Source organism: Syzygium oleosum, unplaced genomic scaffold, assembly GCF_021117445.2.
Source record: "Syzygium oleosum isolate NSW1041296 unplaced genomic scaffold, Sole_v2.1 Sole_v2.62, whole genome shotgun sequence".
Taxonomy (NCBI): Eukaryota; Viridiplantae; Streptophyta; class Magnoliopsida; order Myrtales; family Myrtaceae; genus Syzygium; species Syzygium oleosum.
The window spans coordinates 671,975-732,922 of record NW_026607546.1 but is presented as its reverse complement, the minus strand read 5'-3'; the positions used below and the strand labels follow the sequence as shown (position 1 = coordinate 732,922).

At 41.1% G+C, this 60,948-nt stretch overlaps 5 protein-coding genes across 5 annotated transcripts; 4 read left to right on the top strand and 1 right to left on the bottom strand.

Moving 5' to 3' along the window:
* Nucleotides 1-460: 460 nt before the first annotated feature.
* LOC115668415 (uncharacterized) lies at nt 461-1,246 on the top strand. The gene has a single exon (XM_030589874.2). It carries the CDS (start codon nt 478-480, stop codon nt 1,123-1,125), a length of 648 nt encoding a protein of 215 aa, XP_030445734.2. The 5' UTR covers nt 461-477; the 3' UTR covers nt 1,126-1,246.
* Nucleotides 1,247-3,793: 2,547 nt separating this feature from the next.
* LOC115669499 (uncharacterized) lies at nt 3,794-4,618 on the top strand. The gene has a single exon (XM_030590699.2). It carries the CDS (start codon nt 3,841-3,843, stop codon nt 4,510-4,512), a length of 672 nt encoding a protein of 223 aa, XP_030446559.2. The 5' UTR covers nt 3,794-3,840; the 3' UTR covers nt 4,513-4,618.
* Nucleotides 4,619-11,425: 6,807 nt separating this feature from the next.
* Nucleotides 11,426-13,284, bottom strand: LOC115690379 (gallate 1-beta-glucosyltransferase 84A23-like). Its single transcript, XM_056307911.1, has one exon. It carries the CDS (start codon nt 13,200-13,202, stop codon nt 11,664-11,666), a length of 1,539 nt encoding a protein of 512 aa, XP_056163886.1. The 5' UTR covers nt 13,203-13,284; the 3' UTR covers nt 11,426-11,663.
* A 9,604-nt stretch (nt 13,285-22,888) lies between these two features.
* Nucleotides 22,889-24,538, top strand: LOC115690416 (UDP-glycosyltransferase 84B1-like). The gene has a single exon (XM_030616749.2). The coding sequence runs from the start codon at nt 23,033-23,035 to the stop codon at nt 24,524-24,526; it is 1,494 nt and encodes a 497-aa protein (XP_030472609.2). The 5' UTR covers nt 22,889-23,032; the 3' UTR covers nt 24,527-24,538.
* A 17,327-nt stretch (nt 24,539-41,865) lies between these two features.
* On the top strand, nt 41,866-43,687 carry LOC115690417 (UDP-glycosyltransferase 84B2-like). The gene has a single exon (XM_030616750.2). The coding sequence runs from the start codon at nt 42,049-42,051 to the stop codon at nt 43,537-43,539; it is 1,491 nt and encodes a 496-aa protein (XP_030472610.1). The 5' UTR covers nt 41,866-42,048; the 3' UTR covers nt 43,540-43,687.
* Nucleotides 43,688-60,948: the final 17,261 nt, after the last annotated feature.

Genomic DNA, 60,948 nt, shown 5'->3' with positions numbered 1-60,948 from the left:
TTTTAGTTACAATTATAGTCCATATCATAAACAAACAAAAAAAAGAAAAGCCTTGAATGTAGGACTGGAAAAGGCCGGCCCAACGGTAATGTTTAATCTAATCGAAATAGCCAGGAAGAAGGAGAATAAGGTGCCAAGACCTAAGCAACAAACCCTGCATTAGTCAATCTTACATTTCACTAATCTAAGACGAGACTAAATAATACTAAATGTTTGAATACTTTTTATCTTTTTAATGAGGCCGGCCATATATGTCATTGTCTGAAAAGTGAAATCGAATCATTAGATGAGGAGAGTTTAGAAAACATCGATCTTAGTAGCTTGTCTAGTATTGGTTGAGTTAATCTGCTCTCTAAAGACCTCATCAAATCAAATCGTATGTTGACCAAATTAATTATCATCACCTTTGTCGTCCTCTACAAAGAGCCCATTTAGTTCAACAACATTCTCCATGCCCAAAACAAGTACTGGGTGTCTATGCTCTTCCAATCGTCTTCCATGCAATCCCATGCGGTGGAGTACTCGGTAACGAACAACGCCGGCGACGCTCCCGGTGGCATGCATTTCACTGAGGAGATCGGGATCCCGCACAGCCAGCAGATGCTGACCATGTCAACCGATTTCATATGGAAGATCTTCCAACAGAACGATCCAGCAGATCGAAAGGACGTTGCTCGAGTGAGCTTGTTCATCGACAACATGGAGGGTGTGGCGTACACGAGCAACGACGAGATCCACGTGAGCACCATGTACCTCGGGGGCTTATCGGGGGACGTGAAGGGGGAGTTCACAGGGGTCCTGTACCACGAGATGACGCACGTGTGGCAGTGGAACGGGGCCGGGCAAGGCCCGGGCTGGCTCATCGAGGGGATTGCGGATTTTGTGAGGCTCCGATCAGGGTACGTGCCAGGCCATTGGGTGCAACCGGGCCAGGGCGATAGGTGGGACCAGGGTTACGACGTCACGGCACGGTTTCTTGACTATTGCAATGACCTCAGAAATGGGTTCGTGGCTGAGCTGAACAAGAAGATGAGGACTGGTTATAGTGATAAGTACTTTGTCGACCTTCTGGGCAATACCGTTGACCAGCTGTGGAGCCAATACAAGGCTACATATGCTAGCTGACTGGAGTCCATACTTGGTCGATATATGTATCTGATCTATAGAAAGCATAGTTGAGCGAAAAGGATATGTCAGTGGCAGTAGTAGACAAAGATGATGCAATAATGTTATTGGTAATTTTCCTAAGTTCTTGCATTTGTTTTACCCATAAAGTGCTAAGTAAGACAAACGCTAGCTTGTCGTGGTATTTTGAAGCCAAGTCCTATCATCCGATTTTTCTTCTTTGCTATAATTTATTATCATATTTTCTTTTTCTTTGTTTGATTAAAATCACTTTTTTCGTTTTTTATTAAGAAGATAGTGTTAAATTACTTATCATATATACTGTAAAACATGAGAAATTTTCAGCCTACAAAGACCGAAAATACGGCAAGTGAGAGCGGGACTTGGCTCTTGTAAGCAATTGGAAGCATGTCTTAGAAGAAGAGATTTTCAATTAGACAATATCCAAAGTACAACCTGTTATACGTCCAGATCATGCATGTAAAGTACGGTGATGCGGTCATTGACAGAAATAAACCGAGCTCCATCAGTTTCATGAAAAATCATCAATCTGAAAACGAGTTTTTTCTAATTTTCGTAAGTTATATCGTTCAAGAAAATGAGTCGATGGAAAATGTCTTATTAATTAACAAAATTCAATGTCTAAACATATTTACGAACATATTGGAAATATTTTGTGATTACTCATTTTCCTATGATATACAAATGATTAAAACTAGGAAAATAATTTAAACAATTTTTCACGAAATAAATGGAGCAAGTTCGGAGTTTCTCCTTCAGATTAAGCTCCTCATTTGGCTTTGTTATAGTGGTTCAAAGACCAATTCCAAATTCTATCACTAAGACTCCGTTTGTTTCGCAGAGAATATGACATTTTTTGAAAAATGTCATACGGGAAGTCATTTTGTAAGAAAATAATAATGTTTTTCGATGTTTGACTGAGACTTGAAAATGAGCTGGACCTAGGTCTGAGCACACCTGGTCCCTTGCGCACGGACTTGGGTCCATCGAGGTTGGCCCCAAAACCTTGGCACCCATGCTCGAGCCTATCAAGGCTAGGCCCTAGTCCCCGACGCCCAGGCCTCAGCCCGGCATCGATGGACCAAGGCGAAAGCATAGGGATCCCGGGCACAAGAGTCCTGGGCCTGGCCTCGATGGATCCAGGCTCGAAAATCAGGGACTTGGGCATGTGCACTAGGGTTCGGAGCCTGAGTGAGGTGGCTAGGGTCTAGGGCGTAGTGTAGATGGACCTAGGTCAGGGCTGGGGCCTGAGCGTCGGGGACTCGGTCCCACTGCCAAGGTTCTAGGAACGAGCGTTGGGATTCCTATGCCCAAGCACTAAGATTTTGGTCAAAGTGCTGATACCTAGTTATATTTTGAAAAATGAATTCTGATTTTTTAACGAGGAAATCATTGTACTAAATGTAAGTTTTGGTAGGAAAACATTTTCGATTGACTCATTTCCTAAGCGATCCAAACACGGGAAATGAGGAAAAAAATTTTCGCGAAGGCTTTGATATTTCGCGAAAAATGAATAATTTGGATAATATTTTTCCCAAAATAATCGCATGTATCGTTAGAAAGAATTAACCAATGAAAACGGTTTTTATTATTGACAATTGTTTATGTCTAAACATTTCTGTTGATAATAAAGTATATTTCGTTTATTTATTTTTCAAGCGATATAAATAATTATTTTCATATAATTATTTTTAAAATTATTTATATTTCGCGAAACTTACGAGTCTAATCCAGACAACCCCACAATTTTCCACAATAAATTATGGTCGGCGAAAGGACAGGTCCAAATTCAAATTCAACGAAGACTTGTCCCATTTGTCCACATGCATAGCTTTGGTTGTCTTCCGCTTTCCTCCTGCACTCTCTTTTCCCTGCTTTGACCTATTCCCTCTAGACAAACCGATACGTACAGGATAAGGTGAGAAGCACCTTCATTTGATCCAGTCATCGATCAGACCTCTAAAAACTGGTGGGCTCATACTATTCAACAGAAACGAACGTGTCGAATATATCAACCAACCACAGAGCGACGCTAGATGACAACTTTACATTCAAACTTAAATTTGGCCTTCCCACGGCACATTATGTGAAATCCATGCCTACGTTAGAGACGAAAAAACGTGAAACCGAAAGAAATTTCATGGAGGTCGAAGGATATTGCGTAGTCATTCTTCTTTCAAACTCAATTAGGAGAAAAATTCGCATAGATCCACTTCGTGACAAATCGGGTGGAGTATAACCATTGATCCCCACATGAGTTCCATGTACATATCTCGAAATCTAACAATTAACGACTGTATCCATTTTAAAAAACTCGGGTTCTCGATCGAGAACCATCTTCTTTTTCACTAATCAAGAGACAGAGACAAATTAATACTGAGTGACTACTTCGTCTTTTTAACGAGATCCAACATATATCTCACTCATTGAAAAGTTAGGTCATATCATTAGATTAAAAGAAATCACGAAATATCTTGTTATTGGCTAGTCTAGTGTCGGTCGAGGTAATCTGGTCTAAAAAGTCTTCGTCAAACTATAGTAAAGCGACGACTAATCCACTACCACGAAATTATATGTTTGAACGTTTCAACGGGCCGGCCAAATTAATTATCATCACCTTTATCATCCTCTATAAATAGCCCAATTTGTTCAACACCATTCTCCAAGCACAGATAATTCTCCAAATCCTAAACCATGTCTATGCTCTTCCTTGCTACGCTCCTGATCCTATCATGTTCCACGCAATCCCACGCGGTGGAGTACACCGTGGCAAACAATGCCGGCAACACTCCCGGCGGCGTCCGTTTCACTAACGAGATCGGGATCCAATACAGCCAGCAGACGATGACCGAATCGACTGATTTCATATGGAGGACATTCCAACAGAACGATCCCGCAGACCGAAAAGACGTTGCCAAAGTGAGCTTGTTCATCGACAACATGGACGGCGTGGCGTACACGAGCAACAACGAGATCCACGTGAGCGCAACGTACCTCGGGGGCTTCTCCGGGGACGTGAAGGGAGAGTTCGCAGGGGTCCTGTACCACGAGATGACGCACGTGTGGCAGTGGAACGGGGCTGGCCAGGCCCCAGGCGGGCTCATCGAGGGGATCGCAGATTTCGTGAGGCTCCGGTCGGGTTACGTGCCCGGCCACTGGGTGCAGCCAGGCCAGGGCGATAAATGGGATCAGGGTTACGACGTCACGGCGCGCTTTCTTGACTATTGCAATGGCCTAAAAAATGGGTTCGTGGCTGAGCTGAACAAGAAGATGAGGACTGGTTATAGTGACAACTACTTTGTCGACCTGCTGGGCAAGACCGTTGACCAGCTGTGGAGTGAATACAAGGCTAAATACGCTACCTAGCTTGAGTCCATGCCTGGTCGATAGATGTATGCGTTTAATAAAACGCATGGTTAACAATGGCATTATTAAATAAAACATAAACAAATCAACTTCGGATTATCTGCAATTTACTCTAATTTGTGTCTACTTCTATTCGTTCGTGCAAATGTCCGAACGACAAGTTTCTCTACCTGCCCGATGGCATTCCACCTGGTTCATTTGGGCCTGCCCGTTGATTGTATGGGCTCCACCTGAGTTTCATATGATCCGATTATCAGTATCCATTGCGGTGTTTTTAAATCTCGACCAGTCAAAAATCCTATTGAACTTCTAGTTCATGAATCAATTGATTCAACCAATTCAACCACCAGGTTGATGATTTGCACAATTTGCAACCAAATCATCTCATATATCTATACTATTCTTTAAGGGAGAGACTACTCGTTTGGTCTCTCAACCTAAATTACCTAAAAATCAAAACATATAATGGTAACTTGAATAAATTCAAATGAATCCATGGGCTTTCGTCATCATTTAGCCCGATCGAGTAAGAATTTACATATTATTCCAAAGTCAATAACGCTTCATTCGCAATGTCGTAATTTACTACTAGAACCATTCACAAAGCAACTTGAGAAAACCAGAACTTCCAAAAGGAGAATTCCCAAATTTGACTGTCATCTCACAGTCGATTTCATAATGTTCACATCAACAAAACATGATTCGTAGGCCTTCCATGCGCAACCCTGAGCGTGAACACAGGAAGACAAAGGGGCCGGGAAGAGAGACCGCAGGGACTCGGAGAGTGTTTGCGTAATTTCTGTGCCGATAGCCAGGACAGATGATCTTTAACATCTTTCTGTTCTCTGCATTCCGCAGCTGCTTAGGACAACGGGCGTTCATCAGCTTGATCTGAGAAGGTACTGACCTACTTCTTTTCTGGCTGTCGAAATTTCGTATCTGAAGCAGCCGACCTATGGCCCTTTGCTTTTCCTCAGTAAATTAGGAACCGACCTTTTCGATTTCATGCGCAACAACCATTTAGGGTGCGACGGCTTTCTTACTGGGATTACAGGTGAGCTCATGAGCTTGGAGCCAGCTTAATTCCTGAATTTTTAGCTGAGTAATGTTACGGGTCTAAATAGTAATGTCAAGCTGATGCTCATAATTGCCCTAATTCTTGCTCAGTGTTTTGGACTGATTTCCTTCTCTTTTCCATCAATTGCTGTGGCCCCAAGTTCAACCATTTACTTTAGAGGTGCTTTGATTACTGTTGTGGAAGCCAAGCGATCGAACAATAAAATTAACAAAATAAGAAAATAAATCGGACAACAGATTTACGTGATTTGGTCGTAGTGACCTACGTCCACGGGGAGAGCAGCACGGAATTCCACTATAGATCAAGCGATACAACGGAGATTACAACCACACTCGAGTCACTCAAACACTCTAAGTATTTTCCAAGCCCCAATTACACCCAATAACTCACGCAGTGGGGCTGAATGTAATTTGCCGAAGAAAGACCCACGAAACTCTCTGCCAAGCACTCTATTTCGGCGCTTCAAGTCTTCTTCTTGACCTCACGGAGCAACCCACAATATATATATATAGCTCGTATGGCCACCGCCTCTTTTGTGACCGACTCCAGTAGCATCTGATTTCCTTTTTCTTTTCTCTCATGCAATTGGCCGCACGTATTGGACAAAGAAACAAAATCCCAGTGAGAAATTCGGTCAACAAGTCAACTTTCCACTTCTTCTTTTTTCCGTTGCTTTCTTTCTTTGTCTGACACATTGACCGAGTCGAAGTTCTAACATAAAATCCATGTGGACTTTTCAGTTTGAGAACAAGGACTCCAACATGCATTAGGAAATTAAGTGAATTTCAAATATTTCCTTTTTGCTCGGGTTTCGGAGATCCGCAAAATATCCAATTCGAGAATATTTAGATTTCGACTTTGGGAACAGCTGAGATATATTTTCACAATTACATTGCAAGGAAGAATTGTTGCTCAATAACTCGCGCGTGGATTTTTATCTCCAACGTGAACCTCATCCGTCCTCCTTGAAGAGTCTGCAGCATTATTTTCGAAGTAGGTTCCTTACACTGTTGATCTTTTGTGGAGCCGCTCCAGTTCTTCGTGTCATGTTCAATGACTATAATACAATGGATCTTGTGTCCTATTCAAGTTGTTGCTGGAGAAAAATAACTGCCGATGCAATTTGTATCCTGGTAAGTGCTCTAAAGTTGCCTTTCCATTAGCTAATGGAAAAATCTAATTGTTCATTTAGTATGCCACAAACTACATCGAAATGTTTATCGTTTGCAAGGTCAATATATAGATACGTATGTTTTTGAAGCGCTTTCGAATGTATACCCGCCTATTTACTGAGTTCAGATGATTTTCCTCATGTGCTCTCCGCTGCTGACAGATATCCGCAAGGGTATGTTCTCCATGTACAACTACGGGACATCGAAAAAAACGAAGGAAACATATGGCCAGTCGAAGGCCCCGATATACAACATGACCAACATACCCAAGACACTGCCGCTATGGATCAGTCACGTGAGCAGCGACACGTTAGCGGACTTGGCCGATGCGCAGCGCTCCATCGACGAAATTCAGTCTGGGCCGGAGATGCTTTACCTGGAGAACAATGCTCACACAGACTTCCTTCTCAGTCTGATTGCCAAGGAAGATGTTTATGACCCTATGATGGGGTTCTTCAGGTCTCTCGGCAAGAAGTCTTCCAGTTCTTGAAGTGATTAGCTTGGGCAAGATGAGAGAATGAAGTTGTGGTTCACATATATAATACGTATATACATATAATGTTGTATATTGTATGTTCTGTATGTTACGACATCGTTTACTCACCCTTCTGTAGAAGTAATATTCCAAGGGAATTAAGCTGGGATGCAATTAGCCTCCCATTGACTATACTGATGTGGTCAAACTTTCCTTTGAACTTGGCCTTTTATTTTCTTGTTGTTTCCCCTTTTTTTCTGGATTATTATTAAATAACAGAGCAAATTAAAGAATAGTGTAAACTTTCAACTTCAAAGTTTGACCAACAGGTTCCACAAAAAAAGCCCATATACTAAGAAAATCATAATAGTGCACCATTAAAAGTGGGGAGGGGACAATGATAATTCAAAAGTAGATCAAATATCTGAAACTTTAATCATAATTCCTTCAATTAAATGTCTACCACTTTTCAAATTTATATTTAAATATTTATTATCTTGTTTCATAAGTTATCCTCTTTACTTTACCAAAGTTTAAATTTATTTTCCTAAATAAACCAACTACAAACTTTTTTTATCATGTTTATTTTTTCCAATTATAATTTTCAGACAAAAATTGTACTCGTTTGCATTGTTCGTTCTGACCCTGCATTTACTTTTGAAAGTTTTCTTCGCATTAACTAATGGAACTCCCATATCCATCGGTGAAACATAGTTCTGTTATATGTCATCACAATGATAGAAGACATAAAAGCACGAATTATCCAATTATTAATCAATAAAAGTTAGGTAGATTTCAAATGACTAAGAATTTCTCTACAGATTTGTTCAAACTGATAAATGTACTATTCTCACTTCCAGTGACCGAAATCTTAAATTTTTTTTTGGTCAAAATCTTAAATTGATAAGTGAAAGAGTACCGTATAAGTATAAGCTTGTTTGGGAAAATTATTCAAAAAGTCCTAAATCTATTGCACGGCGATTAATTCAATCCTAAACATTTCAATTGTGCCAAGTTATTTCTAAACTTTTTGACAATTTACCAATTTAATTATAAACCTTTTAACGAATTGCAATATAGTCATTTCGGTCAATTTTGACCAGAAATCGCTGATTTGGCAGTCCAATCAGCGTCGGACGTTTTAGGTGGCACACAATGCCGACATGGACAATTTTTGTAAATATTTTAAAATTTTTTGATTTTTTTCTTTTTGTTCTTTTTTTCCTTTTCTTTTCTTTTTCCTTCCTCTACTTTCTTTTTTCCCCTTTCTTTTTACATATGACCAACGGGAGCCAGGAATCATCGAACCTTGCTAGCCTCTATGTGAGGGCCACGAATCCCTTGCCAGCTGCAGGCGAGGATCACGAACACTGTCGGATTTGCCCAAAGGCATCGCGACCCTCACTAGCCACTCGTGGCCCTTGCCTTCCCTCACAGTGGCCGGCGAGGGTCACGACACCCTCACATCGCTAGATCTGGCAAGGGGGTTGCAAACTCTTACTCAGATCCTCATGGCCATAGCGAGGGTGTCGTAGCCTTCGCCCAAAGGGGGGGCTCAACCAATGGCAAAAATAAATTAAAAAGAAAGAAGGAAAATTAAAAGAATATAAAAATAATCAATAAAACATTCAAAAAAATTTTAAAAATTATTCACGTCAGCGCTGACCAAGCCATGTAAGACGTGGGCATTGACTGGGCTACCACGTTAGCTATTTCCGCTCAAAATTAGTCGAAAGAACTACATTGGCAAATCGTTAAAATATTTAGGACTAAATTGACTTATTGTCAAAATATTTAGGATTAAATTGGCATAATTATTAGGTTTAGGACTGTATTGACGAATTATCAAAATGTTTAGGACTAAATTGGCATAATTAAAAGGTTTATGATTGAATTGACCATTGCACACTTAGATTTAGAACTTTTTGGATAATTTTCTCATTAAAACCCTATTACACAAGCGATATGTGATACTCTAACACAATAATGTAAGATGTACAATTCTCATTTAAACTTGGGGAAAATTCATGCTATAGCCGACACCCATGCATCGGATCCAATCATAGTCATTGATATTGGGGAACCCACTGATAGTGCCCACCTACATCAACATTTATATTGATCAAGTCTAGTTTTTTTTTTTTAAAAAAGAAAGATTCCATTCATCAAAATAATATTCGAGAGGTACGTAGAAGGCATACAAACCTGGCAAATTCTAAACAATTGCGGAATAAAGCAAATACTAGAACCCATATAACAAAGTATAAAGCACGGTCTGCAGATAAAAGCACACTCTCATCCCTCAAGAACAAACCTACTACTATAAACGTCTTACGGCCGATCACCAGATTCATTGATGAGCACACATTGAGATCCCCCACTCCATCAGCAACGGCTTGCGGTACGCGTTTAGGTTCAACGTCTTCATCACCATCGCCGTGCAGATATACCAACATTAATATGTTGAAAGAACACAGATCAAATACCTGTAAGGAACTCTCAAATCTAAGCCTAAATATAAATCGGGAGAGAAGAGCGGTCTTATCTTAGAGAGGTTGTGGAGCCACGTCACGGAGATCTTCCCTGAAAGTTATCGACTAGACAAATGGCCAAACTGGACCCCATATTCATCCAAGATCTGCTATAGAAATTTATTCACACGCAATCTTCCAAAACAGAGCGGGAGAAAAGAAAAGACAATCAAAGCAAAGAAAAAGAAAATCAAAGGTGAAGTAGGCTCTCGGCTTCAGAAATTGAAGCTGAGAGCCTACAGGAGAGTTTAGAAAGATGAAAGAGTTTTTGAGAGATGAAAGGATTTGCCTCGGAGATGAAGGGGTTTGCCTTTTGGACACGATCAAGTCTAATTGAACAAGGTTCATGTAAGGAGATATTCTTTGGTGCATCAAGTGCACGCGAGTTCAGTACATCTCAGTCAACATCTCAGTCCTTAAATCACGTGGGATCTATTAAAATCATGGGCTCACATGAATTTTGTTTGGTGTAGTGTGTGGTGTCTACACTTTTATAGAACCAAAGCATCCATTAACTAAAACAATTTCGTGTTTGGACCGCTCGCTAGGCCTTTCGAACTTGCATTTTGACCCGACCCGCGAAATCAATTGGGTACTCCGCGATCACATCCGGGTTGGAGATTTACTTACTTAACATGAGCTTTCTCTTACAAAAGAAAAAAGCACTAAATAAATAAAATAACTGGCCTTGCAACCATTAAGAAAAACAAATGAATGAATTTTTTTGGTCAGAAAATAAATAAATGAATTAATAAATACATAAATAAATAAAGAAGAAGAATGAATGAAAAAGAAAAAAAGAAATAAAAGAATAGAAACTGGTGATCAGCCCCATGGACATCTACCGGTGGGTTTGGTGCACGAACTGCTTTCTAGGAGCGGTTAGATATGTCGAGGCGAGCAGCGACCGACCGTTGGCTAGGCACGTGGGTCCCCCCCCTTCTTCCTGGACGACCGACACGTGGAATTCCTGCCCACGGGAAGGGCATCCTCTTCGTTTAAATGAACCTTAGATTTCGAATTTAATGACGTCAAGTGAATAATGTGGAAAATGGACATTAGGGCAAATAACATGTAACTTGACATCCATCGATGTGGGACCGAATTGCTCGTGACATCTATGTGAATCGCGGTGGACATGCGATGCGTGCTAATTAACGTGTGCAGATTGCTCGATTCGAGAGGTCGTGAATCGTTATAGGCACGATAAGATTTGGATCGAGTGGATTACGTGCGCGTAAGAATTGTCATGTCGATGATCTATCGATTTCAAAATCTCTTTAACTTTATGTGATGGATCCCATATATAGACACATATATCCAAATCAATTCTTTTCGTACTCTCTCTCTCTCTCTCTTACTTTTCTCTCTTCTCGACGAGATAATCTATTCGAATCGATAAGATCAAAAATTATTCGGAATGCCCCGGATATAATTTAGGCACAAGGTAGAAAACGATCAGTGGAGATCATACGCTCTCGAGTATACGATGAGCATGGATCTTAGCATGCTTCTTAGCACACGGTCACGTGGGTCCAAGCTTTACCTAAGTTTTGTCCGTATTTAAGAAAGCAACTAATACTTAAATGTCGGTGTGTGGCACGTTTAATCATTTATAGTCGGATAAAAAATACTGCAAGAGATACGCTTAATACTCTGTGAGGAAACCAACAGAAGCACAGGATCCCATGACGGACCCTCAGTTCATATATTATATTTATATAGCTTAACGAAAAGCAATTTATAAAAAAGTGAAAATTTAAATTAAAAGTTACAAAGCACAAACCCCATCTTGGTCAAACCCAAATTATTCTCACGCCATAGCCAATTCATTAGCTTACACCTTACCATCTACACTCCAAAACGAGGACACACCTGAATTTCTCACCTCCTCCTCACGACACCATCACCTTCACCTCCCCGTTGACCTTTGGCTCCCGCAGCTCCGCCGCCCCGTTGGCCGCCGCCTTGGGTGCCAAGTCCACCCCTCCGATGGCCGTCGGCTTGCCGCTCGCTGCCAGCACCTCCAGGCTCCTCCTCTTCACCTCGTCGACGAAGGCCTGGATGTTGCGGTCCGAGGACCCGCCCTCCGCCACGGCTGCCTCCGCCGCCGCGTTCCACTTCATCGCGTTCCGCTTCATCTCCTCGGCCTTGGGCCCCAAGGTCGCCTCGAGGAGGCACTGCTCGACCATGTCCCGGGTGATCAGCTTGTTCTCCGCCTCACCCCGGCACATCCTTACCCCGACCTTGAACACGTCGACGAGGTACTTGGCGTCTGTGACCTGGTCGCCCCACTGCGGGAACGCCACCACGGGCATGCCGGAGGTTAAAGCCTCCATGGATGAGTTCCAGCCGCAGTGCGTCACGAAGCAGGCCACCGAGGGGTGAGCCAAGACTTTCTCTTGTGGGCTCCACTGCACCACCATGCCCTTATCACCGACCTTCTCCAGGAACCCTTCAGGCAACGTGAGCAGCTCATAGCCAGAGTCCTTGTGTGGAGGTTTCATGACCCACAAGAAGTTGACACCGGAGTTCAACAGCCCATAGGCAATCTCATCCCACTGGTCTTGCTTCAAGTACACGACGCTGCCAAACGACACGTAAACGACCGAGGAAGCAGGCTTTGAGTCGAGCCAGCCGAGGCAGTCGTCGGCCTTCATGAAATCGCCCTTGACAGTGGCGTTTGGGGCCTTAGGGTTCTTGAAGAGCGGCCCTACCGCCTTGATGGGGCAGATCTTGGACATGTACTCGATGATCTCATGTTCGAGCTCCTGGAAAGTGTCCATCAGGATGCAGAATGGCTTGTCCAAGTTCTTGTACTGCCCCATGATCGCCCTCCGGAGGAAAGGGTACGGGGTCGTCGGGTACAAGAAGCTCGGCACCTCGTCGTGCTTCAGGAGCGGGATGCTTGGGAGTTGCACATCGATCTCCATCGCCGTCTCAGACGGGAACGGGACCAGGCCGTGGTAGTAGTGGTAGTACGCGGTGAAGCACGCGCACGACTGGACCCAGAGCATCGCTGAGGGGAGGCCGAGGCTGTCGGCGACGTCAGACACCCAGGGGATGAAGGGGTTGTTGATGAGGCACGACACCGGGCGGCCCTGCTCGCCGTTGCGCCGGATCATCTCCGGGATGAGGACCTTCCCGACCTTCTCGAGCTGGGGGAGGTACTGGTCGAGGTCCTGGCGCCGCGGCTCGTCCTCGTCCCACCCGTCCTCGAAGAACTCAAACCGGATGAAGCCATCCCCAACCGGGGACAGCTCCTCGCCGATGTTGCTCGCCTTGCGCATCGCCTTCCCGATGCTCTCCGGGGTCGTGAAGGTGACGAGCAGGCCCTTGGAGGCGAGGCGCTTGCCGAGCCTCAGGAGCGGGTTGACGTGGCCCTGGCCGGGGAACGAGACCAGGAGGACGTGGACGAGCACCTCCGACCCCATAACGTTGTCACCGAGCTCGAGACGAGTGTCTTGGCGAGAGAGAGGGCAAGAGAGGGAGAGAGAGTTTGAAGTTGATGGTGATGAGAGAGTGTTAGAGGAGTAGATGAAATATATAGCAGTAGATGAGAGGGGAGAGCTTATGGTATTGGACTTATCGGTCGTTCTCCTTTGAGGGTTGATGCTGTAGGGGACCGTTTGGTGGAGTAAGTGCGTAGGTTCGATGCTCATCGGGTTGTGTTTGATCTGCGCGAGTGGATGCATGTTGTCGTGAGGCTTTTTTCGAGGGTTTGGTCGAGGAAAGGCCAAGTCGAGTCGAGCAGCTTCGTGTTTGACTGACCGTCTTAGATTTTTTAACTGTGGCCAGGGAGAACGATAGCCGCAAAGAAGTACATGGCGTTGTCGTTTGGTTGATGGCGTCATGCGTGACAATTAATAAGTTGCGGGGGAAAAGTGCCAAAAAAGTCCTAAACCTTTTGCATTAGCGCCAATTTAATCCTAAACATTTTTTTGATGCTAATTCAGTCCTAAACCTTTTGATTGGTGTCAATTTAATCCTAAACCTTTTTTTTGTGCCAATTAAGTCCTAAACCTTTTAAATTGGTGCCAATTTAGTTCTAAACTTTTTTGTTTTTGTGCCAATTTAGTCCTTCCGATCAATTTTGACCAGAATTTGCCGACGTGAGCCTCGCTGGTAGGCAGCTGGCGGCAGTCAGCCGACGTGGACAACTTTAATAATATTTTAATATTTTTTTGAATTTTTATTTTTTTCCTTTTTTTTTTCACTCCCACTTTTTTTTTCTCTCCCTCCTTCCTCTGGCCGGTTGCCGGTCCGGCGACCAACCAGAGGCCGGCGAGCTCGACCTTGACGGCCACTGGCGAGCGAGCCTCGACCCTCGCCGGAGGCCGCGGCGAGGGCGAGCCTCGCCATGGTCGGGCGAGGCCCGACCTCGCCAGATCTAGAGACGTCGACCTTGGTCGGGCCAGGCCCGACCTCGCCGGATATGGCGAGGTCGACGCTCGACCTCGCCAGATCCAGCGAGGTCGGGCGAGGCGAGGCTCGCCCTCGCCACGGCCTCCGACGAGGGCTCGAGCCTTGCCTGTCGGGCGAGGCCCGACCTCGCCGGATCGCGAGGTCGGGCCTCGCCCGACCATGGGAGGCTTGCCTCGCCGCGGCCTCCGGCGAGGGCTCGAGCCTTGCCTTGGTCGGGCGAGGCCCGACCTCGCCGGATCCGGCGAGGTCGGGCCTCACCGCCCATGGCGAGGCTCGCCCTCGCCGCGGCCTCCGGCGAGGGCGAGCCTCACCCGACCAAGGCGAGGCTCGCCCGACCAAGGCGAGGCTCGCCCGACCAAGGCGAGGCTCGCCCGACCAAGGCGAGGCTCGCCCGAGCCGGCCTCTGGCCTTTGGCCGGTTGCCGGATTGGCGACCGGCTAGAGGAAGGAGGGAGAGAACCAAAAAAAAAGTGGAAAAAAAAGAAAAATAAAAGGAAAAAATAAAAATAAAAATTCAAAAAAATATTAAAATATTATTAAAATTATCCACATCGGCGCCAGTGACCGGCCGGCAGGGGTCCACGTCGGCAAATTCCAGTTAAAATTGACTGGAATGACTAAATTGGCACAAAAATAAAAGGTTTAGGACTGAATTAGCACCAATTTAAAAGGTTTAGGACTTAATTGGCACCAAAAAAAGGTTTAGGACTAAATTGGCACCAATGCAAAAGGTTTAGGACTAAATTGGCACTAATGCAAAAGGTTTAGGACTTTTTTGGCACTTTTCCTAAGTTGTGTGTGGTCACTTGCGTTTTGCAAATAATCACCTAAATGTGAAAGATATTGTCTTGATTTAGAATCCTTATTTTTGTATAAGTATGATCCGTCATTTTTGCATGTATTTTCCTTTCAATCGGGTAAATTGAGTTTTACGAGTGTCTAATCAAAATTTCAATGCGTTCAGTTCGGCTTTTCCGAAGAACTTTTGGCATGTAAAGGCCCTTGAGCCAAAGATAGCATTTCCAAAGTCCAATTATGCAAAGCGACTCTTGCGTAATACGGTTCGGCTTTCCAGATTCTAGTAAACTCGAGCCCAAAGTCAACCCGAGGTTTCGCCATACGGGTCAACAATGCGTATTAATCAGACGGCCAGTATTGAAACACTCGCATCAAACGGCCGATAAGAGGCGGTGAAGTTGTTCGTGCACAAAAGAAACATATCACTGAGGGTGCGTTTGGCAACTATTCTGTTCTCGGAATCCGATTCTGCTTAGAAATCATTCTTTTGATTTCGTGCCAGGGAACAATTTCTAAACATTTGAAGGCGTTTGATAACTGCCCAAAATTTCTATTATTGGAATAGAAAAAGAACAGAAATGCGTTTTGTAACTATACAAATTTTCTTTTTATTAATAATATTTTGAAATTTTTAATATTTCTTTCTTTTTTTTTCTTTTTTTTCTTCCCCTTCATGTTCCTAGGCCATGGCTCGGTCGCCGGCATTGGCGACCGGCCACAGGCCAGGGCCGGTGACGGGGTCGTGGCCCTCACCGCCGCCCTCGCCGTCCTTGGCCTATAGGAAGAAGAATAAGAAGAAAACCAAGAAGAAGAAAAATCGGTGACCGGCCACAGGCCAAGAAGAAGAAGAAGAAGAAAACCAAGAAGAAGAAAAAAAAAATTTCTTTTCCATTTCTGATTCTTATTCTCAGAATTAAGAAACAACTTTTTTTTGCTTCTTGATTCTGTTTCAAAACTGATTCTAGGAACAAATTTTTGTAAATTTGTGCCCGGGAACAAAAAACTTATCAAACGGATTTCTGTTCCAAAATTGATTTTGAGGACAAAAGAATAGAATCAGTCACTATTTGGCAAGTCGCTAAACGCTGCCTAAACGACCTTGGGATTTTTCCTCTTCCACCGAAAAAGAAGAAAACCAAGGCGGTGACAATTTGCATGCATATTTCATTTTTATTAGCTGCATGCATTCCTTCTATTAGATAAATTATCTAATAATTTACATAGCGTCTCATATATTTCCATGAATCATGCAAGATTGTCTTGTCGAATCATACACCTAGCCCCTCTATAGCCAAGACTCATTTAGTAGCCAAGCCTATATATTCCCGTATCTCTCTTGTACACGCTAATAGAGGGACTATTATACAAAGCTTTCGCGATCAATCGACGTGTAAAATTGACAAATATTTCCAAAAACCCAATCTAGACAATGTCGCTTTCAATTGGTTTCGTTTGGTCTTTTGGCGCCGTCTACCCAAAAGGTTATGCCGTCCTTCCAATCTTTTTTAACCATGTTATCGTCTTTTTTGTAAAATGGTTAATTTCGAGATTTCACGACTGTCATCACAAAGAAAATATCTTTCTCCTTTCAAAATCAAGTGTACGACGGATCCTAAGTTCCTAACTTTCAAGGGAATGCTAGGGATGCTATTTGATATTCCATTCTCTACGCTCTACATGCAATTTAAAGCTAACACGTAACCATGAAGGGATTTAGACCCGCTTTTTCTATTTTCTCCTTCTTCAGTTCTGAGTGACTTCTGACCTTATCTACCCCCCAACGAGTGACGACGATTCCTTCCACCGCACAGCCTGAAACAGCCTCTGCGCCACCGCCATTGACGAGTGATCCCCCCGCCACCGCCGCCCACGGTGTCGCCATTTCTGCTAGTACCAACACCCCCCGCTAATGCTACTAGCGAAGACTAATCATTTTTGAAGGCTCGATCTTAAAAATGCTTTAATAATGTGAGTGTATTACGTAATTTTGAGAATATATATAGCTGCGTCAAACTCAATTAGGCTCGCGAGCCTCTTTAGCACAATTTGAAGCTTGGGCTTGAGCTTGACTCGAGAAGATTCTGGAGAAGCTCTAGCTTGAGTGTGAGTCAATGAGCCAATCTCAAGTAATCATCAATTGAGCCCGAGCTACTCATGAGTAGCTTGACCCATCTTCACCTCTACTCACGAGTGACACCATCGCACTAATCGTAACACCTTAATGCTTTGTATCTCTAGTGTTAGATACATATAGATTATTTATGATATTCTGGATATTTATAAATGTACATGATGCAATTACATTAGAGGATTTCTATCCTTCATAATACATTATACAACTTTTAAAAGAATAATTTCTAACTTTTATTTTTTTTTACAAGAATTAAAAAGAACTATTCATGCATCTATATGGTGACTTTTAATTTAATGGTTTCATTGACATTTTATACCCAAAGCATGAGCGTAGAGATTCGGTTACCTATATATCTGTAAAAAAAAAAAAAGACTTATAAATCGTACGAACCGGTTAAGTCTAGGTCTTTGGCTTCTACAATCGGCTGCGATCCATAAAATCTTGCACATCGTTGGTAGAATTTAGAAAGGCGACCGCCAGTTCATGAACTAATAATCTCTCGACGTCCCAATTAACTATACGTGAATAGTTTTCTCTATGGTTTATTGTAGATATAATCTACAAATTATTTGCATGTACAATTCTTTTCCGAACTTGGATTTTCCAAATGAACAAGGCACAATGCGATTTTCTTTGAAAGAACGATAGGCTCCAAAACCAAAAGAAGAAGAAAAGAAGCTCGGATTGCTCCATCATCTATACTTCTGGCCGAGACATCGAAAAGCTCTGACAGACAGATGTGTGCACAAGAGTCGCTAGCCGTTTGGTGGGTCTTGGCATATTATTTAAGAGGAAAAATACAAAACTTTTAAAGTGTGGAATATTCCATCCTTATATGGTCCAGAAAAACGAAAAGGAACTATAGGATCCCGTGCACCGCAAAACCCATCTTTCTGTCAAACTCTCTTAAATTATTTTTATTTTAATTGTTCTGGTTAAATTTTCCTATCAATCAATGCCATCAATGACCGAACGAATTTTCTTAAATGCTTTCGCATTACTGTTTTTATAGGCTAAAATAAGTCTTCTAAAGTTACGGTATTGCTGCGAAAAGGGACCGGCACGATTGTCATAATATTCATAAGTATGGCGTTCACTTGGATACCATGACTTTTCGATAATTCATTCGAGTGCCGAAACATCTGACGTAATGGTAAATTTTATATCACTTATGGTGAACGCTTTTTTTTAAAAGTTAGAGCACTCGAACGATCAATTGAAAAATTATAGCACCAAAACTTTTTTTTTGTTCCAATTAATGGCTTTCGAGTGATCAATTAAAAAATTATGACACTAAAGTAGGCACTGCGAAAAAGTTGTGATATCTATAGTATCCTTTCTCATGATATTGAATTTGGAAAGTATGTTTTCTTTCATTTTCATGTTTGGTGTATTAAATCACAACGCTATTACGTAACGAATCAGAATTGCCATCCATCATTTTCATCGACGAATCTCTAGAACAAGATCGCGATAAATTCCGTCTAAAAGTTAATCCGAGACTCGCTATCGAGAAATCATATTTCCAAGAGACATATCAATAACAAAGGCCATCAAAGCCAAACAAACAGTGTCACTCTTTTTGAATGGTGCGCATCTAACAAAGTTGGTACATTAGATTCTGGAGGTGGAAAAGATTATGGAGAGCTACAAGGCATAATCCCTTCCTCGGCACCAGCTAATTTTCCAATGATTTGACCAAACACGACATTCCTGCTACGCCGTCAACAGCAGCTTTTAAGGTTTGACTCTCCTTTGCGTGCGATGGATTGCGAAATGAGGAACCGCCTTTCAACGAACTAATTTTCCGCAGGTGGATGTTTTGGTCGGGAACATCTGTTCGACATCCGTTGGTGCTTCTTTCTCATGCGGCCTATTGCCTTCTTGGGTTGTGGTGGTCCTCCTCTACTGTAGACGTTTAGATTTTGCATTCTAGGTTTAGTTGTGTTTTAATGTATTGAGACATTAGTAGGGATATAAGAAACCCTAATTGAATTACCTATGAATAGACTTTGATCCTAACTTAATATCCTCACAATTTATGAACAATTAGGCATACCCGGTGGCATCTCTCTCTCTCTCTCCACCACCCCACGTCCCGCCTCCGACGAATTCAATAGCTATTAGCTACCGTCAACAGGAACACCATAGCTGAGAGAGAGAGAGAGAGAGAGAGAGATTGACTATGATGCAGCTACACTTCATGTTCCACTAAGGAATTGATTGAACTCTGAGTAAAGATCCAAATTAGCAAAAGAAATTTTAGACACCTCATTTTATTATCTAGAGCTTGACTAAAATCGACCAAAAATATTACATCGTTAAAAAGCTTGATCAAAGGACACACTTGGGTCATCCTCACCAAAGAGTTTCCAACAATACCCAATTTGTTCCGATCGGGCTAGCAGATTTTAAGATATCACATTTTAATTTCACATGAAATAATTATAAAAAATTTATGAAAATGTTTGTCCATAACAGGTGTATGAATTCACAATCCTAGTATGCGACAGATGGCCCATTTTCTTAGTCATATCAAATTATTTTTTAGGACAGATATCCTTGGGAGAGAGAGAGAGACCCATGAATCACTTGGCATCAATCAAACATTTGTATATCCAGCACTTTCAATAGGGTTTGGAATCTCCACACCAGCCGATTTTCCCATGATTTGACCCCCACGATATATTCGTACTTGCCGGTCAACGGCTTTGAGGTTCGACTTTACAATCAATGGAAGCCACGCAAATCCTCAGGAAAGACAAGCAGCTGTAATCGACATACATGGTCATGCTATGATCAATCTCAAAAGCCAGTTCCAACTAGATTTTATGATGAACTAATTATCAAAACGGAAGAGGAGGAGGCATCAGTCCTTCAACGGGAAATGTCGGTTTTTTCATCCGTACGCGTGAGGCCTTCGATGGGAACATCTAGTGCTTCCTCTGACCTTGCTCGTCGATTCCCCTGCTCAGTAGCAGTTGCGGTTGTACATGTTATTGCCGTCAGTTGAGCAGTACGACTTGAAAGTAGCAAATCTTCTTTAGACCAATATTACATGCTAAAGTCCCCTTTGGTTGGCAAACATTTGAGTCTCTAGAAAGCACTTCCCGAGAAAGTTATTTTTCAAGAGAGGAGTTGAATCTTGTTTGTGTTTAATTGGAATTTTCAAATGACTTCGGAACCATTTTTCAATATCTCGAGATCCAAAGGACTGACGCCGGTATATGGGTACTGGACTTGGGCTCCCAGGCCATTTTTCGATGGGTGCGACCCTCACAGTGCTTAGTCCAATCCCTTGTCTGGCCTAGCTTCCTAGTGAGATTCTTGTCTAGATACATATTCATATGGACCTGGTCCATGACGACTATTAGTAATGTGGATCCTAAACCTATTATAATTTTGTTAATTCAGTACTAAGTCTTTCAATTTTGTCAATTGAGTCAATCTGATTAGTTTTGGCTGAAAATCGCTAAGTGGATGCCAATCGTCCTACATGGCATGGCAGACAATGGCATAAATAATTTTTAATAATATTTTTCGAATTTTTTGTTATTTTTAATATATTTTTTCCTTTTTTCCTTTTCTTCTCTTTTCCCTCTTTATTCTTTTGTTTTTTACTATGGCTAGCATGGGTCGTTGGGCCCTCGCTGGCCTAACCCAGATTTGGGTGAAGGTCGGGTCTCGCCCAACCTTACCAAGATTTGGGTGAGGCCAGCCTCGCTGGCTGCGGACGAAGGCGGTCTCACAGATGGCCATGATCTAATATGTGGGGCATAGACCTTGCAAGCCTCCAAATTTCCTCATGCAAATGAGTTCTCATCACACGGCCCATGTGCAAAAGCTTATTTTGTTTAGGGATAAATATACTAGAAGTCTTAAAACTTATCACGAAAGTATAATCGAGTCCTAAAATTTTCAAAAAATGCAACTAAATTTTAAAAATTGTCAAGTTGATGAAATCAACTTCTTCCAGTAACTCCGTCCAACTTGACAAATGGAAATTCCAACAAGTTTTGGGACTTGATTGCACTAACTTGATAAGTTTTAAGACTCAATTCAACTTTTTGAAAGTTTTAGGACTCAATTGTACTTTTGTGACGTGTTTTATGACTCAATTGCACTTATTGAAAGTTTCAAGACTCAATTGTACTTTTGTGACAAGTTTTAGGACTCAATTGCACTTTCGTGATAAGTTTTGAAAGTTCTAGTGCACTTATCCCTTTTGTTAATCATCAACTATGTACATTTGTTTGACCAAAAAACAAAAATTGCATATAATTGGTTTATTAACATTTAATTATTAAAAAAGGAATAAGTGCACTAGAAGTCTTAAAACTTGTCATGAGAGTGTAATTGTGTTCTAAAACTTTTTAAAAGTGCAATTAAGTCTTAAAATTTATTGAAAAAAATGCAATTGAGTACTAGAACTTACAAAAAGTGTAATCAAGTCCTAAAACTTGCAAAATTGATCCAATCAAGTCCTTCCATTGATTGCACATTTTGAAAGTTTTTGGACTCGATTTTACTTTCGTTACAAGTTTTTGGACTGGATTGAACTTTTTGAAAATTTTAGAACTCAATTGCACTTTCATGATTAGTTTTAAGACTTCTAATGCACTTACCCCATTAAAAAAATATATATTTATATGAAAAGTTGATGCCTATTAAAAGGAAAATCGATATTGTTTGATCACAACTTTTTACTGATTTCGAATTTCTGCAAAACATAAAAACTTCTTGAGAACGCAATCAAGATCACATATAACAAAACTTTTCCAATGCGCCAATATCCAGCTGATGTCTCCTATCTTTAGATATCACTTATTCCAGTGCATTCATATTTAAACAAATCAATTTCTTTGTACGCATACACATCACAAATACCCTGTTGCGAAAACAATCGATCGAAAAAGAAAATAAACCCTATATCGAATTTACGTGATTCGATGAGTGGGACCTACTTCATAGGGAGAGCAACACATGATTGCACCATGGACTAAACGATACAATGGAAATTAGAATTATACCCCAACACGAAAAAGGAACGTCGGTGTTCTTCTTTCCAAGGTCGAACGTCCACCAAATTTTAGTCAAGAAGCTTTCAAACTTACTCAACTCAGCAACCAAATTCCAAATGGGACTCTCCTAATTGACTCCACATTTGGGTATCCCAAAAAATACGAGTCGGACTTCACAAATACTTTTGGATCCGATTTGTTCCCGGGCTCAAAGCCGAAACCTATTTCAACACTCTCCAATTAATTATAGCATGGCCTGTCACTCAAATCGCATGTAATAAGCCATTTTCCAACCAATTTGTGGTAAGATCATTCCCAACCAATTCTACAACGTAATTCGCTGTCCTTTGATTACCATCTCCAAATCAATCTGTCACGTTGTGATATTCTCTTGGGTGAAGCGCCTCCCCATAAGCATACAAAATCCATGTGCACACAAGCACGTGCTCATCACTTTGCGCCATTGCCCACGGTGGTTTTTGCAAACTTTCCACTTGTGTATACAAAACCACGTGCTCATCACAATCTCTTCCAAAACGAAACTAGGGTTAGACCTGCCCCGTGTGATACTCTCTTGGGTAAAGGTTTCGCCATTAGCATACAAACATCATGTGTACACAAGCACGTGCTCATCACTTTGCGCCACTGCCTACGGTGGTTTTTTACCAGCATTCCGCTTATATATACACAAACACATGCGCTCATCACAATGTCTAACCTCCAAAAGAAATTAGTGCCAGTTACCCATCAAATCTTCCTCCATATTCTCCTTCTTTAGAACCCTCTCTCTCTCTCTCTCTCTCTCTCTCTCTCTCTCTCTCTCTCTCTCTCCTTTTTCCACTTGTACGTGTGTGCGTCGGCAGGCGGGTACGCGGCGGTTGTTGTTCATGGCTCAGGCAGCGGAGAAGCAAGAAGAGAACCATGTCCTTTTGGTGGCCTCCTCCGCTCAAGGCAATGTCAACCCAATGGTAAGGCTTGGCAAGCGTCTCGCTGCCAAAGGCATTCATGTCGCCCTTGCCACCACCGAGGTCACCTACTACCGCATTCTTAAGTCCTCTGGTGCCAGTGCCACTGACCTTGTCTCCGGCATCAAGCTCCTGTGCTACTCTGATGGCCTGAGCCTCGACTACGACCGGGTGTCTAACCTCAACGTCTACATGGACAGCCTAGGTAAACATGGACCTAGCAATCTGTCGACTCTAATCAAAGAACATTACACGAGTCCAAAGAAGCTCTTATGCCTAATCACGAATCCTTTTGTGCCATGGGTGTCCGATGTAGCCACCGAGTACGACATCCCTTGTGCTATGTTGTGGATTCAACCGTGCGCGTTGTACGCAATATACTATCGCTTCTTCAATAAGCTCAGCGCCTTCCCAACCCTGACGGACCCTGGTATTGTTGTGGAACTACCGGGTTTACCTTCCATGGAGATGGAGGACTTGCCATCCTTTGTGCTTCCCAACAACCCATTCGGTAGCTTCTCGAAGTTATTATCTCAACTATTCCAAGGCATGGAGAAATTCAAGTGGGTTTTAGGAAATTCTTTCTATGAGCTTGAGAAACACGCAATAGACTCCATGTGCGAGCTTTTTCCAATAAGGGTGATTGGTCCACTAGTCCCTCCAACGTTGCTAGGCCAAGATCAAAAGCTTGACGTTGCAAGTGTGGGTATGTGGAAATCAGATGAGACTTGCATGGAATGGTTGAACGAACAACCTCCTTGCTCAGTTATCTATTTATCCTTTGGGAGCATCGTTGTGTTACCGGCTAAGCAAATGGAAGCCATAGCCACAGCTTTAAAGAATGCCAAGCGCCCGTTTCTTTGGGTGGTGAAGCCAACTGAGTTCCCAAAGTCCGATGGCGTGGGGCAACTTCCATTAGGCTTTCTCGAAGAAACAAAAGACCAAGGTCAAGTCGTGGGTTGGTCTCCTCAAACTAAGGTTTTGTCGCACCCGGCTATCGCATGTTTCATCACTCACTGTGGATGGAATTCTCTGCTTGAGACTATATGTGCGGGCATCCCTCTCATAGCTTACCCACAGTGGACAGACCAGCCGGCCAACGCAAAGCTTATTGCCGATGTCTTTAAGATTGGCGTGAGGATCAAGAAGGAGGTTGATGGAAACATAAGCAGTGAAGTGATTGAGAAATGCATTGAAGATGTCATGATTGGACCAGTGGCTGAGCAATTGAGAAAAAACGCGATGGCACTAAAGGCCAAGGCTCGGCAGGCGGTGGCAGCAGGTGGATCATCCGATGAGAATATGCAGCTCTTCATGGAGGAAATTTTCGGCTATTCTTGCCAGAAAGATGATTCACCAAACGTGGGAAATTTGAGCCATGAAGGACAAGATAAGGTTACTGATGGTGGTGTGTAGAGAAACGTATTTGGGTTGGTTGATAGGTGATTCATAGGTTGGTTGCTAAACTTCGAAGCATTTAGTTGTCAAGCTCTCTGTTTTTATTTATTTATCAGTTTCTCTGCTTCATCCGGCTTCTTATTGAGGAAATTTATCGGCAGTGATTTAGGTTACCATTTTCTTCAGTGTGTTTTGTGCACATCGATGATGTATCTGAACCGACAGAAGACGGGAACAAATTGAAGAAGTTGACATGAAATTGAAGATCTTTTCGGTTCTTGTAGACTAATCGCTTGATATGTCGATCACAATTTGTGGTTCCAGTATAAGTTGACTGGAAATACCGCCGTGGATAGGGGCGAGTATGGTTCCAAGGTAGAACCTAGAACCGGAGAATTCGATCGGTGGAAACCTGTCTAATTCCAGATTCCAAGGTATGCGGGTAGGTTCTAGGTTCAAAATACTTGGGAACATGTTTCAACTGATAGGTTCCACCTAGAATCTGAAACTTGGAACAAGTTTTTTGTATTTTCTTGGTCTATGTCTTCGCGCGATCTTGCGGTATTCCATGACATCCGATGATAAGTGTATAATCTGGAACCACTAGTCTGAGCTTCCATTTTATGACTTAAACTTTTACTTTATTAATGTTTCATATTATTTGTGTGTCTAAATATAAGTTATGGTCAGTAGATTATAACAGCAAGTGATGATCATAAAAAGTGATGATTCACTGTAATCGTTCAATTAATAATATAGGTGGCACCTGGGTAAGTCTTGGAATTGACCTTGGAACGTATGACAATATGATTCCAGGATATGTAGAGCAGGTTATTCCAACGAGAAGGTTCTAGGTTCTAGTTGGAACCTGTACAAAACCTAAAACTACTCACCCCTAGGCATGGAGGTCTATGAACACGGACATCAATACGAAGCAGCGTCTTCTATTTCGAAAGCAGGCACTGTCTTGTAGAAACCTTCATAATAGAATTCTAAGCTCAGATATTTCTTAGTTTCCTTTGAGTGGTCACTCAATTTACGTTATACTCTAGTGGTTGATATTCGTTTGTGAATTCTCTTCTTTTGTCAAATCTCTTCTCTACCAATGGTGATAGCAAGCACTAAACCCTACTTCTCCTTGTTGCAACCTTCCCAATAGTGAATCACTAAAAAAAAACTAATGGATTGCTAAGCATAGTGCTTAGCACAAACTCTTTCGAGCCCTACCAATCGCAACTTGGTACTCAATATGATAAGTAATTAATCTTACCTTTGGAGTCGCCACTAATTAATTATAGGTCAATTAGACACCTAAGTAAAATGTGGAAATGCAGTTTACTTCTGCAAACCAAAGATTCAATGGATTTGAGAACTTGATTATGCTAGATTAATGTAACGTCATTACAGTACCTTTTTCATTATTTCGAAAATGTTTTGCATGCAATCTTTATCAACTTTTTTTATCATATACCATTAACATGTGAAGGATGATCATGCGGGTACGCAACTAGGAAAATAACACCCAAAATTGAAGCAATAAATAAGATTGCAAAAAATTCAAGGAACCTGGATGCACTAAGCCAAAGCAAAGCATATCGCTATCCATTACCACGAGATTTCTGCAAACTATTACTCAAAGAAATATGCAGATAGAATGCATGAATCTTGTGCATGATTGTGCATGAAATAATGACGAGCTAATATGCAATCTATATGAAACTCTCTAATTCATATTTTTTGTTCTTTTCTTGGAAAGAAAAATGACCCTAAAGTCTATAAATTAAATGAGCATGCACTTTCTATTCTATATGCAAGATGAGATGTTTTAATGTATCAATCTTAAGTTAACTAACTATGAACTAATGCTATGATGCAAACCATAGGAAGTGCTATTTTTTTATGAAAATGATAAATTTAAATGCTAGGACTCGAATGACCTAGCTATGTGACTAACTATTTCATGATGCAATGCTAACTCCTATTTTTTCTATATGAGCTATATAATGCGGCTAACCTAAATGCAAAAGGTTAATAGCTAAGACTATTCATGGGATATGATTATTGTAAGTGACGCATATTATATGATACGAAACTAAATGACCCTAAGTCTACACGTGATCTATATGAAACCTAAATATCATTTTTATTTTTATTTTTTTAAAACAATGTATTATCCTATATCTATATGCGTTTTAAAAATAACATGTTCTAAACCTATATGCATTACGAGACTAATCATGCATGACTCTAAATATGAGAACCCTAAAGTGTAAATTATGAATGCACTCTAAATTCTAAATATGCATGATAAGTGACGTTCAATGGCGATTGATAATATTATGATGCAATGAAACACACGTTATTTAAAATCCATCATTTCATTAATAACGTATTATTCTAAAGCAATCAAATTTCAATTTAATCACATCAATCATAACAAGCCATGCAAAGCGATATTAAGGTCTAACCTTAGTGCCTAAAGGTTAGGAAGCCTAGTACGCCTTGCAGCAAAATAGGAGAACCTGTACAAAACCCTAATGTTGGCTCCAATGTCCTGGTGTTTAGGACCAAGTCTCCGGCGGCCGGGCCTGGGTCCATTGAGGCCGAGCCCAAACCCCCAACGCCTACACCGGGGTCCATTGAGGCCGGGGTCGAACCCCTGGTGCCCGTGCCTAAATCCCCGGCACCCGAGTCCAGGCCCATAAAGGTCGTGCTCGGGTCCCCAATGCTCGAGCTTTGGTCCACAAAGGCTGTGCGCGGGTCCACAGTGCTCGGGTCCGTGATTAATGAAATGTTCATTCTTATAAAAATGATTAAAAATAAATTTGTATTTTTTTATTTGAATTTTGAATTATTTTTCATTTTTTTCCTTTCCTTTTTTCTCTTTTCTTTTTTTTTTCTTTCCTTTTTTTCTTTTCTTTCTTTTTCTTTTTCCTTCTCCCTCGGCCAATGGCCGGCCACGGCGATAGCCGATGATCGGCCACAGGCGAGGCGCGAGCCTCGCAGATTAGTGAGCTTTGATAATTAAAAATTAAAAAAGAAAAAGCGGAAAAGAAAGAAAAAGAAAAAAGAATAATAACAAAAAAATTTGAATTATTGGTAATTTTAATATTTTTCCTACCAAATAGTGAAAAATATTTTCTATTTCATTTTCAGGCTTCAGCCAAACACCATAAGATATTGTCATTTTCCTAGAAAATGAACTTCTAGAAATGTCATATTTTCCGCGAAACGAATGGAGCCTAAAATATTGTTTATCACCCACCACTAAGAAACACCAAGGATTTCAAAAGGGCTCGACAAGGAAGGGACACGCTCACGCTAATATAGCTCAAGAACAACGGTGAAGCGATGGGTGGCCTGTCAGCGAGCTATAATAACTGATTATGAACGATGGACTGAACGGCGCCGATGGAGCGTTGCTGGTTTACTCTGGAAAACTGCCGGGACAACGGAGGAACACTAGAACTGCAGGTGCTCGCTGGTTGTGATGGTGGTGGACAGATTGGCTTGCGAGGTGTCGAACGGAAGCGTGGCAAAAGCTTCGTCGGTGTGCTGGAGGTTGTCGGACAACCCGCAGAAAAGAGATTGTAGCACGGCAGCACAAGCTGGATGGCGGGCAAGGGGCTGATTTAGGTCATACAATTTTCATCTTAGAGGCGTCGGACGGAAGCGTGGCAAAAGCTTCGTCGGTGTGCTGGAAGTTGTCGGACAACCCGCAGAAAAGAGATTGCAGCACGGCAGCACAAGCTGGACGGCGGGCAAGGGGCTGATTTAGGTCATAGAATTTGCATCTTATTTGATTTCCATATAAATAGAAGTCTGTCGCATTTTCGTATATTAGATTTGTTATCGTATTTCATTTAATGTTAGCATGCAATTCCATTTACGAATTTACATATCATATCTGAATAATATACGCGCTTGGTTTGAATGCGTGGTTGACATGCTAGAATTACATTTTAAATTCATAATTAGGGCATGGTTAATAAATCACATTTTAGATTAATTAGTGATTCACAGACCCAAAAAAAAAAGATTAATTAGTGATTCTATAACAGCCTGAATTTCAATGTAATTCCGAGATCAATAAATTGACCATATTTCGCATTTCATTTTAGTAAGTCTCGCCCAGAGCTGATCACTCTCAGGATACTAACCAATAGGGTATGGCTAACTAGGAAAATGGTACGTGGACCAGGGACCCGATCGTGAATTGGGCAACGATCTCGAGAAATGACGAGAGAATATTATGAACCAGTATGGACCGATCATAGGAAAGGTAATGGGTCTGGTTTGGCCAAGGCCAATGATGTACCATCGGATCGCAGGTGATTCTGCAAGACCGAAAGTACACGTGGCCAACCAGTCTTGAACTTGAACCGAGCGATCGTGACCTCTGAAACTAATGATAATTTCTCATTCTCTCAATGATCGAGACCATTACGATATGGATAGCCCTAGGTCGATACGCGTAACTCCTAAACAGCCGCCCGTTAGTGAGAAACCCTGAAATTGAAAGTTTCGCGAGTTTTGTTTACGGAATTGAGCCCGGATTTCGAGGTCGATTTTCGAAGGCTTAAGAGACTATTTTTGGGAATCTGACGTCATATTACGCTGACTACACACGTTTGGGGTTAGTACAAGTGAAAATTGGAATTTCGGTCCGGGGGTGAGAAATTACGGTTTTGCCCCTGTGGGCACCGAGGCCGGATTCGGAGGCCGTTTGAGGTTATTTTTCGCGGCCAATGTCATTTTGGGGTGGCCACGCACATTTAGAGTGGTTTTGGCCAAAAAGTGGAATATCGACAAAAATTGGAAAAATAATATTATTTTATTCCCGAAACCTTGCAGTCAGTTTTCGAGGACTTAAAAAGTGAATTTCGCGATTCCGACACCATATTATGTTGGCCACGCACATATGGAACGCGTGTGTGCGAAAATTGAAATTTTGACCCGGGACCGAAAAATTACCAAAATGCCCTTGGACCCATTTTTGGTAATTCCGAATTTTGGATTTAATTAGGGGACTAACCAAGGTGAGTTAGGGCTAAAACAGGTCTGGTAAGCTTGGGTTAAGGATCAATGACCATTTTCCCCCTAAATTATTGGATGAGAAGGAAGGATAGCCCTTGGATCAAGGGCAAAATTGTCCAATTGGCCTAGATCTAGACACTTGGACTCCACTAAGACCAAATTTGACCCATATTTGACCAGAGATCTCTCTCTCTCTCTTCCATTCTGCTGATCTGCCGAGAGCTTCCTCCCATTTCCTCTCTTCATCGCCATTTATGTTCGCGCGTGCACAATTCGCACGTCCCGGTGCACTGTTCACGCCGAACAAGCACTGCCTGAGCCGCTGGTCGCCACCAGCCACCATCCCGCACCACCAGCAACCATTTTCGCCCTTAAACAGCCACCACATCCCATTTCCACTCCGAACGTAAGAAAACAGCCAAATCGCCGTTCCCGTCGCCGCCGTGATCGCCGGCTTGCACCCGAACGCCGCCGTCGATCCTTACCCCGCGTCGGTGATCGATCGCCTGTTCCCGTTGTCCCGAGTCGCTAATAGGCGAGTATAAACCCCTAAACCCTTAATTAGTCTAATTGTGTCCTTAGGGGGTAATTAGGGGTTAATTAAGCTCATTTAGGACCTAATGATGTTTATTTGGGTGTAGGATGATTATGATAGGTCATTAGGGCTTAATGAGGTTATTTAAGTGTGGATTAGTGTTCAAAACAGCCCCTGTTGCAGTCTGTTCACAAAGTACCGAAAATGTGCATATTTGTCTAAGTTTTGCACTAATTGAATTCAATGATTCAAGGCTTGAAATTAGACAATTCAAGTGTTAATTAAGCTCATTTGAGGCTTAATTATATGTATTTGGTGGTTGGATGTTTGGGGTAGGTGATTAGGCCTTAATGAGATGGTTTAAAGGTGGTTTAGTGCCTAAATGTTAATTTTTCCCGACTTGTTCATTCAGCACCGAAAATGCCTAATTTGTGCCCAAGTTGAATATTCTAAGAATAATGGACTAATGACAAGAATGTAGGCATTTTTAGGGGATGATTAGGACGTGTATAAATCCTATTGAATGACCCCGAAGTGGTGAGAACAACTATTGAGATGGATTTGCCCAGGGCGGGCCTTTAACGCATTGAACTACCTTGAAATGAACGTGCGAATGAATGTGGGATTCGTTGAACCAAAGTGGAAATATATTGAATGTGCCAAGGATGCGTTGAATTCGTTGATTTGGTGAATGATTGTGTTCGGCATGTTGGCTTAGGTATTATCGGTGTAGTCTGGACTGGATTAGGTAGTACCAGTGTGTAATTCGGACTGGTTTGAGGATCGATCGTTGGAAATTAAGTCTAAGGAATTTAGTGGGATTATTAGAAATAATTATTGGACTAGCACAGATTAATCGGGGATTATGTGATTGGACTGCGAGGTATACCCGGGTTGATTGACTGGTTGATTTCTGTATCCAATTGTTGGGAAATTGAGTAATGCCATGTCGCGTGACTGCGTGGCCGACTTGTGCGGAGTGTGATTGGCCATATGATGGCTTGATTGGATTATTGAATTGCACATTGTGGAATTGAGCCGCATGGTATTAATTGGCCAGTGAACGATTGTTGCGGCATGAAATTAACTGAATGCTTGAATTGTGCTGATGCTCATGTTGCATTGTTTTGCATTTCATGGCACGCATAGTGAATGCCGGGAACGAGGCGTGTGATGAATTGTGCGAGAATGTGTGCCTGCCATGAGCATATGATCACCTAAATGCCCTGATGCGTGATACGCGGGGTGCAGATAATAATTGATTGTGTGTATGTGTGATCACAATTTCGCCCTGATGCGTGTTACGCGGGGTGTGCCGTCCTGATGCGTTTTACGCGGGACGATGCCCGGTACGTCCGGAAGACAACCAACCTGATGCGTTTTACGCGGGCTCTGGTTCGTGAGGAGATCGGTGTTGCGCCTGATGTGTTTTGACGCGGGCTAGAGACACTGGGCCAGTTGATGCGTTTTAACGCGGGCCACGAAGTGTTGTGATTAAATGAAGAGACCTGATGCGTTTTACGCGGGTCGTAATAAATGATAAATTGAGCAAGTGCCAAAGTGCCAGTGTGGGCTAGTGAGCCGAGGCATGAGTATGGTGTGACGATAGCATTGCATACATAAGAATGCATGGACCGGTTTGCGGGTATGCGAGACTCGGTGATTGACACGCGTTATTACCATTATTAAGTATGAGCATACGTTTGACGTACGCGTGAACCGAGTGCTCGCGTATGTGACTTGATTTAAATCATGATTGTCAATAACCTGCAAAGTCAGCCAGGTAAGAGATCTGGGTCAGAGGGCCTAGGTCGGAGTTTATTTATAAATTGGTTGGTTATGTTGTTTTGTGTTTGTCGGTCGGAGATTGCATGTTAGCCTAGCCTAGGTTTAGGGGGTCATACTCGCGAGATTCGTCTCACGGTTGTGTAAACCGAAACATTTTCGACCCCACCGTAGGATGCCGAGGACACCACCACTTTTGGGATGCTGCATTTCATCCAGCGGTCGTTGAGCGTGCACCCCTGTGGAGACGGATTAGATCGGAGAAGTGGTTGTTTGGTTATTCCTAGGAGTTGGTGTTTTATTTGAGTTATTGGGAGCACTGTAAAAAGAGTTTTAAAATAGTGATATAAGTATGTACATATTTTCTGCGTTGATCGTTGTTTATTGCTTGGCTATCCTTAGTCTCATGCGATTCATTGTATGGGTGTATATATTTATTTATATACGTTGCTTCCGTATGTGTTTGATCTCTGATTGGGCGTTGGGTCGGCAATGCTTCCTGGGAGCGTTGCACCATAATCGATCGTCGACGGGATGTTGCGTTCCGGTAGAGTACGTGGCGTGACAACCCCTCTTGAATTGGTATCAGGGCAAGGTCAGCTCGGTCCAATTTGGTCAATGTCTGGAGTGATAAGGAGCGATGAGACCATGGGTAGCCAATAGGGTGACCTCGTGTGCTACATGCATCTCCTGACCATTGTGCATTGATTGTGTTTGGATTGTTCGGTGTGACCCTTGCAGTGCAGGTGCGGCAGTACCTGAGGTGAGTATGCAAACCCCTTGGGTGATGTGTTGGATAAATGTTAGGCCGTATGCTGTGTGTTGATTGTTGTTTGATACCTGCCTAGGACTTAGACTGTGATAGATTTGTTTAAGTCTCTAATCTTTTAGGGGGTTATAGCAGGTAGCTGTATAGTAAGGCATCAAGAATGGCAGTGTGATGAGTAAGGAGACTCGGTAGCACTCGAGTGCTGTAGACCATGAGGCTGAGACCTAAGATTCGAGGTTGTGACTCAAATCCTATTAGAAAGGGGGAATGTGTGGGCAGGCAAGCTCAGGAAGGGAGCGCCATTATTGCCTAGGCTGTTGGGGCTGCAGCAGATTACTATCGCTGTGATTGGAAGTAATGCCAGTAGGGTTAAGCTCACATAGTGGCTAATAGGCGAGTGCATCAACTGGTGGAATAATCTCTCGAGTGAAACTTTCTTAAGTTCAATAGTAAGGGTGATCCCGAGGTTGCACCGGGATTGATAGCGAAAGTTGAGAAAGCCTTTGAAACATTGGGGTGCACCGAGATGAAGAAAGTAAAGTTGGCGGTGTATCCGTTTCAGAATCATGCCAGTTGTAGATGGCCTTCCACCAGGGATAAGACATCCCAATGAGTACAACTTAGATTTGGGCCATGATTGTTAAGAGTTCCTATGGGAGAATATTTCCCGGAGACTGCCCAAAAAGGGAACTGACGGAGTTTATATGACTTCACTGGGGGTAGATGACTGTGGAACGATATGGAAAGGAGTCCGCTTGGTTGGTTGAGAATCCACAGGACAAGGTTCGGAAATTCCAAGACGGACTGAGGTTGGATCTCCGAAACCTAATACTTTCATTGAACATCGGGAATGATGTGAAAATGCTTGAATGAGCTCACGTGATAGAGCGAGATTAGTGAGAAGGAGTAACCACTTCTGGATCATGGTATGCTCAGAATAAGGATAATCGTCGCTTCAGGAAGAAGTAAATGGCATGGAAACAGACTGTTCATCCCATCGGTTAGGGAGGATATCAGAAAGCCGAATCGTTGAATGAGCCGTTCTGAGGCTTGCATCGAAAGTGGGAGTCGGGACAACTAGTTAAACTGGACGGGATTGAGTCTGTTGTACTTGAGTCACGTTTGGTGTGACGATTCCTCATATGACAAGGTGATGGTGTCATTGAGGTGTCCTAACTGTGAGATAGTAATTGATAGTAGAGAAAGGAGTGTTGATTTGGTAGTATTGGCCATGTACGATTTTGTCGTGGAGATTGATACGGAATGATTCATAAGGCAGAAAGCCATAATGAATTATGACAATAGGGTAATCCAGTTTAGTCCGAATGGATGTCCTAGGTTTCGATTTCAGGAAAGTTGAGGAGGAATCTCGATTCCTTGGATGCCTTTACTTGAGGTGATTAAATGTCAGATGAAGGTTGTGAAGGACGTTAGTGGGCGTGATTGACCCGATCGTGACGGAACTAAAGTTGGAAAAAAATTTTACGAGATGTGTAACCTTCCAAGGTCTTTCCTTAGAAATTTTAGGGTTGCCACTAGAACGAGAAGTGGAATCGTGACAAATTTGGCCGGGAGTTGAACTGATTTCGAGAGCATTGTATTAAGTGTCCTTGCCGGAAATCAAAGGAATTGAAAGTTCAGATGTAAGAACTCGGGGACAAAAATTTTATTCGCCCTAGTGTACCTCTATGGGGAGTTCCTATATTTGGTATGAGAAAAAAGGACAGGACTTTGAGATGGTACGTAAATTACCGGCAAAGAATTCAGAACGAGAATGTTCCTAAGATCGTGTTACGGACTGAAAATTTTTCGTTAAGGATATGACAAGGGGATATAATTACGACTGCTTAACAGACGAGGTATGGGCACTACGTATTCATGGTAATGCCCATGGGTCTAAGGGATGCCTCGCTGTTTCTGTGGGCCTAATGAACCGAATGTTCCAAGAATTATGGGATTAGTTCGTAACGATTTTCGTTGACAATGTATTGGGAGACTCGAGGAGCCTGGGAACAAGAAGCAAGTCTGACTGAGGTGTTGCGAATCTTGAGAGAACACATACTCCATGCCAAGTATGGCAAGTGCGAATTTTGGCTCAATAGAATAACGTTCCCTGGACATGTAATCTAGGGGAAATGGAATTACAGTGAACCCGACTAAGGTTGAGGAGAGGACTAAGTGGCCAAGATTGATGCCAATAATAGAGGTTGACAGTGTTATAGATTTGACTGACGATTATCGACGTTTTGTGGAAGATTCTCGTTGATAGCCGTGTTATGGGCACGACTGAGTGAGAAGGAAATCCGTTTGAATGGAATGATCACTGTGAATGGAGTTCCCAAGAGTTGAAGTGTAGGCTGATGATTGTCCTGGTATTGAATATTCAACCTGGACCGGGAGGATTCGAGGTCTATAGTGACGCTTCACTAAGAAGATGTAGATGTGTGTTGAGGCAACACGATAGAGTAACAAATTATACGTCGTGCCAGTTGAGGCCGTACGAGATGATTTATCTGATGCATGACGGAGAATTGATTGCAATGATCGGTGTCGCCATGGAATGGCTAGACGAGTAATAGATGCGTCAAGTCATGAGTCGATTGAGGCTTATGGGGTGATCAAGGAATGAACCTTGTTAGGAAGGCTCAGGGACTCGGAAGTTAAATTTGAGGTAAGCCAAATGTTGAATCTGTTGTCCGCTTTGAGGATTAGTTTGGAAATCTAGGCCCAGAACAAGGAATAGCATTATGTGGATCACAAGATACGAAGAGTCATTGAGGTGGATGCCGATAAGCGGAAGTCGAATTTTCATGTATTCGGGGATAGAAATTTTTTAGGTTCTAAGGGTGAATGTGTGTACCCGATGAGGCAAAACTCGAGGAGGAAATCTTGAGTGAAAATTTCCACAGTAAGTATAGTGTCCACCCAAGTAGTACCCAGGGTGTGTCAAAACTTGTAGCAACATTACTGGTGGAATAGTATAAGAATAAATATGGCCAAGCTCATGATCAAGTGTTTGACGTGCCTATGAGAGATGGCGCAGCACTATAAGCCGGGAAGGCTAATGTGACCGTCGGAAAATTTCCAATGTCAAAATGGGAACCTGGCCCAAAGGATGTTGTAGAGGAATTACTGAGAAGTCAGAAAGGACATGATCCATTGGGACGACAGCTGATAGACCGATTAGGTTTGTGCACTTTTTGGCAGTGCGAAAGGGACTTTGAGTCGGACAGATAAGTAGAGTCGTCAGAAAAATTTACACGATCAGAGACGACGACTTTTAGAGTATTGAGATTGGGGACCAAATGTGAGTCAAAGTGTTCCCTATGAAAAGATTGCCCTAATATGGCAAGAAAGAAAGGTTGAGCCAAGGTATGTCGGATTGTTTGATATGCTGGAAAAGATTGGAAATCTGACCTATCGATTTACCTCGCCGCCTAATCTGTCCTAAGTATATGACGTATTCCACAAGTCGATGTGGAGAAATTATGAACCAAATATGACCCACGTTAAGAGAAGAGAGACGTAGACGACGAAGCATCGTACGTGGAGAGGCTAGTGTAGCTTAAGGACAGAAAGGATCATGGGTCACATAATAAGACAGTCCCGGTGGTCAAAGTTATTTGAGAACACCACGGAACAGAAGGTGCCACTTAGGAAAGCGAAGAAGCTATGAGACGTCAACACCCCCACTTGTTTGAGGAGTAAGCGTAGATTACAAATTTCGAGGACGAAATTTTTGTAAGGAGGGAAGAATTGTAGCAGCATGAATTTCGATGTAATTCCGAAATCAATAAATTGACCATATTTCACATTTCATTTTAGTAAGTCTCACCCAGAGCTGATCACTCTCGGGATACTAACCAATGGGGTATGGCTAACTAGGAAAATGGTACGTGGACCGGGGACCCGATCGTGAATTGGGCACCGATCTCGAGAAATGACGAGAGAATATTATGAACCAGTATGGACCGATCTTAGGAAAGGTAACGGATCTGGTTTGGCCAAGACCAATGATGTACCATCGGATCGCAGGTGATTCTGCAAGACCGAAAGTACACGTGGCCAACCAGTCTTGAACTTGAACCGAGCGATCGTGACCTCTGGAACTAATGATAATTTCTCATTCTCTCAATGATCGAGACCATTACGATATGGATAGCCCTAGGTCGATACGCGTAACTCCTAAACAGCCGCCCGTTAGTGAGAGACCCTGAAATTGAAAGTTTAGCGAGTTTTGTTTACGGAATTGAGCCCGGATTTCGAGGTCGATTTTCGAAGGCTTAAGAGACTATTTTTGGGAATCTGACATCATATTACGCTGGCCACACACGTTTGGGGTTAGTACGAGTGAAAATTGGAATTTCGGTCCGGGGGTGAGAAATTACGGTTTTGCCCCTGTGGGGCACCGAGGCCGGATTCGGAGGCCGTTTGAGGTTATTTTTTGCGGCCAATGTCATTTTGGGGTGGCCACGCACATTTAGAGTGGTTTTGGCCAAAAAGTGGAATATCGACAAAAATTGGAAAAATAATATTATTTTATTCCCGAAACCTTGCAGTCAGTTTTCAAGGACTTAAAAAGTGAATTTCGCGATTCCGACGCCATATTATGTTGGCCACGCACATATGGAACGCGTGTGTGCGAAAATTGGAATTTTGACCCGGGACCGAAAAATTACCAAAATGCCCTTGGACCCATTTTTGGTAATTCCAAATTTTGGATTTAATTAGGGGACTAACCAAGGTGAGTTAGGGCTAAACCAGGTCTGGTAAGCTTGGGTTAAGGATCAATGACCATTTTACCCCTAAATTATTGGATGAGAAGGAAGGATAGCCCTTGGATCAAGGGCAAAATTGTCCAATTGGCCTAGATCTTGATACTTGGACTCCACTAAGACCAAATTTGACCCATATTTGACCGTAGATCTCTCTCTCTCTCCATTCTCGCTGATCCGCCGAGAGCTCCCTCCCATTTCCTCTCTTCATCGCCATTTCTGTTCGCCGTGCACAATTCAGACGTCCCGGTACTGTTCACGCCGGAACAGACCAGCCGGAGCTTCTGGTCGCCACCAGCCACCATCCCGCACCACCAGCAACCATTTTCGCCCTTAAACAGCCACCACAGTCCCATTTCCAGCTCCGAACAGAGGAAAACAAGAAGAAATCGCCGTTCCCGTCGCCGCCGTGACCGCCGGCTTGCACCCGAACGCCGCCGTCGATCCTTACCGCGCGTTGGTGATCGACCGCCTGTTCCCGTTGTCCCGAGTCGCTAATAGGCGAGTATAAACCCCTAAACCCTTAATTAGTCTAATTGTGTCCTTAGGGGGTAATTAGGGGTTAATTAAGCTCATTTAGGACCTAATGATGTTTATTTGGGTGTAGGATGATTATGATAGGTCATTAGGGCTTAATGAGGTTATTTAAGTGTGGATTAGTGTTCAAAACAGCCCATGTTCTGGTACTGTTCACAAAGTACCGAAAATGTGCATATTTGTCTAAGTTTTGCACTAATTGAATTCAATGATTCAAGGCTTGAAATTAGACAATTCAAGTGTTAATTAAGCTCATTTGAGGCTTAATTATATGTATTTGGTGGTTGGATGTTTGGGGTAGGTGATTAGGCCTTAATGAGATGGTTTAAAGGTGGTTTAGTGCCTAAATGTTAATTTTTCCTGGCACTGTTCATTCAGTACCGAAAATGCCTAATTTGTGCCTAAGTTGAATATTCTAAGAATAATGGACTAATGACAAGAATTTAGGCATTTTTAGGGGATGATTAGGACTTGTATAAATCCTATTGAATGACCCCGAAGTGGTGAGAACAACTATTGAGATGGATTTGCCCAGGGCGGGCCTTTAACGCATTGAACTACCTTGGAATGAACGTGCGAATGAATGTGGGATTCGTTGAACCAAAGTGGAAATATATTGAATGTGCCAAGGATGCGTTGAATTCGTTGATTTGGTGAATGATTGTGTTCGGCATGTTGGCTTAGGTATTATCGGTGTAGTCTGGACTGGATTAGGTAGTACCAGTGTGTAATTCGGACTGGATTGAGGATCGATCGTTGGAAATTAAGTCTAAGGAATTTAGTGGGATTATTAGAAATAATTATTGGACTAGCACAGATTAATCGGGGATTATGTGATTGGACTGCGGAGTATGCCCGAGTTGATTGACTGGTTGATTTCTGTACCCAATTGTTGGGAAATTGAGTAATGCCATGTCGCGTGACTGCGTGGCCGACTTGTGCGGAGTGTGATTGGCCATATGATGGCTTAATTGGATTATTGAATTGCACATTGTGGAATTGAGCCGCATGGTATTAATTGGCCAGTGAACGATTGTTGCGGCATGAAATTAACTGAATGCTTGAATTGTGCTGATGCTCATGTTACATTGTTTTGCATTTCATGGCACGCATAGTGAATGCCGGGAACGAGGCGTGTGATGAATTGTGCGAGAATGCGTGCCTGCCATGAGCATATGATTACCTAAATGCCCTGATGCGTGATACGCGGGGTGCAGATAATAATTGATTGTGTGTATGTGTGATCACAATTTCGCCCTGATGCGTGTTACGCGGGGTGTGCCGTCCTGATGCGTTTTACGCGGGACGATGCCCGGTACGTCCGGAAGACGACCAACCTGATGCGTTTTACGCGGGCTCTGGTTCTTGAGGAGATCGGTGTTGCGCCTGATGTGTTTTGACGCGGGCTAGAGACACTGGGCCAGTTGATGCGTTTTAACGCGGGCCACGAAGTGTTGTGATTAAATGAAGAGACCTGATGCGTTTTACGCGGGTCGTAATAAATGATAAATTGAGCAAGTGCCAAGGTGCCAGTGTGGGCTAGTGAGCCGAGGCATGAGTATGGTGTGACGATAGCATTGCATACATAAGAATGCATTGACCGGTTTGCGGGTGTGCGAGACTCGGTGATTGACACGCGTTATTACCATTATTAAGTATGAGCATACGTTTGACGTACGCGTGAACCGAGTGCTCGCGTATGTGACTTGATTTAAATCATGATTGTCAATAACCTGCAGGGTCAGCCAGGTAAGAGATTTGGGTCAGAGGGCCTAGGTCGGAGTTTATTTATAAATTAGTTGGTTATGTTGTTTTGTGCTGTCGGTCAGGAGATTGCATGTTAGCCTAGCCTAGGTTTAGGGGGTTATACTCGCTGAGATTCGTCTCACGGTTGTGTAAACCGAAACATTTTCAGACCCCCAGCCGTAGGATGCCGAGGACACCACCACTTTTTGGGATGCTGCATTTCATCCAGCAGTCGTTGAGCGTGCACCCCTGTGGAGACGGAGCAGATCGGAGAAGTGGCTGTTTGGTTATTCCTAGGAGTTGGTGTTTTATTTGAGTTATTGGGAGCACTGTAAAAAGAGTTTTAAAATAGTGATATAAGTATGTACATATTTTCTGCGTTGATCGTTGTTTATTGCTTGACTATCCTTAGTCTCATGCGATTCATTGTTTGGGTGTATATATTTATTTATATACGTTGCTTCCGTATGTGTTTGATCTCTGATTGGGCATTGGGTCGGCAATGCTTCCTGGGAGCGTTGCACCATAATCGACCGTCGACGGGATGTTGCGTTCCGGTAGAGTACGGGGCGTGACAGATTCTACATATAGGAAATTGCGTCTTGAATTTTTGCATATTTAGAAGAAATTCATATTTGCATGTCTGATTGTGCTTCTGTTTGCATCTTTTAAGCATATTGATAATTTTGCATATTAAGATAGGATTTCATATCTTATTTGCATCACGATAATTGCCATCTTATAGGAATACTAGGATTCTCTTCAATGAATATATTTCTGTAACACATCAAATTAGCTGCATTGCATAAATAGTGAATTTACATATATGCGTATTTCTTACCATTATTGTATATTTACTTGGTTTTTTTATGCTCTAAGTAGATAACAATAAAAGAGACTATATCTTACATGTTAGTAATTATATATGTGTTTAGGATAAAATTACATATTTCCATCTTTAAGAGTAGATTAATTTCCTTATATACACAATTTGAGAGTCACAAAAATACAAAGTTACCACTTTTACATTATAGACTTAGGATTTTATTCCATGGAAGATATTAGATAGATTTTCAATTGCATGTTTAGAAGCTCGTTTTGGGAAAATAATTTATATAGAGTGGGTTTTTGCATAGGATGTTACATCGTATTTTCTTTGATACATTGGTCTATTTAGAAAACTTGCATGAACTTTTAATTTACTTCTGCATTTTTTTGCTAGTTATTTATTACGTTTTTTTTGTATTCAATAAGTTTTTAAATGTTCGATTTATTACCGTAAATGCATGGACATTTAGATGCATGTCAAAAACAAAACTCGATCAAGATTGTATGAAAAATTTTCCTTAAGTATCAAGCTATGGACGTTAGTCTAATATAACATAACCAAATCTGACAACCCAATTCTCTGCTAAGCAAAGGTTAAGCGGTCCGCGCCTTATTGAGCTCCTAACCAGCCTAGTAAATAGGGTAGTGGCAACTCTAAAATAATCATGTATGAATTAGAGAAACCAAATTGCGATTGGTAGGCCTTGTGACAGTCCGTGCGAAGCGCAGGCGTTGCCTCATGAGAGGATTAATCTGTGCTCGCCCGACAATCCGTCAGCTCCCTCGTGGTTCACTTTAAGAGGGTCGTGACACATTTAATAAAAGGAAAATCGAATTGTTTAATCACAACTTTTTACTAATTTGAAATTCCTGCAAAACATAAAACCATCCTGAAAGTGCAGTCAAGATCACATATAACAAAGAGTGTCAAATTGAGAACTCGTTTCTTTAGATATCACTTATCCTAATGTTTTTATACTTAAACAAATTAATTTTCATTCTGTTCTTCCTACTTAGGACCCACACATACATGTCATAATATCTCCAACAAGTCAAAGCATGGAATGTCACATTACATGTAACGAGCTATTTTTACAACCAGTTTGTTGCAAAACTCCCAATCAATTCTATAACGCAATTCGCTGTCCTTTGTTTCTCGCCATATGTGCCATCTCTTTATCGATCTGTCACGGGTGATGTTCTCTTGGGTAAAGGTTTCGGCATAAGCAAACAAACTCCATGTGTATACAGATACATGTGCACATCACTTTGCGTCATTGCTGATGATGGTTTTTACGAACATTCCGCTTATATATACACAGAAACGCATGAGCTCATCACATTCTCTCACCACCAAAAAGAAATTAGTGGTAGACCGCAGTTACCTGTCAAATTTTCCTCCACGCCCTCCTTCCTCTAGCACCATCTCTCTCTTTCTCTCTCTCTCTCTCTCATCACGTGCGTGCGGTGGGGGGCGGGTGCGTGCAGCGGCAGGAGGGTGCGAGGCGGCTGTCTGTGGCGGCTGTCCATGGCTCAGGTAGAGGAGAAGAGAGAAGAGAACCATGTCCTTTTGGTTGCCTTCTCCTCTCAAGGCCATATCAACCCGATGTTAAGGCTTGCCAAGCGTCTCGCTGCCAAAGGCGTCCATGTCACCCTTGCCACCACCGAGATCGTCCGCCACCGCATTCTTAAGGCTGGTGCCGGTGCCACCGACCTTGTCACCGGTATCGAGCTCCTGTTCTTCTCCGACGGCCTAAGCCTTGACTACGACCGGAAGACCAACCTCGACGTCTACATGGACAGCCTAGGTAAACATGGGCCTGGCAATCTCTCGACTCTAATCAAAGAACGCTACACGAGTCCAAAGAAGCTCTTATGCCTAGTCACGAACCCTTTCGTGCCATGGGTCTCCGATGTAGCTGCCGAGTACGATGTCCCTTGTGCCATGTTGTGGATTCAACCGTGCGCGTTGTACGCGATATACTATCGCTTCTTCAATAAGCTCAGCGCCTTCCCGACTCTGACAGATCCTAATATAGTTGTGGAACTACCGGGTTTACCTTCAATGGAGACGGAGGATTTGCCGTCCTTTGTGCTTCCCAACAACCCATTTGGTAGCTTCCCCAAATTATTCTCTGAACTATTCCAAGGCATGGAGAAATTTAAATGGGTTTTAGGGAATTCTTTCTATGAGCTTGAGAAACATGTTGTAGACTCCATGTGCGAGCTTTATCCAATACGGCCGATCGGTCCACTAGTCCCTCCAACGTTGCTAGGCCAAGATCAAGAACTTGAGGATGCAAGTGTAGATATGTGGAAATCAGATGAGACTTGCATTGAATGGTTGACCCAGCAACCTCCTTGCTCAGTCATCTATGTGTCCTTTGGGAGCATCGTTGTGTTACCAGCCAAGCAAATGGAAGCGATAGCCAGGGCTCTAAAGAACGCTAAGCGCCCATTTCTTTGGGTGGTGAAGCCGCCTGAGTTCCCGACGCCCGATGGTGCGGGGCAACTTCCGTTAGGGTTTGTTGAAGAAACAAAAGACCAAGGTCAAGTCGTGCGTTGGTCTCCTCAAACTAGGGTTTTGTCGCACCCGGCTGTGGCATGTTTCATCACTCACTGTGGATGGAACTCCATGCTCGAGACTATTTGCTCCGGCATCCCTCTCATAGCCTACCCACAGTGGACTGACCAGCCGACCAACGCAAAGCTCATAGTCGATGTCTTTAAGATTGGCGTGAGGATCAAAAAAGGAGTTGATGGAAACATAAGCAGTGAAGTGATTGAGAAATGCATTGAAGAGGTCATGGTTGGGCCAATGGCTGAGCAATTGAGAAAAAATGCAACGGCACTAAAGGGCGAGGCTCAGAAGGCGGTGGCAGCAGGTGGATCATCCGATGAGAATATCCGGCTCTTCGTGGAGGAAATTACCAGCGATTCTCGCAAGAAAGATGACTCACCAAACGTGGTAAATTGGAGCCAGGAAGGTCATGGTAAGGTTAGTGATAAAGGTGTGTAGGGAGAAACGTGTTTGAGTTGGCTGGCAAGAGATTCATGGGTTGTCTTGTTCACATAAAAGTGATAATATTATTGTCCTCGAAGACAAGTATGATATGAAAGTTGTGGTGTTCCTGCGGTTGGAGAAATAAAGAGGACAATTCCAATAACTTCGTCTTCTCGGCATGATGTCCGTTGATTTTCTTGCTCGACGATTGAGAAATACCTTGTCCTCATTCGGAGGTTTGAAAGAAATGCAGTACACAGAACAGAATTGTTCTGTCAAGAGGTGTCTGAAGTCACTTTCCTGCGGCGATAATGCCATTAAGATACAATTTAGTCTCTCACAAAGTCTCTCAACATAAACACACGGAAACTAAAATAGCTTTTTGAACGAAAGAATATATCTAAATAAGAACAGCGAATCAATGTGTCTAGTAAACAGACACAATAATCGAATTGGACAGACCAGTTAACTTCCAACACATATGTTTGTCTAAAAAGCTAAAATTAATAAATGAGAAATTTTAAAATTGTTTAATCATAACTTTTCCTGAATTCTGAGTTTATGCAAGACAAATCAAGCCCAAGTCCAAATGTAATCAAGTTATTCAATGTGTAGTGTCCACTCGAGAGCCCATGCCTTTAAAGGGAAAATTGTCCAAAATAGGTACTAGGAATATGTAAAATAAGAAAGCACAGAATTGAAGCACAAAACGTAATCTTGAACAAACTTAAAAATCTGCAAATTGACACCGATTTCAATCTTAATCCCCTCAAAGAGAAACTTAAATATACATTCATACAATATGTTAAATTGTAAACCGAATTTAATTGATTAAAAGCGCCATACAACTTGAGTATGATCATGATGAAAACCATGACCAGTTCAAACTTTGCACCTAGACATATTATAGCTCTAGTAAAACATGCAAATCATGATGAACTTGAACTTATGCGTGTACCAATGTTCTAATTGCACTCTTGCTCAGCTTCCACCAGCAAAGGTTGATCTCTCCACCTTGATTTTGTTAAGAAATATTCCGAAAACATTGGAAAAATCCCCCAAAAAGATCGGTTAAATCATGAATTGATAAGATCATATCATTAAGTGGCTCGATTATTATGGAATAACAAATAAATTAATGTCAAAATTGATGACAAAAATTAACTGATAAACAACCTCAAGTGTTGATATTAAAATTATGGTTATTTGATGACTGATTAACATTAAATTCCACTCTTTCTCACCTTCCACGAGCAAAGGTTGATCTCTCTCTCTCCCTCTCTCTCTCTCTCTCTCTTCTCTCTCCATCTTCTTCTCCAACCTTCAACCATGGGGAAGGATCCCTCCCCTCATTCTGTTGATTTTGTTTAAGTTTTCCTATTCTTTTCTTCTTCTTTTTTCTCTCTTGATCTAGATCTAGGAGCTCTCTTCTCCCGATCTAGTTCTATATCCGAGGGTTTGGACTCTCCTTATTTAGTTATAGATCTAACAGCTATCGTCTCCCGATTTAGATATGGAAGTTTAATAATATTTTTCCAGATTCGATGCTCCTGTACTCTGTCCGTGTACAGGTCATCTGCCTCCAGTTTCAATGGTAATTGTATGAGCTCTTACGTCTCACTAACCTATGAGGATTTACTCTTACAAATGTCGAATCTGTGTTTGCTCAACCTGTTTTAGATGTCTTCGTAAGGTGATGGTATAAAGGAAGACGACCCTAGCATACACTACCAACTGACAATGCCATAGTTAATTAAGAAGGAATTTCCGGCGTATGCTCATCACTGACAATGATACAATATCCAATAATCGGTCATCAATTATTTTGTTTGATAGATCTGTTCTTATGGGACGAGTGTGTTTTAACCCTGATGGTGCTTTGTTGATCTTCCTTATTTTCGTTAGAGTGCAGTTAATACACCATCGATTGGAAGTCACGAGGGTCCTGCTCTAGTTTAAGGGTGAACCAAGATAAATCTTGTAGCTCAATTTCTCTTTCTCGCTTTTACTCTCTATTTCATTGTGTTTGTGCGCCTAATCCTAACAGTTTTCTGGATTTGACTTTGTTTTGTAGTATTATGAGCTTTGTTCTATTTTGATTTGCTTTGCTATGGAAGTCTATTTACTTCTCATATATCATTTGGAGTAATGAATACAAATTTTTTCAACAAAATAAAAAGATATATAAAAAATCGGTTTTCTTCCAAATTCAACATTCGCATCATCGGCTATGCATTCAAGTACTTTTTTGTTTTCTATGATGCTTTCATAAAAATGTCCAGTTTTCAAAAGTTGAATTATATTTAATGATGATATGTTAATGACATAATTCCAATAGATCTCTCTCTTCCATTACCAAAGGATGATCTCTCTCTAGAATTGCTCTCTTGCTCACCTTCCACCGGCAAAGTTGATCTTGATGGGAAAAATCCCGAATATATTGGGAATTTTCCCAACAGATTGGATAAATCATAAATTGACATGAGCATATAATTAAGTATCCCAATTATTATGAAAATAACAAAAAACAAATGTGCAAATGAAAGAAAAATTTACGGACTACTAATTTCGAGACTTGATTTAAGTCGTGAGATTAACAAAAGGGATTAGAGGGAGATATCGATTTTCTTCGAGATCTTTTTTTTTTGGTCTGTCTTCGAGATTCAATAGCGTCATCTTCTACACATTCGGGTGCTTTTAATTTTTTTTGATACTTTCACGAAAATGTTCAGTTTAAAAAATCTGAAATTTTTTGTTTAAAGATGATATATTAATGACATAATTCTAACACATGTCTCTCTTACCAGCAAAGGCTGATCTCTCTCTCTCTCTCTCTCTCTCTCTCTCTCTCTCTCTCTCTCTCTCTCTCTCTCTCTCTCTCTCTCTCTCTCTCTCTCTCTCTCTCTCTCTCTCTCTCTCTCACTCAATGACCCTTTATTAAGGTTTTGCCTTTCATTAAAAAATGGGTCTAAGACGAGCAACCTTAATATGTTTGGTCACAAGGAGTCACTCGGGACCAAATATCAATATAGTTAATCTCTAGAAATATTTTCTTGCAAACAAACATATTGATTGCCTAAAATTAGACTCGATCACTATAATCAACCTCTCTAGCGACCAAATTCGAAAAGATAATGACACAAACAATCCTTAAATTTTGGCCCAATATGCAATGTGGTCCTTAAGCTTTTAATTTGTTCAATGTGGTCCATCAACTTTAACCCAATGTGCAATGTGGTCCATGAACATTAGGCTAAAGTTGGAGAACTACATTGAACAAATTAAAAGTTGAGAGACCACATTACACATTGGGCCAAAGTTTAGGAACTGTTTGGGTTATTATCCCAATTCGAAAAGCCGATTGCTAGAAATCGCAGAGACGTTGCTTTCGAGTCACTCATGGTGACCGAATTTTCTATATTTAGTCACTAGAAATCAATTATTAGCAATTAAGTTTGGTTTTGGGCTATATTTGCCTTCACCCTTGGTTAAAGAAAATTACCAAGGGTGATTCTCACAAGAAAGACGATTCACCAAACGAGGGAAATTTGAGGCAAGAAGGTCAAGAAGATAAGGTTATGATAAAGGTATGTCGGGAGAAACGTGTTTGGGTTGGCTGATAAGAGATTCATGGGTTGTCTTGTTCACATAAAAGAGATAACATTATTGTCCTAGAAGACAAGTATGATATGAAAGTTGTGGTGTTCCTGCGGTTGGAGAAATAAAGAGGACAATTCCAATAACTTCGTCTTCTCGAAATGATGTCTTTGATTCTCTTGCTCGACGATTGAGAAATACCTTGTCCTCATTCGGAGGTTTGAAAGAAATGTAGTACACAGAACAGAATTGTTCTGTCAAGAGGTGTCTGAAGTCACTTTCCTGTGGCGATAGTGCCCTTGAGATACAATTTAGTCCTCGAACTGTCAACATAAACACACTGGAAACTAAAATAGCTTTTGAATGAAAGAATATTTATATAAGAACAACGAATCAATGTGTGTCTCGTGAACAGGCACAATCATCAAATTAGACAAAGCAGTTAACTTCCAACATATATGTTTGTCTAAAATATGTTTATCTAAATAAGCTAACATTAAGAAATAAGAAACTTCGAAATTGTTTAATCATAATTTTTCATGAATTCTGAGTTTATGCAAGACAAATTAAGCCCAAGACCAAATATAATCAAGTTAGAGAAAAGAAATTAGAGAGAGGGATCGGTTTTCTTCCAAATTCAACAATGGCATCATCTGCTATGCATTCAGGTAAATATGTTCAGTTTTCAAGAGTTGAAATCTTATGTTTAAGGATCCTTACCAAAAAAAAAAATCTTATGTTTAAGGATGATATGTTAATGACATAATTCCAATAGATCTCTCTCTTCCACCACCAAAGGATGATCTCTGTCTCTAGAATTGCTCTCTTGCTCACCTTCCACCAACAAAGTTGATCTTGTTGGGAAAAGTTCTGAATACATTGGGAATTTTCCCGAAAGATTGACTAAATCATAGATTGATATGATCATAACATTGAGTTTCCTAATTATTATGGATATAACAAAAAAAGTAAATTTGCAACAAGAAAAATTTATGGATTAATAATTTCAAGCATTCATTTTAACGTTATGGTTATTTGATGAAGATATATATATATATATATATATATATATATATATATATATTTTACCGGTTTTTTCTCTTTCTAACAACACATGAAATTTCAAGCTAAGTCGTGAGATTAAGAAAAGGGATTAGAGGGAGATATCGATTTTCTTCGAGACTCGATAGTGTCATTTTCTATGCATTCGGGTACTTATAATTTTTTTTGATACTTTCATGAAAATGTTCATTTGAAGATCTGAAAATTTATGTTTGAAGATGATATGTTAGTGATATAATTCTAAAAGATCTCTCTCTCATTCGACGACTCTTTATTACGGTTGTTGTGGGGTATTTTCCGCAATGGACGAAAGCCTGACGGAGCAATGCCGCGTAGAGGTAGAAGGCCCACGGGTCGTGAACTTCTTTTCCCGGGGACTAAGCAGGAACAAGAGGGATTCACCGAAGAAGATCCTTCTCCTTCCCTTTTTTTCGGAAGAAAAGGAGGATCCGGACAAAATGGATGAAAGGGAAGAGATCCGGAAGTTGAATCCATTAAAAAGTGGGTCTAAGGCGAATAGTCCTAATGTGTTTGGTCGCAAAGTCACTTGTGACCGTATATCAGTATAGTTAATCTCTACAAATATTTTCTTACGAACAAACATAGTGATTGCCTAAAATTACACTCGGTCACCATAATCGACCTCTCTAGCGACCGAATCCAAAAAGCTGGTCACTAGAAACCACAAAGAGATTGCTCGCGGCTCACTTATGTTGGCCAAATTTCCTATATTTAGTCACTAGAAATCAATTTTTAGTGATTAAATTTGGTTCTGGGCTACATTTTCCTCTACCCTTGGTTAAAGAAAATTTCTTCCAACCAAGTCTTCAATTGGTGAATTAAAAATTATGGACATTACTCACGTACAAAACCGATGTCTATATTTGCGACCCACCAATCAAAACCTCTTTATATTCAAGAAAATTTCCTAACACATTAGCGATCCCTACATTGTCCATCCAGATACATGAACTGGGACCCTTCTATATATGTTCTCCATTGCACGCCATGAAATAAAGGAAATCCTCTTATATTTCACATGCGTGAACTGAGATGTAGGAATTATCTTTATAAAATTGTGTTAAAGATACTTCAAATTACTGTCTATCAAAATGGTCATGTAGATGTCCATCCTCCATTTGTACTGCTTTGCAATGTTTGGAATGATCTCCTCTTGCATCTTGTAGCGTGGCTTGGCAATATGATTAATTGCACTCAGACCAACACGGCATTCACTATGTCAAAAGCAATAATCACCACGATACGAGGTGAACTTAGCATTATGTGGAATAATCACTATAGCATTATGTGGGCCCATCACTAATGAGTGGAGCCGTATGCGATGCATCCATGAATTGAGTGGTTCGCACAATGGGCGGTTCCCCCCTTAGAACAGGGAACCGCCTGCTAAGGACCAGTTCCGAAACCGCCCGTTGTTTCCATAGATCCACGGGTCCATGGAACCGCCCGTTGGTTCCATAGATCCACGGGTCCATGGAACCGGTCCCCAATCCCTACAAATTTGCATTTATCAATTAATATCATGGTCCTCAAGATCGACGAACGAACAAATGTGTTGGGTGATTGACCCCCACCCAATCTGCAAACATTGCAAACGACGACCAGCTTCAAGAATCTCTCGTAGAAGAAGGAGAGAGAGAGAGAGAGAGAGAGAGAGAGAGAGAGAGAGAGAGAGAGAGAGAGAGAGAGAATCTTCCAGTTCGTAGGTGTCCCATGATGGAATTTGCATACACACATGGATTGCCAGATAAGAGTCGTAAAGGCGGGATCGGATTCAAAACAAAATATGGGGTTGGCCTCAATTGGCGTCGGGGGAAAAGTGGAAAAATGGGCGAAAAGAAGAACAATGAATCCCAGTCAAACCAAGTTGTCAGACTTTCAAACCCCCAACCAAAAGAAATCCCATAATAATAATAATCATAATAATAATAATAGAAATAATAATGTTAAAATGCACCAACTAAAAACCAAGCATTTTCACCTCTCTCTCTCTCACACACACTTCTTTACAGAGTCACCATCTTTATACAACAGTTGCACACACTTAGAAAATATCATCCCTAATTGCAGAATTTTTTTTTTTAAATATATACATACTAGTTCAGTCCGAGTGGGCGGGCGGTTCCACGCCTGGAACCGGAAATTGGACTGGTAATCACCAATTTAGTAAATTGGAAGCGGGAACTGAACCGGTTCCCACAGGAACTGCCGATTCTAGGCCGGTCTGGTCCGGTTCCGGGTGGTCCAAGTGGTTCCCGGTTCCTTTGCACACCCTTAATTCGCACACATCATTGTAAGTTATACCAAAAGGTTTGAATATCCTGTGTTAAAAGAAAAAAAAAAACTTAGCTAACATACATAGGATGAAACATTCTTCAAGACTACAATGACCTTTTTTTTTATTCATGTTGAGTATGTCTTGAATTCTGTTTCGGATATTCAACCCAAATTGAGTTTTGATACCCATAATGAAAATTGTGGCGACCTGGATTGAGAAAAACAAATTGAGGTTAGATGGTAGCATAGGGCTATTGGCCAAGCCCATAACCCCCAAGTTATTAGGTTTAAGAAGTAGAGAAACAAAAAGTCTTGAGGTTTTTTTAGTCATATTTTGTACTTATAAAACGTTTTGCGGTTTTTTGAGTCACATTTTGTAATTATTGAATTTCTACTAGGGGTGTGCAAAATGGACTGCCCGAACCGAGAACTACCCGGACCCGATAGAACTGGCCAGTTGGGTCCTGTTTTTGGAAATGTCGGTTCGGTTCCCGGTTCCTAAAGTGGAACAGGTGTCTAGGCGATCTGATTCTTAGTTCCAAGGGGGGAACCAGACTGAACTGAATCGACTACATATATATATTTTTTATTTCTTTAAAAAAATTAGAAAAATGTAAACTAAACCTATGTACAACTATTTTCCCTTATCGTCGCACCACAATGACTTTCCACTCATTATCGCTTCCATCAATATCTTGACATTTATCACCCTCTCTCTCTGTCGTTGTGGTAGGGAAAAAACAAAAAAGTTACCGGTTCCATTGGATCGAACCAGATCGGGAACTGATCACCCCTAATTTCTACAATGGATTTTGCTTCTACTCTCCTTATGGGTTTTCGACGCAAATCCGTGTGTTCTTTTATTCTTCTCAGTTTTCATTTCGTTGACCTATTTTTAGCGAGAAGTCCATGTTAGATTTGTAACTATTGAATTTTTACGGTGGATTTTGCTACTCCACTCCCAATGGATTTTCCACATAAATCCGTGTGTTCTTTTATTCTTCTTGGTTTTAATTTCATCGACCTATTTTTAACGAGAAGCCCATGTTAGATTTGTAACCGCAGCCCAAGTCCGCTACCTGAGTCGTCTGCCCGTATGAAGCCCATCAAACCCAGGCCCTCTCGATCTTTTCTCTCCCACTCGCGTCTGGCATTGAAGACGGACGTGAAGTTGTTCCTGCAGTCGATTTCATCATTAATCGCAGCTTCGTTTCTTCTCGGTAATCGGGTAACCCCGATTCCTCTGTGTCCTTTACTTTGATCTGAACCTGAACTCCGTGAATCTTTTGTGAAAGAAACCATTGGAATCCGGATTAATTGCTGATGATTTGGAATGTCATAGCTGATGCATGAAATTCTGGATAGGAAGAACGCCTCAACTACATGTCCACGCTTTGTTCTTGTAATGCACGTAACTTGTTCGACAAAAGGGTCTCCACGACCATTTTCTGTGAAATAACTCCTGCGTTCGCATGATTTGAACAGGTTTTGATCACTTTTAAATCATTAGAGATCGAGCTGTCAGTCATTACTTGAGATAACTCCTTGTTACCGAAATCTGAATCTGGGTTCATTTGTTTTGCTTCTTGATTTTGCGCTGCTGTTCGTATATTTCCGCGATGTTCGGATAGCTGTTGACGAGGACATGGTATGTAGCAGTAGTCACTGACTCGAGTTCTTGTTCCTGCCGACGTCCCAGCCGGCGTGTTCATTGTATTGGTTCGAGTGCTTGTTGATGATTTTTCTGATTTCTATGAAGATTGGAGATGGTCACCGGTGTGTGACTTTCGAGGGATTGTCAATGGCCGACGACGACGGTGATGATCCGGCGATGGAGGTGGTTGATGGCGGAGCATAGATTGGTTTATGACTTTAAGCTTTTGATATATTGGTTCATGGCCGATATCTTTAAGGTATAATCTGAATTGGGCTCAGTAAGTTTAGAATTAGAGAGGGGTTGAATATAAAAATCCAAATTGTGCTCATTAGCCCAGACTCGTGAGACCAGTGTGCAGCACATATGCGGTCGGACCATGATCAAGGGCCTGGCCCAAGTCCCTGGTTCCAGAAAATAAAATAAAAAAATAACAAAAAAAAAAGAAATTGGAAAAATAGTTATAAAAAATAGGCCTTGATTAGGTTGTTAGATTTCAGTATTAAGAAATAGTTGTGAAAAATTGCCAAATCTAGGCGAGGGCTGCAACCCTCGTCAGCCAAAATGAAAGGAAAAAAAAAGAAAGAAAAAATAATAATAATTTTTTAAAAATTTTAAAATTTTCACGTAGGACGGCTAGCCGGCATCCACGTCAGAGATTTCTGGCCAATTAGGACTCAATTGGAAAATTGTGAAAATGTTTAAGACTCAGTTGGTACAATTGAAATGTTGAAAACTGAATTGGTACAATTGCAATAAGTCTATAACTTTTTTTGTTCTTTTCTCGATTTTATCCTAAATTAGTCATGTGAGGTTTTATCGTGTTTTTGTAGACCTATAGTTCTTGTCATAAAGAAAGAAGAAATCCATAATACTTGACATGAAGTAATTATCGGGACAAGCATACTAGAAGTGCCAAACGTTTCGTACTGCGCTTACTTTAGTGCTAAAAGTTCTTTTCGGACTTCTTAAAAAAAACGATCACTTAAGTGACAACTCCGATTTGCATCCCGAAAATCTGATAGTGGCCATATTTTATTAATTTCTTCGACTGATGTGGCTCACTGGCATGCCCAGTCAGCATATGTACCCATAAACGATGTCGCCTACATGTTTTTCCCCAAATATAAACCCTAAATCGATCATTCAACCAATTTCCCAAATTCGAAACTCTAAATTGTTCATTCAACCAAATTTCCAAATATAAACTTTAAATCGCAACCCTAATTCGGTTTTCCTAGATCTATCAAATAGGTGAGTCGGGTCGAGTTTGGGTCGGGTCAAAAATGATCCGACCCAAATAGACCCATTTAACCCATTTTGACATATTTTTATGTAATACAAATCTAATAACTCATACCCAACTCATACTCGACCCAACCCATGTTATTAAAACATTGTCATATTTAACTAAATTTAAAAAAACTCATATCTAAACTGAAGTAAGAGGGCGGAGTGAATGAGTGGGAAATTGAGTAAGGGCGAAGAAGCTAAATTGAGTTTAAATAAGTTATAAATCCATTTATAACCCATTTACGACCCATTTATGACCCATTAAATACTCATATTATGCTTATATCCATTTATGACGCATCTACTAAATATAACTAATCCATTTATGACTCATTTACTGATATATGGGTTAAGAAATAGGTTTATGATCTATTTTGACATATCTAGATTTGCCCACAAAACTAAATGGGCAAGCCATCATCGAGCCTCTTACACTCCCTTAGAATCATCTAGTGAATCCGAGACCAATCAACATGGCCATTCCCAAACTTGAAGACTTGCAAAAGTCTCCTAAACAGCATTTCCTTCAATACGATTCCCTATGCACAGCATTGCTGACTCAAACTCCATTAGTCTTCTGAATCAGCTCGCCCTCCAAAGAAAGCCCCTTCTCCTTCTCGATCTTTTGCCGGAAATCCTCATCGAAGCTTTCACTCAATCAATCGCAGCATTTACTTTGACCAATTTCACCTCCCCACTTTCTCACCACCTCTCCATCCATCAACACCCAATTTTATCGAGAAACAAGGCCTTCAGCCTCTCTTCGAGCTCCTGTTTAGCAGAAGGCAGGGTGATCGACGACGCAATCTCCGGCAAGAACGGGTGCGCGCCGGAGATGCGGGACTCCAAGAGAAGCAGGGTTGCATCACACGCGTCGTTCCAAAAGGCAGGGTCATCGAAGATGATCAATGATTAAGTCATGGCAAGGTTGAACACGGGGACCAAATTGTTAGGATTCGTTGCACAATCACAAAGAAAATAGAGAGTAAAAGCGAAAAAGAGAATTTGAGAGACAAAGTTTTATTCTGGTTCACCCTTAAACTAGAGTTACGTCTAACTGATGATTTCACAATAATTAGCACATCGCAACTCTCGATTACATCTCTCAATTACAAAAGAAAGAGAACATATATAGGAAATAATTTGATTCGAAATAAGAAACCTCTTTCTAGAAACCTACGTCCAGTTGAGGATTCCCGTGATGCCTTATTGTCAAGGAGTGTGAACCACACCCCAACATGAATGACACCTATTTTGTTCATATGCTCATTCAACGTCTCTCTTAGGCAAGCCAACCACATCGTCGTATAGGATGTCCACATGGACTCGTTTTTAATATAAAATTGCCAACTCATATTTGACTTTTTATTATAAAAGCCATGTTATATTTTTGGTCGAAATTTCTCACCGGAGATACTTAAGTGATCGTTTTTCTCCGATTTGGCACTTAAGTGAGCCAACGAAAACTTTTAGAACTAAAGTGAACGCCTTATAAAATTTTTGACACTTCTAGTATCCTTATGCAAGTAATTATCTTATTGGATGAGAATATCGTGCTCCAAAAGTACCAAGATATAGGTGACGAAAAGGGCAAGGCGCACCACCCCCATTGACCTATGCCCTACAATACGTTGTTGTCTCATTCATACGAGGTCATCTTTAAACCTTTAGAACTATCAAATCTTCCTTGACTTCTGAGGTGGGAGAATCATCATGTAAATGGGTGTTTCGTTACCTAACTTTTTTATTTTTTTTGTCCAAAATTTGTTACCTAACTTGACTGTTTCATAAAACGTTCAATGGGCAGACGTCCATTACTAGATTGAGTGGAGGCCATGCACATCTAGTACGGTTCAATGTTTCGTGGAAAATTGTACAACAATTCTGACCTAATGCAGTCTGCATCTATCGTTATGGACTTATCAGTTATCGCCAATGTCGGATTGCTCTTTTTAGGTAATCTTAGATGCTCACTCTTTGTTTGGTGCATATGTGTGCCGACACGACCCCGAAACAACTTAACCTCGTAACTAAAGTGAAGGTAATCTCACATGCTTGATGGTTCTTAAGCTCTTAATTAGTCTTCATAAACACAGTGATTTACAAGGTCGGTCACATGAGCCGAGGCCTTAACTTTCTTTCTTTCTTTTTTTTTTGGATAATTAGCCGGTACTAGTTTAGAAATCCGGCTACATGAAGGATCCCGGAACACTATGCAAACCATGCCCTTGAACATATTAAGTTTAGGCCTTTAGCCTACGCAAGTGCTTCTCATCTAGAGTAGTTTGCACACAATTGATGAGATGTGATCATGTGACCCTTCAACTTCTTACGTTAGAAATCCCTAACGTCTCAATCAATTTCGCCAACCTCAGGGTGGAGGCTTTTAGCTTTCCACGCATGGAACTTTCATATCTTGATGGATAGTGGACCACACCCCTCAGTTTAGGTTACATCAATTTGATCATGGGACTGTTGTGGATTAGTTGATTACGAATAATAATCACCGACACATAGCTTTTTCAATAAATACTATCATGATAACATAGGTGAAATGGACTAACAAAAGTCCACTCGAGCAATTCAGATTGGGCTTAGCAGTTAATAGAGACCAAAGTGATCAAGCCGTGTGGAGCTCCCCCTCCATCGTCTCATCGTATATTTGTGCTCGCTGTCATGAAAATGGATCATATTTTCCTCTGTTCAAGAACAAGGATACTTTCTCCGGCCAGACTTTTGATCTGTGGATTACCACCATGAACATCAATGATGCGTTTTTTTAGTTAAAAACGAACTATAGTAAACTACATGAAGATGATCATAAGCTGATGAAATCATCGGCATTTCGTCTATTAGAATGCTCTTCTTTTTATTTTGTCGGACCATCTATTTGAATGTGTCAAGTGTATGTAAAGAAGTTGAGACTCCAAGGCATTGGTTCCATGAATCTGGGATAGAACTTGACTGTACAGATGCAGCCATCTCCCTGATATCTTTGACTTCTTTTCTCGAGTAAAAAGTAGGTCTTGAGAGCTCACTGGCGAATGTAACATAAAGTAGATCCCCTTCGCCCAAGTAAAAGAGCATATTCTCAAATTAGGCACTCTGAACTTGCGACATCGAGGATTTGACTTCCGAAAGTGACAGCCCAAAATCATGTATACTCAACTCATGATTAATGAGCTTGAGGTTTTTTTTTTTTCCAACAAAAAGGTCAACCAGGTATGATGTAGCATTGGGTCCAAACTTGATGCTTCCATGATGTAGTGTACCACCAAGAGGTACTTTCGGGCTTTGATTATGATCTCCAAGAGGAAGTTGTTAAATTTGCATGTCATGCATTTGAGAAACTCTTATTTTCCGGGTTTTCAGGAACCGAAGAAAGAACATGGCTTTCTAAAATTACAATGCACTGGATTCCAAAATGTTAATTCCTATTTGTTATAGATAATTATGATATTTTATTTGATTCTTTGTATTTTACCGGATTATGCATATATCTCCCTTTTGTTTTGTGCATATCATTAATTAATTATAATTAATACAGTTATCACGTTACCTTAAATAGTCATCTAATAAAATTATAAACAGGTTAATGTACTCTTCATTTTGACATATAGAAATATGCATAATCTGCACAATTCTTTCTTCAACATTATTCTTATCTCGTTCTTATCTCTATCAATGTATTAAAGTCCGAGTTGAGAGAGTGTTTGTTAGGTGTTCGCCATGTGGCATTATGTGGCAAGATCCACGGCACAGTTTTGCCACATGACTCACATTTGCCCAATAAGTTGTGGCCTATATCTTTACTTCTTTCACTTTTCTTTTAGACGAAGTTCAACTTCTTCGAATATATTTCATATAGAATAGAATAGTCCTCCAGATTGTCGGGACCTCTGCATTCGTGCAACTGGATTATGAAAAGAAAAGCACAGTGAATATTGGCGTAAAGACAACCGTTCATTCAAACATCTTCTCTACTCAAGTTTTTACGATTGAAATTCAATACCAAAATTAATGTATGTGAAACGTGATCAGGTACATAATCAATAAAGATCAGACATTATATGCCGCACAAAAACGCAAAAAAAAAATGTATAGGAACTTACTTAGTAATGTTAGAGATATGAAGACTTACATACTAAATGGAATACTAAATGCTGTGATAAAGAGTAACTGGTGATTTAAGTTAGTTGGCTCATTGAAGCACCCAATAAAGATCTAGCAACATCATTCGATAAACTCATTTAGCATCTAAATCTCAATATCACTAACTTCTCTTAACTCATGGAATCTTAGGTCTAGCGGAAATGGAGCAAATCCCTAATGGTGAGCAGTCACATCATGGAAAGTTGATGTTGCCCGGACTAGAGAAGGCTAACACACATATTCATGCACTCTTATACTTTCCTCCATATCCTCGAACTTTCAAATTTGTGATGATTTTGAGAAAGGAAACAAAGAAAGAAAGAACGTTGGGAATGATTCGGATACATTCGTTTAAAATGTACCAAATCTTCTCATCATAGCAACTTCATTGACCCCCCAAAAAGAAAAGGGAGCAACAACTTGGAATTGCACCACGTGGATGTCTAAGAACAAGCCTCCATTCCCCAAAGTCATCAGCTACTTTCTAAAGCGACACCCACTTTATGCGTTAATATATATAGGCAGCATAGAGATCAATCTCTCCATGCAATGTGCAGTGCATAATCCAGGAAAAAGAATGGCTAAGAATTCGCACTCTCATGGTTTAGCAACTCTTCTTCTTCCTCTCCTATTGTTGAGCTCGGTGATCTTCAGGACAGAAGCCATTAGGCCACTAGAGGGTGCGGAATTGCTCCGCGCTTTGGTGAGCACAGATCGTCTTTTCGAAAAGAAACCGTCCATCAGAATGATGATCAGTGACGCGGGCCCAAGTCCTGAAGGTCCCGGGCACAAGTACAAGGCCCAAGGGCTTGCGGGTAAAAGCGACGAGAACAGTCCAAGCCCCGGCATGGAACACAAATAGCTACGACCCGCTATTTCCAAAAGTCATTGGAGGGTATATATGCGATCAGCACATCTAAATCTTTGGAGTAGGTGGATCTTTAGTGAGACTCACTTAATGAAACTCAGACATGCAGCGTTTCGTAGATGGGAAATTAATTAGATCGTTATTAGTGTATCGTACATGTTTTATTTCAAAATGTTGGTTGCTTGACCAATTGAGAGCTATGGAGCATTGGCAATCCCTTTCTAAGCCTTGTTCCTTAGAGTAGGGACTACACACATGAGCTACTCAAGTTGTCATAGTGTACTTTGGCTTTGTGGTTCTCCTTTATCTTTTTCTTTTTTTTGGTCTGTGTGGTTCTCCTTGATTATGTTATAAGTACATATTTATTGCGTGATAACTCAGATTTAATCCTTCTTTATTAAATTTTCATGTTTTTTTTTATTTGCTTCTCTCTTGTTTTTCCAACTTTGGGAATTGCCTTTGTTGCCAATAACGATTCAATCGACTTCGAATCCTACAAGTTGAGCCACAGGTGAACAGAACACAACGTGTCATCGGCCAACTTTAATTATAGGGATCGCAATCCTTATCTTTCTTTCTATTTTTGTCACAGTAATTTCACGCATCGCCTTCTTTAGAGTACTAGTAATGACTTCATGTGTGTCACAGGTGAATGAAAAAAGTTGGACAACTGTTATTATAGACATAAGTTGACTACAATTGAAATCAATGTGGCTCGTGCGATATGTTTAATTGGAGGAAGAAGAGGGATTACAAATGGCGTAAAAAACATTCATAACGAAGATCATTTACTTCGAAATGCGAAGGAATATGTATGTTCAAACTTAGTGTCTCAAAGAGAGTGCTTGTTGATGCAAAAAATGAGAGTAAATAATATTGACTATTAGACTCAATTTATTTCGTAGAAGATGAATGATTTAAAAAATATTTTCCTAAAAAAATCGTTTGTATCACTTAAAAAATAAATAAACGAAAAATATTTTTATCGTTCATAAAAATATTTAAGCATAACTTGTTGTCAATGATGAAAATATTTTTTGTTGACTAATTATTTCAAATTATACAAGCGATCATTTTTAAGAAAATATTTTTGAAATAATTTATTTTTCGCGAAATAACCGGAGCAATAATATGCATTTATTACCAAAATCAAAGAAAGAAAAGGAAATACAAGTTTCCCAATAGATGTACGAAAAAAAATGTGTTGTTTAAGTAAAAATCATACACTTCACAAGCACCTACTGTTTATACAGCAGATATCTCGCAAGTGATAATCAATCATACAATAAACATTTCGACATCCGCATTGTCCTTGACTAACACATTTCAGGTCCCTAAACTCTCATTATACTTGATATGCGTGACAATTATGTGAACTTGATTTTGACGTTATATTGCTCCAAATAGAAATGTCTGTTCAAGCAAATATTAAGGATGTACTATTTTATTTATCGTGTTAAAAATTAAATGTTGTGTCTTGATTAGATGTGCCTTTTCACACTAGCAAAGGGTAGTTCTGATTTGTGAGATACTTTTGTTTTTGATTGGAGGAAAAAGGGAATTTTGATTAGCACATGACAAACAAACTGGTCCAAAAGTTAATGTGATCCGAACTTCCATCAACTCCAAGAGATATGTCTGTTTAAACGCACTATATTTCTCTAATTAATGTAAAGGGTAGTGTAGCCTAAATAATGTTTGAAGAAGCATGTGGGAATAAAGTTGTAAGAACGCAGTTGAACAAAGAAAGAAGTGCCATTTTATCCTTTTTTTTTTTACTAAAAAAATATTGCGTTTTACGCATTTGAACTTTTTTGAAGTTTGAGACTCTTGAAATTTTTATTTAAATATTGACGTGTAAATTTAAGTGTGAATTTGTCATAAGTTTTTTAAATCTCAGTAATATTTTAGAGTTTGACAAGTAAAGAAAACACGTTCTTTTTAGTTTGCTTAGGTGTAAACAAACGGGCCTAATTGTTGAACATAGGTTTATTGATTATTAGATCAAATTACATAAACATAATAAGTTATCGACCGTGTTTTTTTCACTCCTTTTTTTACTTAAACACTCTCTTTTTTTGTGTTTTGACCATGCTAAATCTTGTGCTGTCTACCATTTCTTTTACGACTCTACAAAAGTAATCCTTCTTTTTATTATTTTGTCAACTCTTTTTATTATGTTTCTTCTTCTTTTTTACTTGTGGATCCCATTTTCCTTCTTCTTCTTTCTTTCTACACCTTTGACGTGTGAATTATCCGCTCTTGCAAATCATCTCTCTGTTTTTTCTCTTGCAAGCCGTTCTCTTCTTTGCTCCCACTACTCCTCGTCCTCCTCCTCCTCCTTCCACAAGCCTCATCGTCCTCTATTTTCTATTTTTGATGTCAATCCCGTCATTCGACTCTACACATAACTACAGTCTAGGGTTAAAAGCAACAGCTCGAACACAAATGAAGGAACAAACGCAACATTGTAGCAGTGTATTCCAAGAAATTAATTTAT

Coding starts and splice junctions, on each gene's coding strand:
- LOC115690417 (XM_030616750.2), top strand. CDS start 42,049: ATGGCTCAGGTAGAGGAGAAGAGAGAAGAGAACCATGTCCTTTTGGTT.
- LOC115669499 (XM_030590699.2), top strand. CDS start 3,841: ATGTCTATGCTCTTCCTTGCTACGCTCCTGATCCTATCATGTTCCACG.
- LOC115690379 (XM_056307911.1), bottom strand. CDS start 13,202: ATGGGGTCGGAGGTGCTCGTCCACGTCCTCCTGGTCTCGTTCCCCGGC.
- LOC115668415 (XM_030589874.2), top strand. CDS start 478: ATGCTCTTCCAATCGTCTTCCATGCAATCCCATGCGGTGGAGTACTCG.
- LOC115690416 (XM_030616749.2), top strand. CDS start 23,033: ATGGCTCAGGCAGCGGAGAAGCAAGAAGAGAACCATGTCCTTTTGGTG.